The sequence below is a fragment of the Pseudorca crassidens genome, chromosome 17 (assembly GCF_039906515.1).
Source record: "Pseudorca crassidens isolate mPseCra1 chromosome 17, mPseCra1.hap1, whole genome shotgun sequence".
NCBI lineage: Eukaryota > Metazoa > Chordata > Mammalia > Artiodactyla > Delphinidae > Pseudorca > Pseudorca crassidens.
Window position 1 is genome coordinate 56,600,359 of NC_090312.1, and position 64,731 is coordinate 56,665,089.

Sequence of the window (64,731 nt, forward strand, 5' to 3'; positions counted from 1 at the left end):
CCAGAGCAGGTTTTAAATAGCTCACAGAGTGCTAAGCTGGTCTTTCCACGTCCAAGTTATCAAAAATAGTTTCCTAGTTTGTGTGAGTAACCTTTCCTGGCTGCAGACACTGAGCCATAAAGGCTATTTTGCCTTTGCCTGTCTCCAGAGGCAAGAGCAAACTCCTGACTTTTTCAAATATGAACTATAATTTAAAGATCTAAATAATCTCAAACACAGTGCTAGCACACAACCCTGTGAGGCCCTTGGGTTTCCCTGAATTTAATGGAATCACTCTTTCCAGCAAATACCTCCAAGATAAGGAACAGGGCCGCAATGGCCAATGTCCTGCTTTAATCAGAATATTCAACCAGAAACAGAAGCAGTCACAGAGGCCAGAGGATTCTTCTATAGACAAATTGAGAATCTCTGATATTGTTGATTAACTTGTTTTACCTGACTTGTCTAAAACTTACTGGAAGAAGCCTTAATACAAGTCTGATGGCTTTGCTAACTTTTTTCATTAGTCCTGGAAGATAGTTCCATCCAACATTTCCAAATCCATTTTATGAACTTTCCCCTTGGAAGCAGTTCTGACTAACATCTATATGTGAAGCCAGCAGGGAATAAGAAAAATGATTGTTATGCTGAGATATTTTCTAGGTTGGTAATCATGTGGACATGTTGTGAAGTATAAAAACTAAACAAAAACAAAAACAAAAAACAAACAAAAAAACCTCAGAAGATAAACATTCAAAGTACTCAGGGAGTGGAATTTTGGCATTATTCTCCACTTTAAAAAAATCTGTTACTTTGGTCCAGAAAAAAATAGTTTCAGTGTTCTTTTCGGTAAAGAGATTTCTAAATTCCCATCTGGTAGAACTTGTTATAGTCACATGAAATACTGGGTCATAATCTTTTAATACCCTTTTTTAAAAAAAATATTTTTTACTGAAGTATAATTGATTTACAATGTTGTGTTAGTTTCAGGTGTACAACAAAGTGATTCATATATATATATATATATATACACATATATATATTCTTTTTCAGATTATTTTCCCATATAAATTATAACAAAATATTGAGAATAGTTCCCTGTGCTATACAGTAGGTCCTTGTTGGTTATCCATTTTATATATAGTACTGCATATATGTTATTTTTAATACCCTTTTCCCTCCAGTTTTCCAATGAGTAATTATTATTAGGTAAGCCATGATTCAGGATCCCGGGTCGGGATCACCATGTACCCAGGTCTTCCTTTGCCACCGGGGGAGAAGGATGGAGGACAGAGGAGGTGGGTGGAGCCAATTTAGATCTTCTCAGGACGTATCGTCCCAGACTGACACCCAAGATATGGGGCTGAGGGACTTGTACACATTGTACCATTTGCACCCTGAGATATGGCTCCCTTTAAGTGTCATTGCCTTCTCACAGGGGTGCAGGTCCATGGAGTTCTGCCTGCAGTTCTAGGTCTGGTTCTGGTTGGGGAAGGGGCTGTCAAAGGGGCAGTGTGGTGGTTCTTGATTTTGGCCTTGATGTCTTCAGCCATAGTGTTGACTCCTAGACATGCCCCCAAAGCAGCTGGAAGCTCAATGTCTGATACCATCGTTAATCAACAAAAGACTTGGTTTAATTTTCTAGGTGAGTTAGTTGCAATTTGACGTGGTTTATTTTGCTGATTCATAATTATAAGTCAACATTTATTCAGAGAACAGAATAAATAGCATTTTATTTTCCTTATTTATAAAATGAATAGATATTTCTTGAAACTTTGCATTACTCTTTTTAATGTGGACAACTATTTAGGCCTATTTTTTTTTTTTTTTTGCAGTACACGGGCCTCTCACTGTTGTGGCCTCTCCCGTTGTGGAGCACAGGCTCCAGACGCGCAGCCTCAGCGGCCATGGGTCACGGGCCCAGCCGCTCCGCAGCATGTGGGATCTTCCCGGACTGGGGCACGAACCCGCGTCCCCTGCATCGGCAGGCGGACTCTCAACCACTGTGCCACCAGGGAAGCCCGCAGCTCAGCTTTTTGATCAGGTCTTAGAGAGCAACACAGGCCACTAAACCTTGTATGTGTTGCGTACATTTGGGCCAACTGCTCGCCGCTGGTAGACACAGATGCTGGGGGAAAGTGAGTTCTCATGGAAAGAGGTATGCAATGCAGAGCAATATTGGCGTTTTCGGTATATACAAAGTAGGATACTAAAGGTTAACCTAGTTCCTAGAATATTTAGTTCTTTTGAAATAAAATCCTTGCAATTTATTATGGAGCACTTGAACTTGACTTATTTCATAATAAGGATCTTAGGACAAAGGAATAAAAACAACTCTTGAAAACTATTGCTTACACTGTTGGTTGGCTGACCCAACAGTTCTTCCTACCACTTAAACTGGAGAATTTCCCTGAATTTTCTTGATTTTCTGGCAAAAGAAACATGTGAGGCAGCACTGCTGGTCTTGTCTTCCTCTTGCCCTGGTGTTAAGCCTGAGCTCTAGCAACCATCTTGTGACCATTAGGGAACTTGGCAGGGGTAAGTCACGGAACTGATGTACACCTCAGTCTTCCTCTGATGCGAGAAAAAAAGATGACTATATTTTAAAAAGCTACTCCGATTTCCTGTAACTTGATTTGCATGTAGTCCTAACTGATACAATAAAATATGGTTATACCATATTTTATCAGTATAACCATAAAATGACCAATAAAATATGGTCATGCCAAAGACTTAGAGGACTGATGATGATATTGAAGCCAAAGTGGACATCGTCCCAGTTTTTCAATGCAATGAAAAATTTCAAGACCAATTTCAAAACTGAAAAGTGGGTTTACTAGTTTGACATTTCTCCTTTTCATTTATCATTTTTGTCTTCATAACTCTAATTGTTAGTATCACCTCATATGAACTGGGAAAATTATATTGTCTTACAAACAATGGTTTTTACAGATTTGCCATTTCTCTCAAAGCATTATTATAAATCAATATAAAAACTTCTACTTTGGAAGAACTCCTAAGATTTGAATATAAAATGTAATTAATAGCAAAGGATAAATTAGATCTCTTTCCTTTCTCCCTTCCTTTCTTCTTTATCTCTCTTTGTTTCCAACTCATTCCTTCCTCTCTTAATGTTTTTCTTTATTTAATCTTTCCACTCTCCTGTAAAAAAAAAATCTTTCCTATAGTTGGTACTTTTCTTTTATGAGAGTAATGTGATATGCTTCTCATAAAGAATATAGACATTTTTCTAACTATTTATGCACCTTTGTGGTAGACATTTTTTCCTTATGAATTTTGTGGGGATTTTGCCAGCATGTTATACAACATGTTATACAATAAAACCAGTAATGGAAACGTTTTTAAGATTTTCAGTTTCAAATAGTTTTCCCCGAGTATTTTTTTCTGTAAAAATATAATCCATGTTTGAAGTACATGCCATTATGTCACAAGGGATTTTTGATCCAAGCCAAAATATGAGATCACAAATAATAATCACATTTGATTATTTACCAATATTTTTCCACTCACATATATTAAAACACTGTGTATTTTAATGTTATATCTACTTGCTAAATATAGCTCCATCAGTGTCTGAGAAATAAGATAAGATTAAATAATATAATTTGCTATGTTATAAATATTTTATACTGAACAGGATCAGAAAAAAAAAAGCTTAATGTTGAGTAAGACATATTGAAAGGAAACTTAACCATTTCCTTGCACAAAAAGGGCCACTTAGTATATAAATGAGAGAAAAAAAGCAGAACGTATTTTCCAGAAGTTAAAATAATCTATTGAAACACTGTTTCTCTGTCTGTATTAGTCTGAAAATCTGAACAGATAGTATTTAACCAGAATCCAAAGTTCGGGGGCGAGATTGTTGAAAGATCTCTAAGTTTAAAATCACTGTTTGTTGAAGTAAACCTTTGTTCCCAGTCTGTAAATTATTAAAATAAGTAAATAATGAGAATCCAGGCCTCCTCATGTGAGCTGTTTCCTGATGCGCCTCACTCTCTGGCAGTTCATTTCCAGTGATGGTACCAGCACTTTCAGATGTGCAGAGGCTACGCTGGGGATTCCATGACTGTGCGCACGTATCCTCATGCAAATTACAGGCCAACTGTTCCTGCCATACTTTCTAGAAGTTCAAGTTTGGGAATCTCAGTGGAGGGTAGACTTCTTGCTTTAGAAGCTTCTCTAATGTCCATTCCTTTATTTTCTGTGTAATTCACTTTGATTTTCTCAAAGTTCTTATTTTGCCTGAGGCAGAAAACTTAGTCATTTCTAAGTAAAAATAAATTCTGTTATTTTCAGTCATTTAATTTTGAAGTTTAATTATATTCACGATGTTCCCTCTGTTTAGTCTTTTCTTACTAACCTTTTTTCTGGGTTGTATTTTTAAATTTTAGGGGCTTATGCAACTCCCACTCTGGGTGATGTGGGAGGGGCCTGATCTCCTGCAGGTCTTGAATTGTTCAGTCCTACACTGGATTCTTACTTTCTATGTAATTTATCCTATCAGACTCTTGGCAAAGGCGAAGTATGATGTTTTCTCTAATGGCAACCTGGACAGAATGTGGCATTATCTTTGTATCTACTCTGCTTCATAGCACCGGTGATGCCCTGAGCCCATTCTATCCTTTCTGTTTTGAGGATGGCCCACAAAGGACCCTTTGGATGTATGTCTCTTCATCCCAGTTGTAAAACCATCTGCAAAGGTAACCATGCTTTCTCCCAGTTAACGTCCATGCCACAAATGGGACCCAAAGGAACTTTCAGACCCCCTTCTACACTCCACAGGTGCCACAGGTGTCTCTGGAGGATGTGTATATCTCTTTCTCTGCTAGCCTGCCACCCCATCATCCCTACTTCTCCACTGAACTGATGTTCTGAGACTCAATTTCCAAGGTGGGAAAAGAAAATTCCCCACATTTCCTACAAGCAATTCTGGTGTCTGAGAATTCAGTTCAATTCTTACACTCCATACCCGGGGATAGAATCAAATTTCATAGGTACAGGGCTCAGTCCCAGAAGACCACTCTCCAATTCAGACGCCAGATGCAAACACAGCTTTTCTCTGTATTTGTGACTAATTGGCTGTAAACAAGAGGTTCCCACAACCCTCTCCTTGGGTTCGATTAATTTGCTAGACAGCTAACAGAACTCAGGAAAATCCATTTACTCAGTAGATGACCAATTTATTATATACGAATCAACAACCAGATGAAGAGATGCATAGGGTGAGGTCCCTAACAAAGAAACTTCTGTCCTTTTAGAGCTTGGGGCACAGCGGTATGTGGAAGCTCTCTGAAAAAAGCTGTCTCTTGGGGGTTTTAATGGGAAACTCATTACATAGTCATGATTGACTAAATAATTGGCCAATGGCAACTGATGCAACTCCCAGGAAATCAGGGGGTGGGACTGAAAGTCCCACTTGGTTGGTGCTCCTGGCAACCCACCCCCTTCCTGGGTTGGGATCCAAAAGTCACCTTCATTAACACAAACCCAACTGTGATAGAAAGGGCTTGCTATGAATAACACCCACTTCACCTTTATGGCCCTGAAGACAAGAACTGAGGACAAGAGACCAAAATATTTAAAAAGATGCTCCCATTACTCTTACTGATCAAAAAATTCCAAGAGTTTTGAGAGCCAGGAACTATGCATGAAGACCAAATATATCTGAGAAATATATTTTGGTCATTAGAATGACCAAATATATATACTTCTTATAAATCACAATGTTGCACCCACCCTTTTCCTATTTCCTTGAGGGTGCAGTAGGGTCCCGACTTTCAGAAATCTCAGATGGAAATAAGGGCACAAGTTTCTTCTATTTTTGGTTCCACACCCACACCCCTGTCTCAATCCCCCAGAACTTGACATAGAAGGTACGGCTAAGAGTAGTGTGACCAACTTTCCTGATTTGCCTGAGAGTGAAGAGGTTCCCAGGATGCAAGACTTTCAGTTTGAAAGCATAGAAAGTCATGGAGTTGGTCACTCTATAAGAGGCATGTCCTCTACAGTGTGCTTAACTCTCTTTTCCTCTCCAAAGTCCTTACTTTTTTTTTTTTTTTTTGAGGTACGCGGGCCTCTCACTGTTGTGGCCTCTCCCGCGGTGGAGCACAGGCTCTGGACGCACAGGCTCAGCGGCCATGGCTCACAGGCCCAGCCGCTCCACGGCATGTGGGATCTTCCCGGATCAGGGCACGAACCCGTGCCCCCTGCATCGGCAGGCGGACTCTCAACCACTGTGTCACCAGGGAAGCCCAGTCCTTACATCTTGCTCAGAGTATTTCTTATCTACTGGGGGCTGAGAGTACTTTTTTTCCTTTAAATATTTTCTGTCTGAAAAAGGCCTTTTCAGCTTAGAAGTGAAGGATTTGATATCTATTTTTTCCCCTTCAACTTGGAAGTATACACTTTTGTTTTCCATGTAGTTATATTTGGGAGGATTAATGGGAAATCAGGAGGAATAAGAGAAAATACAAATTAATATTGATACTTCACATATCATTACCATGGTTCTTTTTTAAAAAACTTCATTGAAGTATAGTTGACCTTCACCCATTTCAAGTGTACAATTTAATGATATTTAGTAATTTTACCAGGTAGTGTTACCATTTCCATAAAATAGTTTTAGAACATCTTTTCTTTCCCAATAAGATCCCTCATGACTATTTACAGTTCATTCTTATTCCTAGCCCTAACCTCAGGCAAACACTAATTTACTCTCTATCTCTGTAAACTTGTCTTTTCTAGACATTTCATGTAAATGGAATCATACAATATGTGGTCTTTTTTGTTTAGCTTCTTTCATAATGTTTTTCAGGCTCAACCATGATGTACCATGTAGCAGTAGGGGTTGTTCTTTTCAATGCTGAATAGTGTTTCATTGTACGGATATACTGCATTTTCACCCTATCTATTCACCAGTTTATGGACGCTTAGATTGTCTCCAATTTTTGATTATTATAAATAATGTTGCTATGAATGTTTTTGTGTAAGTCTCTGTGCAGACATATATTTTCATTTCTCTTGGGCTTAGGGGTAGAATTGCTGGGTGATATGGTAGTTTAATGCTTAACATTTTGAGAAACAACTGAACTGTTTTTCAAAATGCCTGCACTACTTTACACTCCCACCAGCAACATAGGAGGGTTCCTGTTTGTCCACATCCTTGTTAATGTTGTTAATGTCAACGTAACATTTTGTTAATGTCAGTCTGATTTATTAGAGCCACTCTGGTGGATGTTAAATGGTGCTTTTAATCTACATTTCCCTAATGGATGATATTGTTGAGCATCTTTTCATGTACCATTTTTTCATCATCCATTCCTGTATCTTCTTTCATAAAGGACTGTTCACAAGTTTGACCATTTTTGATGGATTATCTTATTATTGAGTTGTCAGCATTCTTCATAGGTTCTGGGTATAAGTCCTTTATTGGGCATGTGTTTTGAAAATATTTGCTTCCTATCTATTGCTTATCTTTTCATTTTCTTAATGGTGCCTCTTGAAGTGCAAAGGTTTTAAACATTGATGAGGTCCAATTTAATAATTTTTTAATTTTATGAATCATTCTTTTGGTCTTTCCCTAACACAAGGTCTTGAAGATTTTCTTTTACATATTCTTCTAAAAGTTTTACTGGTTAACTTATTTATTTATTTATTATTATTTATTATAAATAAATAAGTTATTTATTTAACTTATTTATTGGTTAGAGTTAAAATCCTACATTCAAGTATATAATCCGTTTTGAGTTAATTTTGTGTTTATTCTGAGATGAAGTCTATCTTTTTGTGTGTGGATCTAATGGTCCCAGCAGCATTTGTTGAACAGACTATCTTTTCCTCCCAGTGATTTGTTTTGGCATCTTTGTAAAACAAATCAGTTGACTGAAATATAAGGCTTTATTTCTGGGCTCTCAATTCTCTTCCATTAATCTGTATACGGTTGACCTTAAACAATACAGCAGGTTAGGGCCACTGGCCCTCCTCACATTTGAAAATCCACATATAACTTAAAGTCTGCCCTCCACACCCAAGATTCCTTAACTACAGTTCTACATCCGTGGATTCAACCAACTACAGATTGTGTAGTACTGTAGTACATACTATTGAAAAAATCTGCATATAAGTGGACCCTCACAGTTCAAATCTGTGTTATTCAAGGGTCAGTTATATTTACATGTCTATATGCCAATACCAGACTGTCTTGATTACTTTAGCTTTTATAGTTAGTTTTGAAATTAGGAAGTGAAAGTTCTTCAACTTTATTCTTATTTTCAAAATTATTTTGGCTATTAGATGTTTTGCATTTTCATATAAATTTTTGACTTTGTCAATTTCTGTAAAAAGTTTTTTGATAGGGATTGTGTTGAATCTATAGATCAGTTTGGGAGAGAACTGCCATCTTAACAATATTGAGTCTTCTAATCCATAATCATAGAATGACTATTTATTTAGGTCTTCTTTAATTTACTTCAGCAAAGTTTTATGATTTTTAGTGTATGCTTTGCACTTCTCTTGTTAAATATATTCCTAAGTATTTTGTTCATTTTGGTGCTATTGTGAGTGAAATTTCATTCTTAATTTTGCTCATGTATCAAAATACAATTGATTTTTGTAAATTGATATTGTATCCAGCAAACTTGTTGTACCATTTTTAAAAAATTAATGGACTTTATTTTTTAGAGCAGTTTTAGATTTACAGAAAAATTTAGCAGAAAGTACAGAGAGTTCCCACATAACCCTTCCCCCCACCACTCCTCTCTACCCCTTCTACACAAATTACTCTATTATTAACATTTTGTTAATATGTTATATAACACTAAAAATTGGCTTGCCATGTGATCCAGCAATTGCTGGATCTACTGTAAGAAATACATTTGATGAGCCAATATTGATAAATTGTTATTAACTGAAGTCCATAGTTTATATTAGGGTTCACTCTATGTTGTATATCCTATGGGTTTTTACAAATGCATCCACCATTACAGTGTCATACAAGTTGTTTCACTGCCCCCAAATTACCTGTGCAACACCTGTTCATTGATCCTTCCCTCCCTCCAAATCCTTGGAAACCACTTGTCTTTTTACTGTCTCGGTAATTTTGCCTTTTCCAGAATGGCATTGCTGTGACATTAATAAACATTAAATTAGGTTTTGTTGAGTCCTGTGATGACAGATGGTGAGCCCTGGTTCAACAAATGACCACAAGGGAATTGAAATAGAGAAGTTTATTGCTCACAGGTCCTGGAGGAAGTACACAGCATATGTTGAGGGACCACATGGGGAGGTCAAGGCATGATGTAAGCAGAGAGAGTGACAGGGTGTGGGGCATGTGCCTTTATTAAGGTCCATGGGTGGAGTGGTTTGGGGTTTCCAGGCTAAGTCAGATTGGTCAATTCAAACCAAAAAGAGTAAGGCTTTGATAATCTCCCCAACTGTCTTATCTAAGGGGTACACAAGGGGAAGGCTCTGGGAGGAGGGGTGACTGTTTATCACAAGGGCTGTTGGGGAAGTCATACTGAGAACTTACATTTACTTGTGACTGCAGGCTGTTATCTGGACAAAGTTCTTGCATGAGGAGCTAATGCCAGTTTAAGACCCCTGCAAGTTTCTTGGCCAAAAAAATGGATGCCAAGGCTGCAATACCATGGAGTAGCTTAGCTAAATTCTCAACAGTTGGAATGATGTATTATGTAGTGTTTTTGAATTGGTTTCTTTCACTTAGCAATATACATTTAAGGTTTCTCCATGTCTTATCATTTCTTTTAATTGCTGCATGGTTTTCCATTGTATACCACGTAACAATACTCCGTTGATATACCACAGATGTTTATTCTTTCACCTCTGAAGGACATCTTGGTTGCCCTCAAGTTTTAGCTAAGTTATGAATAAAACTTCGTGGGCAGGTTTTTGTGTGGAGATAAGATTTCAACTCATTTGGGTAAATACCAAGGAGTGCAATTGCTGGATCATATGGTAAGCCAATGTTCAGTTTTTAAAGAAACTGTCAAATTGTCTTCAATGTGGCTATACCATTTTTGCCTCCCCACCAGCAATAAATGAGAGTTCTTATTGCCCGACATCCTTACTAGCATTTGGTGCTGTCAGTGCTGTTGTCAATGATTTCAGCCATTCTAACAGGTGTGTAGTGGTACTTTAATTTGCAATCCTCTCATGACATATGATGTGGAGCATCTCTTCATGTGCTTATTTGCCATCTGTATATCTTATTTGATAAGGTATCTGATCAGTTCTTCTGCTTACTTTTTAATTGGGTTGTTTGCTTTCTTACTGCTAAGTTTTAAGAGTTCTTTCTATATTTTGGATATTTTGGTTCCTTACCAGATATGTGTTTTGCAAATATTTTCTTCCAGTCTGCGGTTAGTCTTTTCATTCTCTTAACAGTGTCTTTGCAGAGCCAAAGTTTTTAAATTAGGAAAAGTCCAATTTATCACATTTTTCTTTCATGGATTGTGTTTTTGGTATTGTGTCTAAGAAGCCATCACTAAGCCAAAGGTCACCTAGGGTTTTTCTTATGTTGTCTTTAAGAGTTTTGTAGTTTTGTGTTTTACATCTAGGTCTATGATATATTTTGAGTTAATTTTTATGAAATGTGTATGGTCTGTGTCTGGATTCTTTTTTTTTTTTTTTTTGCATTTGGATGTTTAGTTGTTTCAGCACCATTTGTTGAAAATATTCTTTTTTCTCCATTGAATTGCTTTGTTCCTTTGTCAAAGACCAGTTGACTGTATTTGTGTGGGTCTATTTCTAGGATCTCTATTCTGTACCCTTGATCAATTTGTCTGTTTGTTTGCCAATACCACACGGTCTTGATTGTTGTAGCTTCCTTCTGTTTTTGATTTCTAATTTAACTCTATATGTATGACAAATCCATTTAAATTTATTAATATTTATTTCATGACTTAACATATGATCTATCTTGGAAAATGTTCCATGTGTGGTTGAAAATAATGTATATTCTGCTGATGATGGGTGTTAGGTTAAGTGGGTTGATATTTTTTAAGTTGTATAAATTCTTTTTGATTTTTGTTCCAGTTCTTCTATCAATTTTTGAGAGCAACTATTTTTTTTCAACTCCTTTTTTTTTTCTTTTGGCCATGCTGTGCGGCTTGTGGGACCTTAGTTCCCCTATCAGAGATTGAAACCTGGCCCTCGGCAGTGAGAGCTCAGAGTCCTAAGCACTGGACTACCAGGGAATTCCCGAGAGCAACTTTGTTGAATTTTCTGTTTTTACCTCCAATTCTGTCAATTTTAGTTTCATATATTTGGGACTCAGTTATTAGGTGTTTATAATTATTATTTGTTCTTGTAAGTCAATCCTTTTACTGTTATAAAATGTTTCTCCTATCTAGTAGAATTTTTTTTAAGTCTATTTGTCTTTTATTAGTATAACCCCTCCAGCTCTTTCTTGGGTACCATTTGCATTATGTGTCTTTTTCTATCTTTTAACTTATTTGTGTCTTTGAATCTAAGTGTCTCCTATATACCATATATAATTGGATCATTAAAAAAAATTCCATCATGCCTGTCTCTGCATTTTGGATCAGAGCATTTAATTATTCACATTTAATGTAACTGCTGATAAGGTAGGATTTATGTTTGCAATTTTCCTATTTGTTTTCTATATGTCTTTTTTATTCCTCTGTTCCTCCATTACTACCTTCTATTGTGTTAAATAGGTATTTTCTAATGTACCATTTAAATTCTCTCTTTTTCTGTTTACTCTTTTTTAAAAGTTATTTTTTTTAGTGTTTGTCCTGAGGATTACAACTGGCTCCTTAACTTAAAGCAATCTAATTTAGATTAATATTGACTTAATTTCAATAGCATACAGAACATTTGCTCTAATGGAGAAGATTTGCTCCATTCCCTCCTTTTTCCTATGTGATATTATTGTTATATAAATTATATCTTTAAACATTATAAGACCATCAACACACGTTTATATTCATTGCTTTATACAGTTGTCTTCTAAATCAGATAGAGGAAAAAAGTTACAAAAATTGCATTTGTATTGTGTTTTACATTTATCTATGTAGTTATCCTCACTGATAATCTATTTCTTCATGTGGATTTGAGTTACCATCTAGTGTCTTTTCATTTGAGACTGAAAGATTCCCATTGGAGCTGGTAGTTGTGAATTCCCTCAGCATTTGTTTATCTTGGAATATATTAATTTCTCTCACTATTTTGAGGAATAGTTTTGCTGAATATAGAACTCTTGAATGACAGTCTTCCCCCCTCCACCCCCAGCACTTTGATTGTATTATTCCACTGCCTCTGGCCTCAATAGTTTCTAATGAGAAGTTAGCATTAATCTTACTGAGAATTTCTTATACATTATGAGCATTTTTCTTTTGATGCTTTCAAGAATCTAAGTTTGATTATAATGTGCTAGGGTATGGACTTATTTAAGTTTATTCTATTTGGGGCTCATTGGTTTTTCATCAGTTTGAAAGGACACAAGTCTTGCTGGATTAGGGCACACCCTAATGACTTCATTTTAAATTGATTATCTCTGTAAAGACCCTATTTCCCAATATCATCACATTCTGAGGTACCAGGTATTGGGAATTAAACATGTCTTTTGGAGTAACACAATTGAACCCATAATATAAACTTTATAGAATTAGTCTAAGAAAGTGATTAAGCACACACACACACACACACCAGCAGCAATAACAACAATAACAACAAACTTTGGGGAGGAGGGATCTGATTTCCAGAGTTGCCACATTCACATTATCTAAAATGTCCAGTTTCAAAAAAATTTTTTGTGACTCATGAAGAAACAAGAAAGGCACAGAGGAAAAAGAACATATGAATACCCAGGAAAAAAAGAGCATGTAACTGGAGTCTTGCATCTGCAAACCAAGAAATTCTGTGGATTGCCAGAAATCACCCGAATTTGGATGAGATGAGGAAGAATTCTCACCTAGAGATGTCAGAGATTGTGTGGCTCTGCTGAGATCTTGATTTTGAACTTCTAGCCTCCAGAACAATAAGACAATAAATTTCTGTTGTCTTAAGACAGCTCTTTTTGGCAGCCCTGATAAATAAATACAGTTTGTATTCCCTAGTGTGCAGCCACTGTATTCTCTAGTAGGTGGGCTTAGTAGTCAACTAATGACTGATCAGAGATTCCCATAAATGCTTGGGACCAATAAGCCTTCCAGTCTTTGCTAAGGAGCTCTCTGTGTGAGTTGAGGCACTCCTTTTATGCTCAGGCAAATTACTAGACTAACTTACGCTTCATTTCCGGTTTTCACAGGGCCTCAGTGTCAGCCAGAGGTGAGAGCTTGGAGCCCTGTTAGGTCTTTCCTGGGCATTTATACAGCCCTGAATGTGCACATGGCCTTCTAGATATTTAAGAATATATCAGCTATTTCCAAAGGCCCTTCTGGACATCTCCTATTTTAGGCTGGAATTTTTTTTCCCCTGAACCGGCATTGCTGTCTTAGGCTGTTGCTGTGTTCAACAATTGTAGTTGATTGCTTGAGTTAAATACTCTGCTGAGAGGGGTTTTTCCGAGCCCTGCATATGGGGTTTTTCAAGGAGCCAAGAGATAGGTCCAGTAAGAAGAATGCTCTGGAGATGGTGCTCTTGGAGGAGCTCCTGGTTTGCCCCTTTTCAGTGGCTGCAACACTGCTCATTTTTACAGCTACAATATGTCAGGGCTGCTGGTTTTCAAGACTAGTTCGGAGTTAGGGGAAGGAGGATGGGAACAGGCCAAATTTAAAAATCCACAAACTCAACTATTCTAATGGAAGTTCAGAAGTTTTTCTTGAATAAATTCTCCCTAGATTGAGGCAGGTCTTGGGTTAGTTTCTAAAGTACAGAAAAAGATGATTTTGACAAAATTTTCAGTATTTTGTTGCTTTTATGGAAGAGCAGACATATGGGGATCCTCAATCTGACATTACTTATATTTTAAATCGGGGCTACAAAAAGTAGAATTAGACATTAAGAACATGAAGTAACACAGGATTGGAGGCTTATGAATTGGACAATTTCCTTTACCTCTGTAAGCCTCTTTTTGCATATCTGTACAATTGAGGTAATGATATACACTCAACAAGACTGACATCGTTAGATCTGCCTTCATGACAGATCTTCTCTTATGAGGGCAATTATAGAAAAAGAAAAATAATGATAAACAGGAAAAACACTGTAAACCCTTCAGGGTGGCATCTCGCTGTAAAATTTAGTCTTTTGAAATGTCTCTTCTCTGCTGTTCCCAATCTTCTGTTTCTTAAGTCATGTGTGAAAAAGCATGGGCATGGCAGTTTCTCATTTAGCTTTGCAGAGTTTCTGTCTAAGGACTGAGCTCACCTACGTGCTATGTGGAAGATAATTCTCTGAGCACTGGAGGTGCTATGCCAGTGAGCCTGATATTGGATGACTTACACATTCTCCCCTTTGATGGAGTAACCCCACATAGAATCTTCAAGAATACCCCCATTAAAATAGGGGTCCCGTTTCAAAGAGTGTTTTCCCTGAGTTTGGAGAATCTCTGGTAGTCCTGAGAAAGCCAGAAATGCAGGCTGATATTCCAGCCCAAGCTTCTTGTTTTACACTCTTAGTTTTCAGTGTCACAGACATACCTGAATACTATTAAACTCCAGGGATGCATGAAATGCCATAGCCTTTTGCTCCCTGTATCAATTAGAGCAACAGAACCACTAGGAAATTGTATCTACATCTATTTCTATATCTATGTGTAGATCTATCTATATCTATTTATCTTTATTTCTTTATCTGAATCTCTATTTCTATCTCTATAAAAACTAAAAGGATTTGCTTAGAGATTGACTTTATGTAATTGTGGGAGCTGATTAAGTAGTCTCTATTAAGGCTGTTGTCCTCAAGTCTGCTGCTGGGAAGTTGAAGTTCAAGTCATCCAGAAGGGGTGATGCATGTAAAAGTGAAGGAAAACAAGAGCAAGCTGGAGCCTACAAAGATGAACTGAAATCTGCCAGTTTTTATTACCACTAACCTTGATGGTGTGGACATCTTGCAGAAGTTGGGGCCCTTCTTGGTGGAACTAAACACATACCAGACCCAGAGGTTGAGCAGCTGAAGGAGGATCTTGGTGAAGGTGGAAGAGTTACAGGCTTACCGTCTCATGCCAGAGAGATAGGCCAGCAGATATACAATTACAGCAAAGGGGTGGGCCATCATGTATAACACAACGTACATTGTAAAAGAAAAATTGCCCAGAATGCTGGTTACAAATGGCAAGGCAGATTTTATTCGAGCTACTGCCGTAGGGGAAAGGGACTTCAATCTAGAAATGAACTTGACACCAGATACAGCAAAGACACCTGGGAATTTATAGCCATGGGCAGAGTGAGGGAGTCAGTGAATGGAGAAGGACTAAGAGGAACTTGATTAGATAGCAAGGGTGTGGGTATTCTTGCTAAACTGTGCTGAGCAGGCCGTGGATGAAGGCTCAAAGGAGCCTGACTAAGTTTGGTCAAGGAGGGGCTCCTTGTCAGTGTGAAATATCAAAGTGACCGCTGCTTCACTTCTGCTTTCTAAATCTCACACAAGAATCTTCCTTATTGCCCGTTCTAAGTGAGAAATTTGGGAAATGTAGTTTAGCATAACCAAATGTGTAGTTCATACACTACAAACCTACCACACTGCTATTTGGGAGCCATAGTTCTTTCTCTATTCTTATCTTCCTGCTGTGAAATCCAAGGCATGGGTCGTGGATTCACTCACTGTCTCTCCTGAAAGTAGGTAGGTGGGAGATTGATTGACGGGACATTGGCTAACTCTGCCCCCTGCTTCTACTTTGCTTCTTTTCTTCCATGAGTTAAATTATATTTTACCCTCTTTTAAAATATTTTATTGTGATAAGTACCTAACATGGGATCTATCCTCTTAAATTTTCAGTGTACGTTATTGTTGACTGTAGTTATAATGCTGTACATCTCTAGAGCTTACTCAGAGCTCAAATTTTATGACTGTTGATTAACAACTACTCATTCCCCCCTGGACTCAGCCCCTGGTAACCACCATTCCAGTCTTTGACTTTATGAATTTGACTATTTTAGGTATCTCATATAAGTGGAATCATGCAATACTTGTCTTTCTGTGTGTGGCTTATTTCACATACTGTATTTCTATTTTAAGGTGAGCTTTCTGGTCTCCTTCCCTCACTCCTAGGTCCTTCTCTCTGGGATAGGATGGGAGGCATGCTTTCATTTGGGTAGCGAACCCACTCATGTTTATTGAGATCTGTACAGTATTATTACTGGACTTTCTGGCGGATCAGATGCAATCTGCCAGAAAATAGCCAGTTTACCCACAACCAAAGCAAAAACATAAACAACTTCATTTTCATTTACTCTTAAAGGATAATTTGGAAATAATTTACTTCCGAGGCAGGGGGTGTGCTCCAAGCTTATGAGGCTTTAGAGATGCTCAGGACAACACTTTGCATTATAGAGTCAACATATATAAGAGCTATTAAGGCTCAGACCTTGCTCAGATGATCTGAGCCATGGGGGTCAGGCCTCATCCTCTACTTCCTGTCCACATCTTTCTGCATGTGACCCAGGAAGCCAGAATGATGGCTGTTTAGGGGACAGGCTTATGTTGCAGGGTCTTTCACTCCCTCACCTTGTTAATTGGTTTCCATGAACTTGATTAAAGGTAAATACTTGGTTTCTTGAAAGCTTGATGGTAAAAATGGGAGGAAGAGGGAGCAGAGTAAATGAGAGGATAGTAACTGAGCTAATTCCTCAGTGTTCATGGGAGGAAGTCAACGGACACTTTCTTAAGTAGAGATATTTAAGAATAAAAGTATTTTCGTACTGTTTAGAGTTGTGGAAGTAACCACCAAAAAGAACCAAAACCATATATACTTTTAAATGGTTGTTTCCAGAGAAAAGAACTGGGAATATGTTTGGGAAGGAGTGAAGTAGAGCAGGAAACCCCTGCTTTTTGCTGTAATACCCTGTCTTATTGAAATCCTTTTTTCCCATCTGAATGTATTATTTTGATAATAATTTAAAAAACAAGTCAAACTTAAACCCTTCCAAGTAATCTTACATTATTTTACTTGGATGCATCACATATATTTTGTCAATGATTGAACATAGGCTATATTTAACAACGGTGTAAAAAAAGGGCAGCACTCTTTTATTTCAGAGAATCCATGAACATCCTTTCCAGCAACATAGGCAAGAAAATTCAGAAATTATAATCTATATAAATAAAATTTAAAAATTCTTCAATTACAATGGATGCAGAGAGGAAGATACAGCTCAAGTGCGTATTTGGATATTCCTGGGGCACAAGTTTTTTAATTAATATAATTATGTTAATTTAATTGGAGCAGGCATTTTTGTGGCCCCCAAAGGGGTATTAAAGTACTCGTGCATGAACGTGGGGCTCTCCCTGTGCATCTGGGCTGGTTGTGCCTTATTGCCCATTATGACCTCTCTGTGCTCCGCAGAGATAGGTATAACTTTCCATGCTGTGGAGTTCACTACTATTGTCTGAAGAAATGTTTTGACAACTTGATCTCTTTCCTGAACCTCTGGATAACCTTGTTTCTGGGGCCAGGGCTAGCTGCCAGTCAGTCTCCGCTCCTCACTGGGTACAGCATCCAGCCTTTTCCTCCCAGCTGCTGTGCTCCAAAGCTGCCAAAGAAATGTCTGGCCCCGGCCATATTGTGGATTGTGGGAATCCTAAATTTTCGTGGTGTGAAAGAGGTGACTTGGCTTCAGATATCCAGCACCGTGCTGAAAATGGCCATACTCGGCCTTATTTCCCTAAGTGGAGGAGTGTTGCTGGTGAGAGGGAGGAAGCAGAATCTAGAACTCCTTCGGTGCTGAGTTTCCAGAAGCCTCCCAGTTTACAGAAGCTGTCTTCCAAGGATATTTTTCATATTCAGGTGGAGGATACTCTATGTATATAGCAGGTAACCAACAATACCTTGAGAAAAAAAGTCTCAAGCCATGACTTATTGCACGCCATGTGAAATGCACATCTTTTATTATATTTTGGGTTTCATTTAAAATAAATGATTCAATCTATTTTTTCTTCCTTATTATTTTCTAAATCAGATCAAGATATGCCAGCTCTGCACTTATCACCTACTCTTAATTTTTCCCACAGTTATTCCAAAGTATTTATTTTCTGGAATAACTTCTCTTTTTCAGCTTTCTATTCCGGGACCATAGATATGGGACCTCCATGTCAAACTAGTTTTTATTCTATTAATGGATGAATTCTCGGGCTGTGGAAATACTCCCCTTCCATGAAACCATGAATCCAAGAATAATCCAATGCAGACTATGTTTGTGTTATGGGTGGGTGGCTGCGACACACTCAGGCTCTTAAGTATTTTTAAAAAGAATAGAATCATAGATATCCTTGATTGCTCTAAGGCTGGACTTAATACTCTTCCCTTCAACATCAGGACAAAAGTTTTCTCTCCACTTTCAAAGTCAGTCTCTTCCCTTGAACTCTACCTGTATCCTTTCCCTCTCACCTCCTCAGGAAACTTGCACACTTATTTCATGTTTCTCAAAGTCAACCATTTTATCAGTTTTTTTCTTTGACATTTAAACATGAAGCAGACGCTCTACTATTGAACACATTTTTCCTTTAATCTTAGTACCCCCTGTAGTGACTGATGTGTCCATCATTCATTAAATCGCTCGATCAGCAGATATGTTTTTAAACACTGACTATTTTTAAAGTCCTGTATTAGGGCCTGAAGATGAGTAAGATGTATTCTTTACCCCAAAGAGGGTTATAGTCTAGTAGAACTGGCAATACCTAGATTTTGGCCTGACTTCTGCCACTTACTAGCTTGGCAAGTAACTCTCTGGACTTATTTTTTTTTTTCTCCTTCATTTGAAAAATGGGCATTATCACTTAAAATCACTATAATTCTGTGCCTTATGAGCAAATAATGGCATGATAGTATTTAATAAGTGGCTACAAGGGAAAAATATAATTACTATGGAAATTCAGTGGAAGGTAAAATCACCTTTTGCTGTGTCATCAAGTGGAAAAGGTAGCAATTTTCATTGAATCCAAAAAGTTCTAGCAGTAGAAAAATCTGAGTGAAGCTGTGGAGACTAGAAGTGTGCAGGTGTGTATAAGACATGGCACACAATCTTGGGTGACTGCAAAAATGCTTTCCACCTGATGGGCTTTATGATAGATACGATTTCTAAGCCAAGTACCTAGAGAGAGGAGAACAAGATGGCGTAGGACTGGAGACAGACGACTGGAGAATGCCAACTTTTAGGCAGTATGTGGAGAAAGAGGATCTGCTGAAGAAGCCAGAGGAAGTTTAGAGAATTATGAAAGAAAATCACCATGTTTCCAAAAGAAGGTGAAATCAACATGGTGAAATGCTTCAGAAATTGAAGAGTGTGAGAGCTGATCAGAAAAAATTTTAAGAGGTCATTGGCGAATTTTGAGCATGAGAGGAAATTTGGCTTTGAATTTAAAAGTGAAGTATTGAGAAAAGAAAGCTATAAGAGATTAGTCTTTTATGGGTAAATGGGTCACTGCAATTTGAAAGGTTAGCATAATGAGAAAAAATTTCTTTTTCTCTCTCTCTCATTTTCTCTCTCTCTCTTTTAAGGATAGAAGAGATATCTTTGGTGTCTATCTGTGCCAGTTTCATTTTGTTCCATTGCCAAAGATGTTTCATTGCTAGATGACTTTGCTGAAGACAGATTAACAAAATTTGCTAACTTATCAATTATTACAGAATTCTTGAAAACCAGCTAGCAGTAAACAAAAGCTGAAGGAATTTCAGTGTATGCTGGGATTGTTAATTCACTTAATAAATTTTAAGTATAACTAACTTCTAAGTAACACTTTTACCAGTAAAATAGTAATTTGTAGGCAGCTGACTTTGCCTACCCTAGGAACAGCCATCTTTTAAGTTCAAAACCAAGGATATTCACTACCTGTCTAGCTATTATATTGTATATTATATTGTATTATATTCCTATCCCCTCTGTAACAATCTAATACATAATGAGAAAGAGCAAAAGGCCCAGAGGAAAGTACAGGTAATCCTAAAAAGTAGCCCTTCTGCTTGCCCAAAATCTTTAACTAATAACCGTAGTCATTAATAACTTATTAAGTGCTAGGCATCTGATTGGAATTTTATTGTCTCTGTATTTTCCATTTCCCCAATATACAGGTAAGGAAATTGAAACCTTGACAGTCAATAAATTGTCCAGAAGCTCATAAATAGTTAAGTGGTTCAGGCAGCATTTAAATGAGAGTTTTCTAATTCTTTACTCATCAAGTACTTAATCAGCTCATATTTGTGTATGCCATGGGCATTACATTCAACCTTTGGGCAGATGCAGATGGAAGGAATCTGACATTTGTCAAAGGACAAATATTTATTAGTCAGAGGGATTTAGCTTTAAGTAACAGAAACCCACACACATTAGCTTAAACTAGCAAAGGGGAACTTGCTGCAAGAATAATGCTGTATTTCAAGGGAGACCTGAGCAACCAGTCTTCAGGAGCAACAGGAATTAGGGAAGCTCTAGAACTTAAAAACTAGAGTTATTAGCTGGATTTTTGTGCTGCCATTACATGCTTTTTTCCTGATTCTCTCAGTTTTGTTGACATATGGTTCAAATTCTTACAAGAAATCTTCTCGTGTACTGGCAATGATTGGCTTCCAGTGAGTCAGAGGTCTGTGCTTGGTCCTGTTACCTATTACCAGGGCACAGAGTCACAGTGTGTACACATAGCTATAATGTTCAATTCTTTATGTCAAGGATAATTCTCAGAGAACGGTGAGACTGGGGAAAATGGTGTCACAAATGGGGCAATATTTGAGAATAAGACTATCCTGGAAAATCATTATATATGATGCTAAATCACGTCTTTTCTGCACTTGATATTGGCATAAAGGGAAGGTGAAGAGACTACAGGGAGAGAGTATTTATGACGGACTCTTTTACTCTTTTCACAAATGCTATGAGAATGTATAATAGGACAATTTTGTTAGCCTAGGAGATTTTTAGCTCCTATTTTCCCAGAAGAAGTTATGATTGCTGAAGGAAGGGTAAGTGTCAACTAGGCAACTAGAAAAGGAAAGAACATTCCACGTGAGAGAATAGGCTGAGAGGCAACGAGGAGCACGACACTTTTGAGAAACTGAAAGAAGACCAGTGTGCCTGTAGCACGGATAGCAAAGGGGGTCATCAACTTGTCATATACTGTATTCTCACAGCCCTTTCTCCCTTTTCACATGGACGCTTACCACAGCCACTATTTTAACTTTTCTTTAGGTGATTATTGAATTAATCATAGGTCCTCTTCTTAATGTTGAGCTTCATGTTTGTTTTTGCTCACCACTGTATTCCCACTACTCAAACTCATTACCAAGTACCTAACAAAGGAGACTGAAGACACAGGTAGACTCCGAACCTACAGGGTCTTATGGGCTAAGCTTTCACTTTCATTCTTGTGCATTTCTTCAGAAATTTTACCATCTATGGGGGAAATGAAGACATTAACCCCCTTTTTTTTCATTTAGCACCAAGTTCTGAAAGGAGGTGTGTGTGTAGCAGTTCCTATTGTGTGCGTGCATGCACGTGTGGTGGTGGTGGTGGCTGGGGCGGATAGGAAGAGTCCAGCCCAACACTTGATACATGGAGCAATTTTAAAGGTTAATTTAAGGCATAAGTTTTACCAGTTGTGATTTTGCTCTTTTGCGTGTTATAGGGGAGCTGAAGAAACCCAGGAAGACAATTCTAAAATGCATATTTATTGCATTCCCTCTGGTGACTATTGTTTATTTACTGGTTAACATTTCCTACCTGACTGTTCTGACACCCAAGGAAATTCTCTCTTCAGGTTTGTACGTAAATAACTAAGGCAATAAATAATAATAAGGACAGTTCTGGTCCTTTTAGCATATGTAAGTATCATTTTACCAGTTGAGACTGCTGTTTGCTTTTCATTATTTTATAGAGAGTCAACTTGTAATTTTCGAAAATAACAGAGGGGCCAAAGAGCATGATTTGTCTTAGAAATGAGTTTCACATTTAAGCTTGGTAATGTGTTTTCTGATAATATGGAAAAGTATATATAATGATGGCGTATGGTGCAGACTGGGTTCAAAATGTTAGTATTCCTTTCATGATCTCTTCTCACCAGAGTGACACTGTGTAATCAGTGCTTATAATATATATAATATGTATATTATATCTACTAAAAATTTCACAACATGAATTTTCCAAATGTTCTTCTAGGTGACATAAAGAATGATAAACTTGAAATGTAGGACATTAGTAGTTAAAAGAATAGATGCTAATGGTCAACTGATATACATAGTTAATATGATTAATATGTAATATAATGTTGTTATTTACCATAAATAACTCTAAAATTTATAGTGGCAAAGGGCCCTGAACATATTGGAAATTTGACTAAAAGATAACTATTTTAGGGTCCTAGTTGTAGAATAAAAAATGAAAGAATAGGAAAATATTAAGGAAATAAACATATATTTAAAAATGAGTAACAGATTCAAGGAATAAAAGGAAATTTGGAAAGAAATGAGGAACAGGAAATATGAAAGACAAGCAATTTCCTCAAATCAGCATTAAACGTTGAGTTATCAGCCAGTACTTTTGGAACTAATGTCTTTTGAGTAGCTATTACTGTTTTGGTAAATCTTTGGGGCACTGGAAATAAATCTAAGGGAGGTTTAATATAAAAGTCCTAACACACTTTGCCTCAATTCTTGTGTTACTGCCATGTAGGAAGCTGCCAATGCATGGTATCAGTGTTGATTCATAGTGGTCTAGCTCTGTTAGGGAGCTGTACACTAGAAATAGTCAAGATTCTGAGTATTTGTGGGAACAAACCAATTGCTAAATTGGACAAAAACAAGTAATGATTTATTAACTACTCTGATTATGTAGAAAATAAATTTATGAAGCTACATACAGGTGTGGTCAGGGCTGTTGGTCAGCTGGCTCAGCCGTAATGGCTCACTGAACCTGGCATCTGTTTTGGCCAGTGCTCTGGCCATACTCGTTGTTAAAAATGATGAATATCTCTTCTGGTGTGTCATAACAGTTGCAGCATTTTTGTGGGCGGTATACTAGTTTTGGCATGTATGGAAGACACATGAAGTGTTTTGACTATAATTGATACAATTTTTTTAGACATATCATCCTTAGATGTTTAAATTCTGAAATAATATTTTTGATTTCAAATATCTACCTTTTATTGTATTATGAACTTACATTAAGGAAATAATCAGAGCTATACATGAAAAATGTATGTACAGGGACAATCATCATAGCATTACCTATGAAAGCAAAAAATTAAGGACCACCAAAATATCCAATAAATTTGAAATAAATAAATAATTTATAGAAATGTATATAATAGACCATCTTGAGATTTTTCAAAGATCATATTTTTGAAGAATACTTAAAGTAAAAAAACTGTTTATAATGTAATAATGAGAGCAAAGGCAGGATCTATATTACAATATAAAACAGAAAATATCAATAACTAATTAATAATGACCTGTTGGAATGATATTGAGGGTGATTTTTGTTTATTCTTTACTAAATTTTCCAAATTTTCTTTAATGAACGGCAAAATTTATATAGTAGGAGAAAAAATTATAAGCAAAAGAAATGGATTCCTAAATTAAGGAATTTTAAGGATTAAGGAGTGAATGTTTTCAAACAAATGGGTATATTTAAAAGACATGAAAAGCTACAAAGGGATATAGACCATCTAGGATGTGTGTGTCTTTCTTAGAAGAAAAAATAGAGTAAGTTCTACAGCACAGTAGGGGAAGCCTGTCCCTCTACAGTGAGGTTTGTGGAAATGTCATAGTGAGGAGTACAGGTTTCTGGCTTTTTCAGCCTGAGGATTTCAAAGTTCCTGAAAGCCCTGCTAACACACCGTTGACAAGGTTGCTCCCATTTGGTGTTCTTGAGGGTTCCGTGTCATACTTGAAACTAGAGACTATTGGCATAGGAAAAGATAATCGAAAAGAGTAAGTATATTGTCTGGGAGCAGAGGCTAAGAAGGTTTCTTTGACCAGAAGCAGCCTGCAGATAACTGGTCAACCAGGCGTGATTAAGTACTTTGAGAGGAAACTGAAAATGTTAGACTCACTTACTAGTAAATTGGTACAATCATTTTTGGAGGGTAATTTTGTAATACCTAGCTTATTTTAAAAAGTATATACCTTTTGACTCACAAATCCCACTTCTAAGAATTTACTCTCAGAGGAGAAGTGCACCAACACCTGAGGGCACAAGTGTGTTCATTAAAGCACATTTTTAATTAGTAAAAAATTGAAAATAACTTAAAAATCCACCAATATGGAAATAGTAAATAATTTAAGTTGCAGTTATATAATGGAATACTGAAAAAGTTTAAAGATAATTAGATGGATGTATATGTATTAATATGATCAAGATATATTGGAAGGTGAAAAAAGCAAGATTTACCATGCAGGAGCACACACATACACACACACACACAAATACATATATATACATATATACATACCTCTCACAGATGCTTATATATGCATAGAAAAGTTATGAAAGAATATCAAAAAAGATGTTAATGGTAGTTACTTCTGGGGTGTGTGAATGAAGGATTGGCAAAGAAAGGGACACATTTTTACTTTATATGTTTTGGAGCTATTTATTTTACTTTTTATCAAAAGCATTTATAATATAATTTTTTAAAGAAAATAAATAACATAAGGGAAGTAATGAAAAAGAAAAAAAAATCAATTGTAAGATAGAGATAAAGATTATGCAGCAGAGCTGAACTAGAACTTCCTCTAATTATAACCAACCAGGTTTGAAAAGGATGGGAACTCAAAGGAGAACAATTGCTTCACTACTGAAAAGAAGTATTTCTGAAATGTGTCTGAAAATGGAAAATGTGCAGAGGTATGACTGTTCAGGAGGAATAACCAACAATACCTTATTTAAAATGAATATTAAGTGAGGCAAGAGACATTTTAAAACAAGGCCCAATATTATAGAATAGCATTAAAGAGAATAGTGAAAAGAGCATTTGAGGCTATTTGAAAGGGCTTTAAAAAATAGACTTTAAAGAACAGGAACCGCTGATGAAATTTCAATTTCATCATATTGAAAAAATTTTACTGTTTGTTATAAGCCAGTATGTTGACGTGCTGGAGGCTCTCCTGGAAAACAACTTTGCCATAACCCTGGAGGACCCCTACCCCCAGGGACACAAGATCGTGTTGCACTCTTTCCACCGAAAAACTGAGAATTTTTTTTCCTGAGTCTGAATGATCTATCCTAGCTTATATATCTTACATAATATGAATTGGATTCAGATAGATTCATAGATAGTGGATAATTGTTTTCACTGATGCCTTTTATATCTACTGACTTATACTGAATTAGCATTCATAAGATCTCTTCACCTTTAAGTAAAAAAATCTCAATATTCTCTAAAGATTGGTCAATACCAAGGTTTCTCAATCTTAGCACTAGATATTTTGGACCATATCATTTTTTGTTGTTTTGTCCCATGCATTGTAGGATATTTAGCATCTTTGGCCTCTACCCACTAGATGACAGCAGTAACCTCCTACCTCCTCAGTTGTGACAACCAAAAATGTCTCCAGACTTTGTCAAATGACCCCTGAGGAGCAAAACCACCTCCCCTGAGAGCCCCTGGTCTATAGTTTAGGCTAGTGCCCAGAAGTCATAAGTATTTTAATCTGTGTGTAATTTATTTTCCTTATCTATATGGTTTATTTTTATTTCTGTTAAGTATTTCAAATTGCACCATGATATGGGAACTTTGTGAGTCTCATTCCTGTGTCAGAAGCATTGCACTGTGCTTTTTTTTCACTCTGACTGTAATTATCAGGACTCTGTAAACTAGTTTTAGTTTAAGCACTCACTCAATCATCCATTCAACAAAATCAATTTATTTCACAAGTATCATTGAAAATTTACTCTATGTCTGTCACTGAATGAAGTAGTTTTATAGAAAGTAAATGATCTTTGCCCTCAAGAAGTGAAATTCCTTGTCTGTTGGGGAAGACACATAAAATAATAACTGGTTTGACAGAGCTAAAATGGACACATGCATAAGGAATTAAAGTGTGAAATTAAATGAAATTCAAATTTTTAATGACTTTTTAAATGTCCTCCTTTTTTAAAAAAATAATTTTAAAAGTTTTATCATTATCTTTTTAAATACATTTTCTTCTGTGTGTTCTGGTTTTTCTGCAGATGCTGTGGCTCTCACATGGACTGATAGAGTTATCCCCTCATTAACATGGGTTATTCCTTTTGGTATTTCTGCCTCATTATTTAGCAACCTTCTGATTAATGTATTTGAATCATCAAGAGTAATATACATTGCAGGCCAAGAGGGCCAGCTGCCTTTGTTATTTAACATGCTTAATATTTACTCCTCTCCATTTATGTCTGTGTTACTACTTGTCATTATGGTGTCCATCGCGGTTGTCTTGACAAACCTAATTGACTTGATAAGCTATCTTTATATTGTAGTTTCTATTTGGTCTGCTTTATCAATGACAGGAATACTAAAACTGAGATACCAAAAGCCCAATCTACCTCGACCTTATAAGGTAAAAGTGAGTTTTCTAATTTTTTTCTGTGTGAAATCAAAGATACTGGGTGTAAATGTATTGGAAGACTATATTCAGAATGTCTACAAGTAGATCTTTTTATTACTAACAAATTGTGAAGCATGTACAGATAATTTGGTCTTAGTTTTAATTTTTATTTTTATTGGGTAGATTTTACTCAATATAAAATCTCTCAGGTTCTGTTTGGTTTATTAGAGAGAAGGATAGTCCTCTGGACTGTCAGACAAATCATTATGAGTCTTTTCAGCAGAGATTACTTTGTTTAGTTCTGTAGATAGCTACCACTGCATACCAGTGTCTTCCACAGTCAGGGTCAGATTTTGCAGGTGGGAAATAAGAATAGGCAAGTGCTGCTGTGGGGTCACGAGTTATAGCATCTCCTGTCCTGAAACGTCAGCTTAACTTGATCACCAACAAATTCCATCCTTTCAATTCTACTTACATTTAAACTTACTTTCAGTCTGGATGAAGAAGAGTTTCGCAGGAGTGCTCTTTAATCATAGAAAAGGAAAGAAGAAAAAACTGGACAGCATAAGGAAACTTGGAGAAAGGTGGCCTGATGCTTTGATTATCAGAGTAGTAAAACAGGCTTGGTTGGCTCAGCATCATGTTAAAAGCTTTGCTTGGATTATCAAAATTATTTCTCTCAGTAATACAGAAGATGGATACTAGTGTTATCCCCATTTTACAGATAAGGAAATAGGTTTATAAAAGTTGTCACTTGCCCAAGGTCACACAGCATGGAGTGGAGCCAAGATTCAAATCTAGGCAGTCTCTTTAGGATGTTTGTCTCTCACTAAGTTCAAAATATAAGAAAGAACTCTGGGAGGAAGCAACATTCTAATCATCAGCTTTGGTTGACTTACAACCATCTTTTCTTTTCAGTTCCTTCTACTTCCATCCAGCCATCCCCTAATTATATCAATTATTGAGAAGCCACTATGATTTGAATACCTTGCTAGGTATTCTGGGTGCAGAAAGGAATAAGACTTGGCTTCTGCATTCAGGCAGACTATAATCTATGTAGACAGTCAGATGAACCAAAACCATAGTATGAGCATTGCTACGTGGTGGCCTCCAGAGTATGCTCAGAGAGTACATAGGGAAGGGGAATCTTCTTGTTTTTTAACCACTGATCCTCAGTGTCTTCAGACCTAAAATGGGAATAAATAATGCTTACCTCCTAAGAATGTGGGATGTATTAAATGAGCTAAGGCATGCAAACAATACAGAGCCATATTGATAGTTATTATTATTTATATTATTATTTGATATTCATTTGCATCAAAAAGGAAGGCAAGGGTAACCATAGCGTAAGTGCTTGAAATTTGTCTCTAATGCCCACATGAATGCTCTTCTCTCCTCTCTCAGTTTTTGGATAACTGATGGTAAGCTCTGAGATGATAGGTTATCTTTCTCAGGGGTATTTTACCAATTAAAAGGAGTTTCTTAATGATTTAAACCCCAAATGAGTGACACTCTAATTAAAGGGTTTAATAAATTGTGACTAGCTGTGTTATACTTTGGAGGTATAGATTCATATCTAAAGTGACTGCCTACTGAATTTTCTCCCTAGGTAGGGTAATGTTTGGTGCAAAACACTTGCAATACTAACACAAAGCAAGTGCCAAGGATAGGGATTCAACGTTTTTGGCCAAAACAGAAGCCAAAAAAATCCACAAAAAATAAGGAGAATTGTTTTGGCCAAAGTTTTTATTTTGATTTGTTTTGTTTTTAATATACTGAGCCTACAGAGCCATAATATTTACCTGTCAATATCTACTTGAGCAATAGAGGGTCTGAGGATACTCTGTGTTATTGAGATGAATTTCCTACTGCCTTGAGATATTTTTCTGGGAAAATTGTTTTGACTTCCTTTGGGCCTTAGGAACTCCCTCTTAAAGAACTCATGCCTTCTAGACCAGAAGATGTTTACCCTACCGGCAAATGGTCATGATTATTTTCACTCACGAACAGTCAAATGCTAGATGTTCATTCCCTACAGCCAACACCCTAACAATAATTTTCAACATCTTAAATAGTAAGCCAGATTTCTGTAAACTCATGGATAATTTAACCCATTTTCTATCAGTAGCTTATATCTTACTTTTTGTTTATGTAAATACGTAAGTACCTTAAATGGGTTTTAATATCTAATTTAAAAAAAATTGCTCTTTTCAGGTGTTTTTGCCATTTCTACTGGTAGCAATAGCTATCAGCCTGTGCTTGGTTTTGATACCTTTGGTGAAGTCTCCACATATGTATTATATCTATGTGTGTCTCTTTATTCTCAGTGGACTTCTGTTTTATATACCTTTAATATATCTAAATTGAGGTTGCTTTGGTTTGAGAAGATGACGTGTTATTTACAATTGCTGTTTAATATTTGCATCCCTGAAGTGTCTGATGAACAGATGTCAGAAGTAGAAGTAGGAACTGTGAAATAAAATAGCCTTCTAAAAACACACCAAGTTCCAAATAAAGATTAAGCACATAATGGAACATTAATGATAAAGTACCTATGGTAACTTTCTTTCTCAAATGAGATGATATATACAGAAGTACACAGGACAGTACCTATCTTTAAAACTCACACAGAAATTGTAATGTGTAATGAAAGCTCTGTTGTTTTGCAGAAAGCTTAAATCTTGGTTTGCATTGATATATTGCTGATGTCTCTCCCACTCTTCCATTTTTTCTACACCCCACCCCTTCTTTACTGAAGTTGTGGTTGTCTTGTAATAAAAGTTAACAATTAAAAATAAAAAAGCATGGGAGTTCCCTGATGATCTAGTGGTTAGAATTCAGTGTTTTCACTGCTGTGGCCTGGGTTTAATCCCTAGTCAGGGAACTGAAATCCCACAAGCGGTGCTGTATGGCCAAAAATAAAAAATAAAATAAATAAATAAATTAAATTAAATTAAAAAGCATTCTCTTCAACTTTCCTGAGTCCTTCTTTTGGTGCTGATTTGAATGTAGAAAACAACCCATTTGGAGAAGGGGGCGGAGTCAAGATGGCCAAGTAAGAGGGTGTGGAGTTCACGTCTCCTCACAAGTACACAAGAATGCATCAGAGCAATTCTTGCAGAGCACCTACTGAGCACTAGTGGGGGACCTCAGACACCCACGGGGACTGGAGGAATCTCTGTGCAACTGGCTATGACGTGGGAGGGAAGGAGGGGGGCAAGAAAAGTGGAGGTGGGACAGGACTGGAGCCCCTGAAGTGGGGCTAGGGAAGAAAAGAGATTCCCACACTCAGAGGGCCCTATTCATGGTGAGGGGATCAGGGGACAGAGAGGGACCTTCAGGGGATTGCGGGATCAGAGGGGAATGTGGCAGCTGGTCTGTAGAGGGCGGGACACAGTGGGACCTATGTGTATGGTCTGTGTCACAGCACTGTGCACCTCAGCCTGAGTTGTGTGTCTCCTGGTGGAGAGGAGGGCTGGGTACCGGAGAGTGAGGTTTGGAGGGTGGACCTGGGGAGGGGATGGCTTTTGACGGTGGGGAGGCAGCCTGCGGCAGCAAGAGGGAAGGGCTCCACAGCCGGGAAGGTTGGCAGAGGAAGACTGGGCCACCAGAGAAGTCGGGCACCATTGTTAATTGGTGAGCAAAGGGCAGGGCCGCCATTGCAGTGACCTTCCCCACCTGCTGACCTGGCCTCCTTGGGCAGTGGGCACACCTGAGTGGGCTTGCCCACCCCTCAAGTCAGGGTCTCCTCTACCCACTTGGGCCCCAGTGAGCCTGCTAGGGGCCTGGGTCTGAGCCCTGCTCTGCCAGGGCCTCCTCTGGCTGCACGGGTCCCAGTGGGCCTGAGCACAGCTCCCCCAAAGCCTCCAAGGACCAGGTGGGTCCTGGCAGCCTGCGCACCACCCCAACAAAGATTCCTCTGGCCATGTGTGTCCTGGGCCTGAGCACCGCACCCCTCAAAGCCTCCGAGGGCTGCACGGGCCCCAGGCCTGTGTCCCACCCCCACCAAAGCCTCCTCTGGCTGCATGGGTACAGGTGGGAAGTCTGTGCCCCAGTTGGCCTGTGTGGGCACATGTGCTCTGGGCCAGCTTCAGGAGCAGATGCTGGTGAAAAAAACACACGCAAAGGTGGGGCTGACACAATGGGTTCAGAGACCTACCTAAAGGTCTTGGAGGGCCTCCTGGGGAAGTGTGGGTTGCACGGAGCTCACCATGGGGGCAAGGGCACTGATGGAAGAGGCACCATGGAATCCTTACTTTTATTTTTAAAATGTTAAAATTTATTATTTATTTATTTATTGATGTTGTGTTTTGTTGTTTCATTTTTATTTTTTCTAACATATTTTTTATTTTTCTAATTTTATTTTATTTTTTTTCTTGTTATTATTCTGCTCTTTTTTGTTGTCTTTTTTTGTTTTCATTTGTTTTGTGATGTTGTTTTCTGTTGGTTTGTTCTTTTGATATTTATTTTTGTGTTGTTTTGTTTCATAGTGTTTTTACTTTGTTTTTGTCTTTTTAAACATTTATTTTCTAATTTCTGTTTTTGTCATTTTCGTGTGTTTGTCTTTTGTTCTCTTAGCTTTTCTTTTAGCTTGTCCTTTTACTTTTGTTTTATTTTTTGTTTTCTGTTTAGCTAGTTTTGTTTTTATTATTGGTTTTGGTTTTTGGGCCATCTTGTTTGTTTGGGTGTCTTCTGGTTTTTTAATTTCCTTGTGGGTTTTTGCTGTTGTTGTTGTTTGCTTGTTGGATTGTTTTTTGTTTGCTTGGATCTGTTTTTCTTATTTGTCTTCGGTTTTATTTGTCTGTTTTCTTTTCTTTTTTTGTTTGTGTGTTTATTTTTGTTTGTTCAGTTTTGCTTTATTATTTGCCTTGGGCTTTGTCTTTATTTATTTTTTTGCCTTGTGGTTTCTGGGGTCTTGGTGTCCAGGCTGGGGGTCTGACCTGAGCCCCTGTGGTGGGAACACCAAGTCCAAGACACTGGGCTAACAGAGAACTGCAGGCCCCAGGGAATATTAATCAGTGTGAGCTCTCCCAGAGCTCCTCATCTCATCTTAACACCAAGACATGGCTCCACCAAACTGCCTGAAAACTCCAGTGCTAGATGCCTCAGGCCAAACAACCAGCAAGACAGGAACACAGCCCTACCCATCAAAAAAAATGAGATGACAGAAAAATACATTAAACATGAAGGAGCAAGCTAAAAACCTACAAGATCAAATAAATGAAGAGGAAATAGGCAATCTACCTGAAAAAGAATTCAGAGTAATGGTAGTAAAAATGATCCAAAATCTTGGAAATAGAATGGAGGCACGGATCGAGAAAATACAAGAAATGTTTAACAAGGACCTAGAAGAACTAAAGAATAAACAAAAAGTGATGAACAACAAAATAATTGAAATGAAAAATACACTAGAAGGAAACAATAGCAGAGTAACTGAGGCAGAAGAATGAATAAGAGAGCTGGAAGATAGAATGGTAGAAATAACTGCCATGGAGCAGAATAAAGAAAAAAGAATGAAAAGAAATGAGGACAGTCTCAGAGACCTCTGGGACAATGTTAAACACACCAACATTCAAATTATAGGGGTCCCAGAAGAAGAAGAGAAAGAGAAAGTGTCTGAGAAAATATTTGAAGAGATTATACTGGAAAACTTCCCCAACAAGGGAAAGGAAATAGCCACTAAAGTGCAAGAAGCACAGAGAGTCCCACACAGGATAAACCCAAGGAGAAACACACAGAGACGCATTAATATGCATCTAATCAAACTAATCAAAATTAGTTTGATTAATATCAAACTAACAAAAATTAAATTCAAAGAAAAAATATTAAAAGCAGCAAGGGAAAAGTAATAAATAACATACAAGGGAATCTCTGTAAAGTTATCAGCTAATTTTTCAATGGAAACTCTGCAGGCCACAAGGTAGTGGCAGGATGTACTTAAAGTGATAAAAGGGAAAAACCTACAACCAAAATTATTCTACTAAGAAAGGATATCATTCAGATTCGATGGAGAAATCAAAAGCTTTACAGACAAGCAAAAGGTAAGAGAATTCATCACCACCAAACCAGCTTTACAACAAATGCTAAAGGAACTTCTCTAGGGAGGAAACACAAGAGAAGAAGAGGACCTACACAAACAAAACCAAAACAATTAAGAAAATGGTAATAGGAACATACATATTGATAATTAACTTAAATGTAAATGGACTAAATGCTCCAACAAAAAGACACAGACTAGTTGAATGGACACAAAAACAAGATCCATATATATGTTGTCTACAAGAGACCCTCTCAGACCTAGGGCCACCTACAGACTGAAAGTGAGGGGATGGAAAAATATATTCCATGCAAATGGAAATCAGAAGAAAGCTGGAGTAGCAATACTCATGTCAGATAAAATAGACTTTAAAATAAAGACTGTTACAAGAGACAAGGAAGGACACTAAATAATGAGCAAGGATCAATCCAAGAAGATATAACAATTATAAATATTTATGCACCCAATATAGGAGCACCACAATACATAAGGCAAATACTAACAGCCACAAAAGGGGAAATTGACAGTAACACATTCAGAGTAGAGGACTTTAACACCCCACTTTCACCAATGGAGAAATCATTTAGACAAAATTAATAAGGAAACAAAACCTTTAAAAGATGCAATAGACCAGATAGACTTAACAAATATTTAATTTATAGGACATTCCATATGAAAGCAGAAGAATACAATTTCTTCTTAAGTGCACACAGAAGATTCTCCAGGATAGATCACATCTTGGGTCACAAATCAAGCCTTGGTAAATTTAAGAAAACTGAAATATTATCAAGCATCTTTTCCAACCACAATATTATGAGATTAGAAATCAATTACAGGAAAAAAAACTCTAAAAAACACAAACACATGGAGGTTAAACAATATGCTACTAAATAGCAAGAAATCACTGAACAAATCAAAGAGGAAATCAAAAAATACATAGAAACAAATGACAATGAAAACATGATGACTAAAAACCTGTGGGATGCAGCAAAAGCAGTTCTAAGAGGGAAGTTTATAGCAAGATAATCTCACGTCCAGAAACAAGAAAAATCTCAAATAAACAATCTAACCTTACACCTAAAGCAACTAGAGAAAGAAGAACAAACAAAACCCAAAGTTAGTAGAAGGAAAGAAATCATAAAAATCAAAGCAGAAATAAACAAAATAGAAATGAAGAAAACAACAGCAAAGATCATTAAAACTAAAAGCTGGTTACTTGAGAAGATAAACAAAATTGATAAACTTTTAGCTAGACTCATCAAGAAAAAAAGGGAGAAGACTCAAATCAATAAAATTAGAAACAAAAAAGGAGAAGTAGCAACTACACTGTAGAAGTACAAAGGCTCATAAGAGACTACTACAAGCAACTCTATGCCAATAAAATGGACAAACTGGAAGAAATGGACAAATTCTTAGACAAGCACAACCTTCCGAGACTGAATCATGGAGAAATATGAGATATGAACAGACTGATTATAAGTAACGTAATTGAAACTGTGATTAAAAATCTTCTAACAATCAAAAGTCCAGGACAAGATGGCTTCACAGGAGAATTCTATGAAACATTTAGAAAAGAGCTAATACCCAACCTTCTCAAACTCTTCCAAAGAGTATAGAGGAGGGAACACTCCCAAGCTCATTCGATGAGGTCACCAACACCCTGATACCAAAACCAGACAAAGATATCACACACAAAAAATATTACAGACCAATATCCCTGATGAACGTAGATGCAAAATCCTCAACAAAATACTAGCAAACAGAATCCAACAGCATATTAAAAGGATCATACACCATGATCAAGTGAGATTTATCCCAGGAATGCAAGGATTCTCCAATATACGCAGATCAATCAATGTGATACACCGCATTAACAAACTGAACAATAAAAAAATATGATCATCTCAATAGATGCAGAGAAAGCTTTCAACAAAATTCAACACCCATTTATGATAAAAAAAAAAAAACTCTCCAGAAAGTGGGCATAGAGGGAACCTACCTCAACATAATAAAGGCCATATATGACAAACCCACAGCCAACATCATTCTCAATGGTGAAAAACTGAAAGCATTTCCTCTAAGATCAGGAACAAGACAAGGATACCCACTCTCACCATTATTATTCAACATAGTTTTTCAAGTCCTAGCCCCAGCAATCAGAGAAGAAAAAGAAATAAAAGGAATACAAATTGCAAAAGAAGAAGTAAAACTGTCACTCTTTGCAGATGACATGATACTATACATAGAAATGCCTAAAGATGCCACCAGATTTATGTTATAGAGTGTTCTGCCTATGTTTTCCTCTAAGAGTTTGATAGTTTCTGGCCTTATATTTAGGTCTGTAATCCATTTTGAGCTTATTTTTGTGTATGGTGTTAGGGAGTGACCTAATCTCATACTTTTACATGTACCTGTCCAGTTTTCCCAGCACCACTTATTGAAGAGGCTGTCCTTTCTCCACTGTACATTCCTGCCACCTTTATCAAAGATAAGGTGACCATATGTGCGTGGGTTTACCTCTGGGCTTTCTATCCTGTTCCATTAATCTATATTTCTGTTTTTGTGCCAGTACCATACTGTCTTAATTACTGTAGCTTTGTAGTATAGTCTGAAGTCAGGGAGCTGGATCCCTCCACTCTGTTTTTCATTCTCAAGATTGCTTTGGCATTTCGGGGTCTTTTGTATTTCCATACAAATTGTGAATTTTTTTGTTCTAGTTCTGTGAAAAATGCCAGTGTTAGCTTGATAGGGATTGCATTGAATCTGTAGATTGCTTTGGGTAGTAGAGTCATTTTCACAATGTTGATTCTTCCAATCCAAGAACATGGTATATCTCTCCATCTTTTTGTATCATCTTTAATTTCTTACATCAGTATCTTGTAATTTTCTGCATACAGGTCTTTTGTCTCCTTTGGTAGGTTTATTCCTAGATATTTTATTCTTTTTGTTGCAACGGTAAATGGGAGTGTTTTCTTGATTTCACTTTCAGATTTTTCATCATTAGTGTATAGGAATGCCAGAGATTTCTGTGCATTAATTTTGTATCCTGCTACTTTACTGAATTCATTGATTAGCTCTAGTAGTTTTCTGGTAGCATCGCTAGGATTCTCTATGTATAGTATCGTGTCATCTGTAAACAATGACAGCTTTACTTCTTTTCTGACTTGGATTCCTTTTATTTCCTTTTCTTCTCTGATTGCTGTGGCTAAAACTTCCAAAACTATGTTGAATAAGAGTGGTGAGAGTGGGCAACTTTGTCTTGTTCTTGATCTTAGTGGAAATGCTTTCAGTTTTTCACCAGTGAGGAAGTTGTTGGCTGTGGGTTTGTCATATATGTCCTTTATTATGTTGAGGAAAGTTCCCTCTATGCCTACTTTCTTCAGGGTTTTTATCATAAATGACTGTTGAATTTTGTCAAAAGCTTTCTCTGCATCTATTGAGACTATCGTATGGTTTTTCTCCTTCAGTTTCTTAATATGGTGTATCACATTGATTGATTTTCGTATAATGAAGAATCCTTGCATTCCTGGAATAAACCCCCCTTGATCATGGTGTATGATCCTCTTAATGTGCTGTTGGATTCTGTTTACCAGTATTTTGTGAGGATTTTTGCAACTATGTTCATCAGAGATATTGGCCTGTAGTTTTCTTTCTTTGTGACATCCTTGTCTGGTTTTGGTATCAGGTGATGGTGGTGTCGTAGAATGAGTTTGGAAGTATTCCTCCCTCTGCTATGTTTTGAAAGAGTTTGAGAAGGATAGGTGTTAGCTCTTCTCTAAATGTTTGATAGAATTCGCCTGTGAAGCCATCTGGTCCTGGGCTTTTGTCTGTTGAAAGATTTTTAATCACAGTTTCAATTTCAGTGCTTGTGATTGGTCTGTTCATATTTTCTATTTCTTCCTGATTCAGTCTTGGCAGGTTGTGCGTTTCTAAGAATTTGTCCATTTTATTGGCATAGAGTTGCTTGTAGTAATCTCTCATGATTTTTTGTATTTCTAAAGTGTCAGTTGTTACTTCTCCTTTTTCATTTCTAGTTCTATTGATTTGAGTCTTCTCCCTTTTTTCTTGATGAGTCTGGCTAATGGTAATCAATTTTGTTTATCTTCTTAAAGAACCAGCTTTTAGTTTTGGTGATCTTTGCTATCATTTCCTTCATTTCTTTGTCATTTATTTCTGATCTGATCTTTATGATTTCTTTCCTTCTGGTAACTTTGGTGTTTTTTTGTTCTTCTTTCTCTAATTGCTTTAGGTGCAAGGTTAGGTTGTTTATTCGAGCTGTTTCCTGTTTCTTAAGGTAGGATTGTATTGCTATAAACTTCCCTCCTGGAACTGCTTTTGCTGCATCCCATAGGTTTGGGGTTGTCGTGTCTCCATTGTCATTTGTTTCTAGGTACTTTTTGATTATCTCTTTGATTTCTTCAGTGATCCCTTCGTTATTAAGTAGTGTATTATTTAACCTCCATGTGTTCGTATTTTTTACAGATCTTTTCCTGTAATTGATATCTAGTCTCATAGCGTTGTGGTCGGAAAAGATACTTGATACAATTTCAATTTTCTTAAATTTACCAAGGCTTGATTTGTGACCCAAGATATGATCTATCCTGGAGAATGTTCCATGAGCACTTGAGAAAAATGTGTATTCTGCTGTTTTTGGATAGAATGTCCTATAAATATCAATTAAGTCCATCTTGTTTAATGTATCATTTAAAGCTTGTGTTTCCTTATTTATTTTCATTTTGGATGATCTGTCCATGGGTGAAAGTGGGGTGTTAAAGTCCCCGACTATGAATGTGTTACTGTCAATTTCCCCTTTTATGGCTGTTAGTTTTCACCTTATGTATTGAGGTGCTCCTATGTTAGGTGCATAAATATTTACAATTGTTATATCTTCTTCTTGGATCGATCCCTTGATCATTATGTAGTGTCCTTCTTTGTCTCTTCTAATAGTCTTTATTTTAAAGTGTATTTTGTCTGATATGAGAATTGCTACTCCAGCTTTCCTTTGGTTTCCATTTTCATGGAATATCTTTTTCCATCCCCTTACTTTCAGTCTGTATGTGTCTCTAGGTCTGAAGTGGGTCTCTTGTAGACAGCATATATATGGGTCTTGTTTTTGTATCCATTCAGCCAATCTGTGTCTTTTGGTGGGAACATTTAATCCATTTACATTTAAGGTAATTATCAATACGTATGTACCTATTCCCATTTTCTTAATTGTTTTGGGTTCATTATTTTAGGTCTTTTCCTTCTCTTGTGTTTCTTGCCTAGAGAAGTTCCTTTAGCATTTGTTGTAAAGCTGGTTTGGTGGTGCTGAACTCTCTCAGCTTTTACTTGTCTCTAAGGGTTTAATTTCTTCATCAAATCTGAATGAGATCCTTGATGGGTAGAGTAATCTTGGTTGCAGGTTTTTCTCCTTCATCACTTTAAATATGTCCTGCCAGTCCCTTCTGGCTTGCAGAGTTTCTGCTGAAAGATCAGCTGTTAACCTTATGGGGATTCCCTTGAGTGTTATTTGTCCCTTGCTGCTTTTAATATGTTTTCTTTTTATTTAATTTTTGACAGTTTGATTAATATGTGTCTTGGCATGTTTCTCCTTGGATTTATCCTGTATGGGACTCTCTGTGCTTCCTGGACTTGATTAACTATTTTCTTTCCCATATTAGGGAAGTTTTCAACTATAATCTCTTCAAATATTCTCTCAGTCCCTTTCTTTTTCTCTTCCTCTTCTGGGACCCCTATAATTCGAATGTTGGTGCGTTTAATATTAACCCAGAGGTCTCTGAGACTGTCCTCAATTCTTTTCATTCTTTTTTCTTTATTCTGCTCTGCTGTAGTTATTTCCACTATTTTATCTTCCAGGTCACTTGACCGCTCTTTTGCCTCAGTTTTTCTGCTATTGATCTCTTCTAGAGTATTTTTAATTTCATTTATTGTGTTGTTCATCATTGCTTGTTTCATCTTTCGTTCCTCTAGGTCCTTGTTAAATGTTTCTTGCATTTTCTCTATTCTATTTCCAAGATTTTGGATCATCTTTACTATCATTCTTCTGAATTCTTTTTCAGGTAGACTGCCTATTTCCTCTTCATTTGTTAGGTCTGGTGGGTTTTTATCTTGCTCCTTCATCTGCTGTGTGTTTTTCTGTCTTCTCATTTTGCTTATCCTACTGTGTTTGGGGTCTCCTTTTTGCAGGCTGCAGGTTCCTAGTTTCCATTGTTTTTGGTGTCTGTCCCCAGTGGCTAAGGTTGGTTCAGTGGGTTGTGTATGCTTCCTGGTCTAGGGGACTAGTGCCTGTGTTCTGGTGGATGAGGCTGGATCTTGTTTTTCTGGTGGGCAGGTCCACGTCTGGTGGTGTGTTTTGGGGTGTCTGTGGACTTATTATGATTTTAGCAGCCTCTCTGCTATTGGGTGGGGTTGTGTTCCTGTCTTGCTAGTTGTTTGGCATAGTGTGCCCAGCGCTGTAGCTTGCTGGTCGCTGAGTGAAGCTGGCTGCTGGTGTTGAGATGGAGATCTCTGGCAGATTTTCGCCATTTGATATTATGTGGATCTGGGAGGTCTCTTGTGGACCAGTGTCCTGAAGTTGGCTCTCCCATCTCAGAGGCACAGCACTGACTCCTGACTGGAGCACCAAGAGCCTTTCATCCACATGGTTCAGAATAAAAGGGAGAAAAAGTAGAAAGAAAGAGAGGATAAAATAAAATAAAAGAAAGTTATTAAAATAAAAGAATAATTATTAAGAAAAAAAAAGTTTAAGTGAAAAAAAAAAAGAACAGACGGATAGAACCCTAGGACAAATGGTGAAAGCAAAGCTATACAGACAAAGTCTCACACAGAAGCATACACATACACACTCACAAGAAGAGGAAAAGGGGAAAAAATAATAAATCTTGCTCTTAAAGTCCACCTCCTCAATTTGGGATGATTTGCTGTCTATTCATGTATTCCACAGATGCAGGGTAAATCAAGTTGATTGTGGAGCTTTAATCCGCTGCTTCTGAGGCTGCTGGGAGAGATATCCCTTTCTCTTCTTTGTTCGCACAGCTCCCCGGGTTCAGCTTTGGATTTGGCCCCACCTCTAAGTGCAGGTCACCAGAGGGCGTCTGTTCTTCGCTCAGACAGGACGGGGTTAAAGTAGCCGCTGATTCGGGGGCTCTGGCTCACTCAGGCCGGGGGTAGGGAGGGGTACGGAGTGCGGGGCAAGCCTGCAGCGGCAAAGACCAGCGTGACGTTGCCCCAGACTGAGGCGCGCCGTGCGTTCTCCCAGGGAAGTTGTCCCTGGATCCTGGGACCCTGGCGGTGGCAGGTTGCACAGCCTCCCCGGAAGGGACGTGTGGATAGTGACCTGTGCTTTCACACAGACTTCTTGGTGGCGGCAGCAGCAGCCTTAGCGTCTCATGCCCGTCTCTGGGGTCCGCGGCTCGTGCCCGTCTCTGGAGCTCCTTTAAGCAGTGCTCTTAATCCCATCTCCTCGTGCACCAGGAAACAAAGAGGGAAGAAAAAGTCTCTTGCCTCTTCGGCAGGTCCAGACTTCTTCCAGGACTCCCTCCCAGCTAGCCGTGGTGCACTAACCCCTTCAGGCTGTGTTCACGCTGCCAGTCCTTTCCCTGCGCTCCGACCAAAGCCCGAGCCTCAGCTCCTAGCCCCGCCCGCCCCGGCGGGTGAGCAGACAAGCCTCTCGGGCTGGTGAGTGCTGGTCGGCACCGATCCTTTGTGCAGAAATCTCTCCACTTTTCCCTCTGCACCCCTGTGGCTGTGCTCTCCTCCGCGGCCCCGAAGCTCCCCCCACCTCCGCCGCCCGCAGTCTCCGCCCGCAAAGGGGCTTCTGGTGTGTGGAAACCTTCCTGGCTCCCTCCCACTGGTGCAGGTCCCGTCCCTATTCTTTTGTCTCTGTTTATTCTTTTTTCTTTTGCCCTACCCAGGTACGTGGGGAGTTTCTTGCCTTTTGGGAGGTCTGAGGTCTTCTGCCAGCGTTCAGTAGGTGTTCTGTAGGAGTTGTTCCACGTGTAGATGTATTTCTGATTTATCTGTGGGGAGGAAGGTGATCTCCACGTCTTTCTCTTCTGCCATCTTCCCCCTCTCCATTTATATGTTTTACCTTGTGGCAATGACCCACACCTCCAGAACAAGGTTTAAAATTGTGTTATTTGCAACCTTGTTCTGATCTTAACTTCAGTGGAAATAATTTTAATGTTTTAAAATTAAAAGTGACTAATATAAGTTTATACATGTATAAAAGCACATAGGAGAATTCTTATTCTAGCATATTTTTCTTCTACCTTGCAGTTTACAGTGATCAGCTTTTGTTAAGTTGTTGGTTAAAACAGAGACATGAGGCTTTAGCATAACCCTTAATAGTAGGAATACATTTCTTCACTGTATCATCTTTCTATCTCAAGCATTCCCATCATCACTGTGGACTCATCGAAAGAGATGATGGTTCCAGTGACTTTCACTGTGGTTATCTGTTCACTCTGGAGGATAAGATAGCTACAGATATAGGTCATTTCACTTTTCCAAAATATTTTCTAACATGATCCACCTGGGATTTCCTTTGCCAGTATTCTGGGGATTTGCTTTACCTCCCCCTGTTTCTTTTGTCCCATGTATTTCTCTTTTTCAGCTTATTCTTTTGTTTTGGAAGGGCATATTATTTTGTAACTTCATGAAAAAGGTAATGGGAGGCAAATTTCATGAGTTATTGTAAGTATGTAAATGTTCTTTTTTATTTCCTCACTTAAGTGATAGTTTGCAAGTAGTAGAATTCTTTGGAAATAATTTTCCTTCAGAATTTTGAAGGTAGTTTTTCCACTGAATTCTAACTTCCAATGTTGCTGTTGAGAATTTCAAAATCATTCTCATTTTTAAATTTCTTTTTCTTCTCTAATTGCTCTGACTAGACATTGTAGTGTGTTCTAATTCCTAATCCTATATATGTGGTCAAAGACCTGTTTTTCCTCCCAGCCTGAAAATTTTTTGGTTACTTTTTTGGTCTCCAGTATTTAAAAAATTTAATGGTAATGCATTTTTATGTGTCTCTATTTTCACCTACTGTGTTGGCCCTTCAGTGAACCCTTTCAAAATGGAAAATATTCTCATTATTTTGAGGAAATTTTCTTGGATCCTTTCATTGATAAATTCCTCCTTTCTATTTCTGTTGTTTTTTCTGGAATTTTTATTATTTTTGTGTTGAACCTCCTGAACTCGTCTTTCTTTTCTCTCCTATCTTTAATCTCTATTTATTTGTTTGTTTGTGTTTACTTCTACTCACTGGAGATTTCCTTATGCCTCCATCCTCCCTTACTTTAATTATCATGTTTTTAATTTCTAAGGCCTTGTTTGTATTAATTTTTGGTACTGTATTGTTTTTGGCTCACGAATGCAATATCTTCAAGTATATTTCCATTTTCCATGTAGGAGTAGAGGCTTTCCTCAGATGTCTTGTAAGCCTTAACTGTCTGCTCATAATTAATAATAAGGGACCAAAAAGTTGATGGGAAACTCCAAATGTATGCATGAGGTTTACAGACTCTAAAATTGACTACTATATATATGGTGATGTGGGTGAACAAATTGTTAAGGAACCCTCAAAGTCAGAACCTGTAGATCTTTCATCTTGGGCTAGTCAGGTTCCCCAGAGAAGTCTTCTAATCTCCTTAAAGGGCAGGACTCTGACTGCTGGGTACTGAGAGCTGAGCTGGGAACTGGGACTAGAGTGTGCAGTCTTGGCATTTAGTTATCAGTGTATATAAACTCATTAAATCTCTTATTTTCACATGGTACTTAGAACTTCAACTATGCTGGTGTCTCCCAGAAATTAACCTGCAGTCTTTTGCTATGATAGCGCAGGAGCAGTTCCCTAAGGGTTAAGGGTAGAACTGGGAATCTAGAAAACATTTCCACTTATGGAGTAAAGTAATCCTCTTTACTCAAGTACTGTAACTGCCCCTGCCCCAATTGTGCTTAATTCCATTAATTTATATGATGCTTTTGAGCATTCTGTGGAGTAAATCATGTTTCTCAGCTTCTTCTACTTTTAGTTCAGAGACCTACATCTGCAATGCATCTTTAATGTATTTGCTTTCCAGTTTCCAATATTTCATTCCTCTCCTCTTTTCCCTGTCCTCATGAGGTTATTTATTTTAAAATTTTCTTTAGTGTAATTTTACTGGGATTCCAGAAAAGGGGCTTAAATAGACATTTCTTCAGTGTGACATCTTAACCTAAGAATTTTAAAAAATGTGTTGCAAAGATTTTTTTTTTACAAATAACATGTCAGTCAAGAAATCTGAATTGATAAGACAAACTGAATAAAGTTTAAAGGAAAGGCATTGAAAGAGATTTGACTTAAAAATCTTTGTCTCAGTGATTGTTTTAAAACAAAAATATAATTAGTCTACATTGTCTTGTTTCATGGTGTAGTGCAATATTTTCTTCCCTTTTAATGGCTGGCCTCATTCTCAGGGTAAATTTGGTGTCAGTTAATTTACATATGGCAGACAAGGCAAAAATCTAACAAGATGTCCTATAGTTTTATCACTCTCCAGTTCCACATATTTAGGTTAATGACACATTCAAAATTTCTATCTTGGTTAATGTCTTATGGAGGATGATGTGTCTAGTAGCAAGCTAGAAAATTCTTTATTACCTGGAATCTATGAGCACTTTAATGTACAAGGGAGATCCATTAGGTTGCCCCTTTCTCCCTTACTAATCAAAAGATAATTTTATTCAGTTAAAAGGCAAAATCATACTCATCTTCAGGGAATGAATCATAATTGATCTTGGCCAATCCCTGTAATTTCATGCTTCTTGCCTGTGATTTGTTTAGGGGTGGATGTGAGACCCTGTTTTTGCCAACGAAATGTAAGGGAGAGTCTGATGTAGAGTTTATGAGAAAGATTGTTCTCCCTGATTAAAAAACAGAAACAGAACAAGTTCTCTGTCCTTTCCTTTCTTGGTTTTGTCATGTAAATGTGGGATGCTTGAAGCTGTGTTGGCCATCTTGTAACCCTGAGGTGAAAGTCAGAACATGCAGGAATGGAACACTCATATGGTAAAGCTGAAAAATTAACCAGTTCTAGAACTGCTTGTCTCCAGACTTCTTTCTATGTGACTTAATTTAATACGCTTATGATTTAAGACAGCTTTACCCAGTTATTCTACTTTAAGCCAAAAATATTTTAACTGGCAAAAGTGGTAAAATGCAGGGTGTTTGGTGGTCATCAAATGATGAGGTGGTAATCAATATCTTTAAACCTGTTTTATCATTTACAAATTGGAGTTAATACCCACCACTTAGGTTTTTTTATGAGAATTAAATGAGGTAGTACGTTTAAAATGAGATAAGGTGATTTTTCTCGGTTACTGGCACCTGGTAAACTCTAAATAAATAGTAGTTAACATTATTTTAAATTAATTAAGACCTTTACCTCCTTTCATTTTAATAACTTTCTTAATAATACTCATTATTTGGCCTAATGAGAATATACACTTTGGAGGCAAGCACAACCTTATATGTATTTTTTCATGTCCAGTATGAGGCACATGATAAATGCTCCAAAAAATTAATAAAACAAGTGAACATAGTAGGCATATGATACATTCATTAAATCAATGAATAATTCATTAAATCAATGAATAATTCATTAATGAATAATTCATTGAATTAATGAATAAAAGAATAAATAGGAGTGAATAAACTGGTGAGTGTCAATTGTTTCTAGTGACTATTGGTTGCCCTAAAATGTTAGAAGAAATGGTGACATCGTATCCAAATAAATTCTGTGAAAAATTTGATAGATACAGTTCCTCTAGAGAACTTAGGATAGCATGATAATGTGAACTCTTCATAGAACACTGTGTCATGTTTCTTACCACTGATAAAGTAGTTCACTGCATCATGGGAAATTATCCTGGAGCTCCTCATGGGAAATCTCTTTGAATTGTGTTAAGGACAGACCTTGTCTCTCACTCTATCTGGAATTTTATCAGAGAATCTTACAGGCTTATGTAACATCAAATTTCAATTTATATAACACACATTTAGCATTTTGCCATAAACAGAACTCCTTGAAACAAATGGAATGTACCAGAGAGGTTTCCACAGAACAAGATGTTCCTCATAAAAGCCTGTGACCTCTATAATTCTCTTCCCTTTCTGAACTAATGGGCTCATTCTGGGCACCAAGCAGAGTTCCAACTCCAATGTCATCATCTGCTGGTCCCAATCTTATCACAACAGTTTGTATTTTCAAAGGAAATACATAAAATTGAAAGATAATATTCTTTTCTTTTGCTCACAGGAAACATGTACTGTGTTTTTCACTGAAAAATTCTGGCTCACATAATTCTTGACATCACAACTGATCTCAAAGCCCATTCTTGTTTTGGAATTTTTTAAAAGCTTGATTGCAAGTTCTGCAGAAATCATGGTGTAAAAAGCAAAAACTCAAAACTTCATGATGTTTTTGATGCTGGTTCAACAGAATCTGTGGTATCACAGGTCAAAATAAAGGAAATGACTTAAACCAATGATTAAATTTGTGTAAAGTCTTCTGGAAAGAAGTAAATGATTTATGTCTAAATATTTTATGAACCTAAAGGCTAAATCTGAGAGAAATGCCTTTGAAAAGCCAAAGTCATCGAAGAATTAATGCTGTAGTTTCTTTGGTTGCTCTTCTGGAAAGCCATTGAAAGATTATGGGCATACATCTGTGGTTAAGGGAAAAAAGCCACTAATGGGACAGTGCCATACAATTTCTTCACCTTGTAGATGAGCTGAAAGATTGTCCTTGTTAAGTCTTTAAGCCCCAGTCGGTGGAAGAATCATCTTGTGGTCTGATAAGGACAAATGTCTATTCACAAACTTGTGAATCAGTAATGACAGAAGGGAGAGTGTGGTTGATTTAGGTAGAACCTGACTGCATTGAGGAAATTTTCAGCTGTGGTAAAACTAGTGCAAGGAGGGCTTAAACTCTAGTGTGAGAGAATATTCAGCTGAAGAGTTTGTGAAGCAGGGTATGCAAAAAGTATGAGAATGACAGTTTCACTCTCTGTATTGTAGTTGGAGATTTTGTTTGCATGTTCATGATGGAGGTGTGCATGACAATATCTTATCCTCCTAAAATTGTTGCAAAGCTTTAAGTGAAATTATGTCTATCATGAAGACTCAGTAATTGTCATTATATGTACAGCAAAAATAGTTATTCTACAGAGGCAATTGTTTCGATTATCTTTGGATCAGACAGCTATGAAAGGAGCAAGTCAGCCATTCTATCTCAGACATGGATGATTTACTGATTCTGATTTTTATAACAAGATAGAGTGATGAAAGAATGCTGACATTTAAAGAGAGAATTACCTTTCATTCCACATCTATCAAGGCTTCTTTAAAAGCACTAGAAAATGTTCAGCAAAGTTGAAGACAATGCTGATCATTAGACACTTAGGGTTTATTGCCATATAGTGTGTCTGAGATTGTGCAGAAGTTACCTGGTGGCCTAGTCTGTGTCAAAAACTCTCCCTTCCACTCTTCTCCTCCCCATTACATCTTGCCAACTTTAAATTGCATTCTTTCAAAATTTCCAACAAGGATTAGGTATGGTTGGCTACTTGAGAAAAAGTTGAATATATTAAAAGACATATTATTTTCAAAATTTGAAGGGGTGCATTTTAGACAACACAGAGAAACAGAAAGAAAAGAAAGTCTTTCAAAGTTGCATGGAGGGGCACAGGAAGATATGAACCCATCTTCAGAAACAGGAATATAATTAACATAGCACAAAGATAAAAGCATCGTCTGAGCCCCAAAATCAAAAATAATACATTTTCTGGGCTTCCCTGGTGACGCAGTTGTTGAGAGTCCGCCTGCTGATGCAGGGGACACGGGTTCGTGCCCTGGTCCGGGAAGATCCCACATGCCGCGGAGCGGCTGGGCCCGTGAGTCATGGCCGCTGAGCCTGCGCGTCCGGAGCCTGTGCTCCGCAACGGGAGAGGCCACAACAGCGAGAGGCCCGCGTACCGCAAAACAAAACAAAACAAAACAAAACATTTTCTGAAAAAATATAAAGGTAAGTCTTTCAGGGACTCACTTAAAATTTATGTTTTCTTCTTATCTTGGGAATGACAATTTTCTCAACTTGCTTTCTTAGTGGTGAAAATTATTTCCAAATGCTTGACTTTCTTTTAAAAGTTATCTATCTGATGGAGAGGACAAAATGTCAATGTGTCCCAAAGTTTTATTTCGTTTGAGCCAATCTCAAGAAGCAATTCTTTCAATCAGTATAAAATTCTCACCTGACTGTACCCTAATATTTCCATCTTCCTATCTGGGCTGTTGCATTTGGATGTTTTTACTGGTATTTCAATCTCAGCGTGTACAAGACCGAGCATCTTCTGTATCAAATCTTCTCTACTTTTACCTCTCAGTAAGTGGCATCAATATCTTTCCAGCAATGTAGACTCACACTTAAGAGCCATCTTTGAGCCCTTCCCCCTCCTTCTCACATATTCAGTTGTTTATGTAAATTCTATTAATTCTACCTTGATAGTGTTTCTCACATTGCTTCTTTCTTTTCCGTTGCCACATGTACTTTCCTAGTACAAGTCCTTAACTTCTGACCACCAATTCTAGGGTGTTTTCCAACCACAAATTCTTTTTTTTTTTTTAGCAGTTGCTGCAATATGCTCTTGTGGTATAATAGACAGATGTTTGGTCGTTGGCCCCCATCCCTGGCACAGAGCTCCTAAAACCCTTGGAGTTTCCTGAGTGATAAGAGTAAAAAAGAAACTTCTTTTGTTCTAATGAGGTGACTCTTAGGGATCCCTAGATATCTTCAGGATGGGGTTTGGTCATCAGAAAGACCAAGCCATGATTAGAAGCTTAGAACTTTCAGCCCCACTTTCCTAGACTCCAGGGAAGGAGGGGTCTGGAGATTGAGTTAATCACCAATGGCCGATTTTTTCATTAATCATGCTTATGTAATGAAACCCCTAATTGACGGGGTTGGGAGAACATCTGGGTTGATGAACATATCCATATGCCAGAAGGGTGTACACTCCAACTCTAAGGTGACAGAAGCCCCTGCACTCAGGGCCCTTCTGAACCTTGCTCTGTGTGCCTCTTCATCTGGCTGGTCATTTGTATCTTTATAATATCTTTTATAATAAACCAGTAAGCATAAGTAAAGTGTGTTTATTTATGAATGGCAAATAATTGAACCTGAGAAAGGGGTCATGGGAAGCCCTAATTTATAGCTAGTTGGTCAGAAGTATGAGACACCCAGAATTTGTGACTGGCATCTGAAGTGGGAGTGGTCTTGTGGGTCTTGTGGGTCATATGGGTCTTCCTGCTAACACTCAGGACCCGAATGAAAGGGCACCCAATAGGGTCTCCTGACCATTTCCAAATCTTTGACAAATTTTCCACGTATTATCCATCTTCATTTCACATAAAATGCCAAGAACCAGCATCTTGTGAATATCAGATTGGAAAACAATATACCATTAAATATGTATTATTGCTGCTGTATAGAAACTATAAAATAAAAATCTGGAAAAAAGCCATAATTAGATGACCCCTAAAAGTGTATTTATTATACTTTCTACTAAATCTAGGCCATATATTGAATTCTAAGCCTGTCAGGCCTTTAACATGTTTAGTAGCATTATTTGAAAATCCTTTTAGTTCCCTGGAATAGGCAAACGAAGATCATCTGGTTTTAATTAGCTTAGCCAAGACATAGTGAGTTAAGATGGTCAGTGAAAATTAATACCAATTTTTAGGGAATAAAATAAATCATGCTCTGGTCCTTTCCAAAATACCTTTTTTTGATAGTTGTGACCTCAAACAAGCTAGTTCTCCTAAATGATTTAGTAAATAAACTTGACCTTACTCAAAGCTTCTCAAAAAATTTTAACCATGGAAATCCTTTTAACTGTACTGCCAATTAAAACAAATGGTATAGAATTGGAAGCCTTGAGATCTCATCATTGCCCCTGGAATTCTGCCATGGGGGGAAAATACATCCCTGCTGGATGAAAGAAAATATTGAATTTAACTCATCTTAAATCCTACATTACCATTAGCATGGTTCTCATCAATGTGTAATCATTGAGTGCCTACTGGGTACATGCCCTTTAACTAGGGGATATGCAGCTCTTATAAACCATGGAAAAATGATGGAGAATTTTTAGGAGATTTAACAGAGAAATGAGTAGTCACATATTAAGCATAAATATTATATGTAAATACACACATCCCTGTAAAATGAATGAATATTGATAGCCAAATGGCTATTTTGGCTTTTTTTTTTTTGTGGTACGCGGGCCTCTCACTGTTGTGGCCTCTCCCGTTGTGGAGCACAGGCTCCAGACGCGCAGGCTCAGCGACCATGGCTCACGGGCCCAGCCGCTCCACGGCATGTGGGATCTTCCCGGACTGGGGCATGAACCCATGTCCCCTGCATCGGCAGGCGGACTCTCAACCACTGCGCCACCAGGGAAGCCCTATTTTGGCTTTGAATTAGTGTCCAGATTTGAAATGACATGTTCAAGTTGAGGACAAGTAATCATCAGTTTATAGTTAAAGCAATACAATATTTTTTTAAAATTTAGTAATCTTTTTCAATAGTTACTGAACTAATTACTGTTACATTAAGCTTAAGAAATAAATGCTATTTAATAAAGATGAGTTGTGACGCTATTTTAGGTCCTCAGAGTGCTATGTTCTTTAAGTCCAGAGCATTATTACAATACTTTCTTCCCACCAGTGGTCCCATGAATCTCTGAGACCACTCCAATAACAGTGACAAACACTGTTGGTTAATATCTGTAGGCTCTCTGGCCTCTTACTTACAGGCAAACTCTTTGGAAATGGAAATATTAAGGGCAAAGTGAACTATACTTACGGTCCCCTCAGAATTCTGGTTCTCTAAACTTCTTGGCAAGTTAACTCAAATAAGATTCAAACAAGGAGGAGGTCAGAGAAAAATTATATGTCTTTTGGGGAAGAGGAGCTGCTTTCTTTAATTTGAAATCTTGCCTCCCCTCTGTCTGGGAGTTGTCCCCTTGTAATACCCCTGCCCTCCTCTGGCTCTATCCTAGGCCTGGTTAAAGGCCGTGGGCCTCTGCCCATGGTCACCAAGGTAGGCAAGTTTAACTAAGTGCAGTCTCACTCTTCTTTACTGCCACCCACCATTCAATATACAGAATAGTTTTCTCAAACCTTGTTACACAGCTCAGTGTAATTGAGAATGTAAGACGTATGTAAGAATGTTGCCAAATATACACCAAATGTGACTTTTCCCAAGGTCCAGAGAGATAGCACATAAGAAGCTAAAGCATTCCTAAAATAATCCCTCTTGGACACATTCATATTCCTCATCTGGCTCCTTCCATTCCATGTTTCATTTTTCTGACTTCTGCTTTGCAAATATATACCCTCCTTTTAGGAACCGTGCCTCTTAACCACAGAGGTCGATCTCCTCCTGCAATCCATTCTTCTCTTCCACAGAAGTACATTTTCTTCAAATCTGAGACATTCATTTCAAAGTAACATTCTTGGTGAGTTGGGAGAGAGAGTCAGTGGTCTGTGCTGACATTTACTAAGTAGCTTGGCAACAGCCAGGATGGACATGAGTCCTCCAGGACCAGTCATCCTGAGAGAGCACTGTGGGTCCACAGAAAGGCAGCTTCTTTTCCCAACTGTGCAGTGAGGAATATTTAAAACACTCACACACACACACACACACACACACACACACACACACTACCTCCCAAAGCACATCTCAATTCTGATAGATAGTGAATTTCAATTCTACAATAAAATAGAGAAATATTTTTCTCATTCATGACCATAGTTCACATTTTTTTAGGCTAAGCAAAAAATGCTATTTCCCTTCTTCCATTGTTTTAATGACTAATGCCTTTTCTTCACAAAGACCCTACCAAAGCTCAGAGATTTCTTCAGGTTTTCCTGGGGGTAGAGAGGAGGTTTTACTCTTCAAGTTACCTTTTATTTTTCCAGTTACATTTTTAGCACAATAACTTAGGAGATTCATTAATTCCTCACTTATTCATTGATTCATTCATCAGACATTTGTTGAGTGCCACTATGAGCTACTTGGTACTTGGGGGAAATATGAACATAAACAAGATATACTTTCAGTCCACAAATAGTTCACAATGTAATTAACTATAATACCATATGGAAAGTGCCATAGCAGGTGCTAAGTGGGCATGGAGAAAGTTCCAATTAAATTTTCCTTGGAGAGTCATGGCCTATTTCCCATTTATTTTCATTTAATAATGGGAAGTAGTAATTCAGTTGTGAGAGAAGCATTTCTTTTTTCATTATTATATATTCATACTGCACTATCTCTGAGTTCATATCTGGATTTTGGAGAGGTATGTGTGTTCCCTTCAACACCTCTGTGTTCAATTGGAAGAAGAAATTGCCATGCCTTCAACTTAGAGTGATGGGTGATGCTGCAAAGGATGACTAGACTCGAAAGACCCCAATCATCTGGGTATATTCTGAAACTTTTTCATTTCATCTTAAGGATTAATGATTCTTACATCATAAGTATCAGTTAATTTCATCAACTTCATGCTTGCAAAAAAGCTGCTTCCTGCAGTGCACATACGACCACGCTCTGATTACTGTAACTCTCCTAGGCCTCCTGCTTTTCTTCTGGATCCACAGCTTTCTCAGGTTGGGAGAGAGGGAAGGATCAAATATGGGGAAAGGTCAGTGATGGTGTGAATGTAAAATCCATTCATCCATTTATCCTTTGAATATTTGTTAAGTACTTGCTATGGAGTGGGCATATGTTGTAGGCTCTGAAGATATAATGTTCAGTAATAACAAACACAGATAATGTGGCACACTGCTAGTTGTCCCCCTAGATTTAGTCTCCCCTTCTTTCCTAGTTTAGGTGGTTGCTAGCTAAAGCCTACATTTCTCAGATTCTTTTGCAATTAGTAGTGACCATGTGACTAAGTTGTGGTTGATAGGTTGTGAGCAGAAGCAAAGTTTTCTTCTTAGGGAATCTCACCCATTAAAGAACTCTTGAACGTGTGCTGCTCTGGTTCTTTTCCTCTTCTAATTGACAGAGAGATAGTAAGAAATTGGCAGCCCTTGAGTCAGAGATGGAGGTCTTATGTTGAGGAAAGCAGAGCTATCCCACCAACTCTGGATTGCCTTCATCTGGAATGTTATACAAAAGAGAAATAGACTTGCAACGTGTATAAGCTGCATTATTTGTGGTTCTCTTTGTTAAAGCATTTTAGTCTTTTCCTTAATTAACACCATCTCTGCCTTCATGGAGTTTACAAACTACAAGGGAACTTAGATGTTAATCAAGTAATCACAAAATAAACATATACTTACAAACTGAGATAAAAATTACCAAAGAAAAGAAAATGGTATATAAGAGCACATAATGAGGAGATTTGACGGTCTGAGGGGGTCAGGGAAGATGCGAGAAAGATCAAGAAGGGAGTGAACACAGTCTCTGAATATTTTAAAAATAGTGATTTTACATTAAACCAGCTTTTGAAGGTCATAACCTAAATAATTTTCTGCATGAATTTTTCAGCTTGAAGTGGTCTTTGGATTTGAGGGAGAAATTACAAATGTATATAGAATAATTAAGTAAAGTAATGCAATAAAATGAAAAATATTTAGCGTCTTCTAAGATACTAAATTAAGATGAATTATCAAACAACAGTGTATAGGTAAGTTGTATAAGCTATGTCTTATGAAAAGGAAAAAATTCTGAACAGAAAATCATTATTAGTATTTAAATTACAATGCTCCACTTAAAAAGAAAAAGCAGAGTAAAATGTTTCTATAAGGTAAATCTACATGGGCAAACATATGAGGATGCCTGAAGTACACAGAAAATCCAATAAAAAATACTACAAATATTTCTCATATTAAAGAAGAGAATGAGGTTATTTTTGGTCTAAGTTTTTGGCTTGTTGTCTACAATGATCAAATGCACTGAAAAACTGTGCAACTTTCTGTTCCCTTTGTGCAGACTTAGAGCCAGAGGCTAATTGCAACTCATAGTGTGTACAGACAGGGAAGCTGGCATCAAATTAGAACACTGCTTCACGGGAGAACAGGAAACACTTTTTGAATGACAGACACACAAACGACTTTAGTAAGGTAATGCACAATTATGCAGTTTTACAACCAAGGGATATTGTATTGCTGGATGACAACAGACACAAAAATAAGAAAACCAGTGACCAACTCATTGATTAAGAGTTGAGCATATCTGAATATTCTAGTTTAATTCCACTGTGGTCTGAGAGCAGACACTGTATGATTTCTGTTCTTTTAAATTTGTTAAGATGTGTTTTATGGCTCAGAATGTGTTCTATCTTGGTAAATGTTCCATGTGAGCTTGAGATGATTATTCTGTACAGATTTTTGTTTCTGTTATATCTAACATGTGGATAATTTGGACTTGGAACCAGAGGGAATTCACTAGATCCTCAATATTAATCTAGAACATATCTGCTTAATCACATTTGGTCCCAAAATTTAAAAAAAACAACTAGTCATTATGGTAAAGAGTAGCTATTTACCCCATATTACTTTTACATATTAAACTGTTTTCCCATTTTACTTCATGATGGAGCATCTTCGTTTCACCAGATTAAGAGGTAATTGTGTAGAAGAAATAGATATGTCAAGTAAAACTGACTTTTGTAAAATTATTTTCTTGGCTAATTAGTTCACATGCTAAATTAAATATTATTTTCTTTTAATGCTCCTGGGACAAAAGAAAATATTCATTGGGAGGAAGAGAGAAGCATGAAAAATATATGAATAGTTAAAAGTATTGATGGTGAAATAGCCATGAACATATTTATTTTCTATATAAATGGAAAATTCTACCAGTGAATATAATCTTAATAATTATGATGATGATGCAATTTTCACTTCATTAGAAGTTACTGGAAGTGTTTTCCAATAGAGTTCTGGTCACTTAAACAAATTTCTTTTGAGAGGAAATAGTTTAACAGTAATGTTAACTAACATAAGTTTTAACTACTCCATCGTAAAAGGAGGAAGAATATGTGTTTCTGGAAAGCTAACTTTTAAAATAGGAAAGAAGAAATTTCAAAGAATTCATTGTAAATATCACCCTCATCTGTTCTGACATAATTTTATTATGATAGCAAAAGTCATATCTAATTCAAGTTAAGTAACATTAATATCACAGTTCAGTTATGACTATTTCATAGAAATAAAAATTCATCATTTTGGAAATGAATTACGATACTATCTCAAGTGGAAAATAGAAAAAACTAATAAAAATAGAAAGAAATACATTTGTTCAAGAAGCAAAACATATTTTTATACACTCAGTCATATTGACATATTATTTTATCATTTTCGAAGCATCCTTATAGGCATCACACTGTTTTGAGACATAAAATCCACGTGAAAGCAGGTGTTTATTCAGTGGGTTCTTATGGAGCACCTACTCTGTGCCAGGCACTGCTAGGCATTGAAAATATGACGTTCGGTCAACAGTTACTGATATCTTGGAGTTTGTAGGAAGGAAGAAGAGCCAATATATTTGCTAGTTCTTAAATAGGAGGAAGTATGACTTATTAGAGGAGCTTAAAGTTGGTCAGTGTGGTTGAAGCACAGAGTGCAGGAGGGAGTCTGAGGCTGGAGAGAGGAATAGGCAGTGGTTTGCTGGTAAACTTGTCCTCCCAGAAAAAAATAAAAAGCTCTGCTTTGTAACATTAGCCCATTTCCATAGGTTACTTGTTCCTACCACATGCAACTTTAAACTACCAGTGGTTCAACAATCGGTTTGCAAAATTCCAGAAAATGTAACCATCGGCATGCTAGTGCCAGCCAGCTCCAACACACCCCTTCTCTCATTCAGGGGCAGATCACTGAGGTCCTTGTATGCCATGACAAGGAGTTTATTATCTTAAAAAACACATAAAGCCATAGAAGGAATTGTATTTTTTAAATGTAACTTTGGCAATAGTATGAAGAAAAGATTGGAGAGAAATAGGATAAGATGTAATGAAATAAGTTCTGAGGCTGTTGTTACAGGGGCCCAAGCGACAGAGGATGATGGCTTGGACACGGGTGATCAGGTGATGGAAATGGAGAAAGAGAAATAGAAAAACTCAAAAATGTTTTGAAGGTAAAATCAACAGGACTTAGTGATAGATTAGGGTATTAAAGAAGAGGATGGTGTCTAGTGTAACATATAGGCTTCTGACTTGCAAAATTGGATGGGTGTTTTGGTGGTGAAATCAAGACAGAAAACCCTGGGGGAAAAGATCATGAAATCAATTTTGGATCTGTAGGTTTTGAGTTGCCTTTCAGATCTCCAAGTAAAATGTTGAGTGGGCAGTAAGATATGCATATTTGGAGATTAAGGAGAGGTCTGGGCTAAAGATAACCTTTTGGGAGTCAAGGGTTCAGTTAGATGATAATTGATACCACACGCTTGTATTATTGCCTAGGAAGAAAATATAGAGTGAGAAAAACGAGGGCATCTAGGAATAAACCTTGAGGACTTACAGCATTTGAAGGTCAGGCAGAAGAGACTGAGCCAGCATGAAGGACCCCCATGGCCAGTAGAGTAGGAGAAAGGCAGGAGAGTGCGGTGTCACAGAAGCTGAGATACAGACAAGGCTTCAGGATGAATGGAGGGAGCAATATTGCTGAATGTTGATTGAGGGAAAAACTTGTCCAAACTCACCCTGGGCACTGGGAGGCAAGCATTCTCACTCTGTGTTAGCCAGGAACAAAATCTCAGTATAGTTAGGCCAAATAGAAAGAAAGATTATTACAAAGATACATAGATTTCATTAAGAAATAAAGACAGAATCTGGAGGATTGTTGGGAAATGAAACTGGAAGCTCTTAACTTTTATTATATGTCATTTTATTTTATTAGAAATGTTATAATTAATATATTACATATAATTATATTAACATTAATTGTTAGTTTACTATGGGTCAGACACTGCTCCATTTTACAGATGAGAAAGTTGAGTTTTAGAGAGGTAAAGTAACTTGTGCAAGTTCACGCTAGTTGATAAAGAGCTAAGGCTCAAGCTTAGGTTTAAGTGATTCTGAAGCTCATACTCTTTTTTTTTTTTTTTGCGGTACGCGGGCCTCTCACTGTTGTGGCCTCTCCCGTTGCGGAGCACAGGCTCTGGACGCGCAGGCTCAGCGGCCATGACTCACGGGCCCAGCCGCTCCGCGGCATGTGGGATCCTCCCGGACCAGGGCACGAACCCGCGTCCCCCGCATCGGCAGGTGGACTCTCAACCACTGCGCCACCAGGGAAGCCCTGAAGCTCATACTCTTGAAGGGTATACAGGTTGTCATGAATCAAGGTAGCTACTCACTCCATTGCCCTCTCTTTCAGGGGTCCACAGTCACTTCTGCTTCTCTCTGTAGGAGTCCTCCAATCTCTTCTTTTTGATGGCTGGCTTCCTCAGCTTTAGCTAGCACATCACCCATCATAGTCTCAGCCCTGACTCTTCATGAACTCAGTCTCTGCACAACTAAATTACAAACCCCACAAAAGAATAAGATCAGACCAGCTCATCTAGGGTATAGAAGGAAGCCAGGTGCCCTCTCATGAACCAAACAGTGTGGCCAGGGATTGAGATCACAGAACAGTAGGGATTTTAGGCAGGGACTCTTCCTTCAGAAGAGAGCCATGGGCATATAGAAACAAGATTGTTGTCGGAGATACATTCTCAAGTTCTCAGTCTTTTGGTATCTTCAACCTTTCTTTTGGCTTTCTTCCTGAAACATATAAGCATGATGCTCTCAGTATTAATTGAACACTTTTGATGGTAAATGACAGAAGTCCAGCTAGAATTTAATTAAGCAGGAAGGGGACTTCTATTATAAGGATCTTGATGATCTCACAGATCTCGAGGGAAAGAATGTTGCTGGGTCTCAGGAACAACCAGAAGCAAGAATCTAAATGTTGCTAGTACACTGACCTTCTTTTCTTTCTTTCTGTCAGTCTTTAATCTCTATATTCTTCTTAATCCTAACTTCATTTGTCTTTCTCATTGCAGGTTGCTTTTCAATACATGATGAAAAACGTGGCTGCCAACTTATTTTACAGCTTATAGTTTCAACCGTTGGAATGAAACTGACTTGCTATTTCTCTGGTAGGAAACCTAAAACTTCCATGGTAGAGATACTCTGGCTCACTTTAGTAAATTAGCCACTCTTCATTCATACAAATGATTTGTGGGGTTGAGTTCTCTGGATCAATTTGGATTATATTTACCCTGGACCAATTAACTCTGACCATGAAATGGGTTATATAAGAACATGACATCTCAGAAAAATCCCATAAAAACCAAACAGCTTTAGGAGGAGATGGGAAGACGGAACAGCTTTCAGAAGTTTTCTCCATTGTCATGTTTCTGATGGGTGCCTCCCTCTGCTGCAGCTTGCACATGGCCCATCGAAGTCTGAGCCCTGACCCTTCATGAGCTCCATTCCCATGACAGTGCTGAGCTGACTGATTTCACCTCTCACCTTCCTTTTCACAGCCCAGCTTGTTGAAAGCAAAATCTATATTCATATTCATTTCCCTTATCTAAAAATCAGTTTTCTATCTACTGTAATTGGACTTACATTTTCATCACTCCAAGAAACTACGTTTGCCAAGGTTGTCACTGACTAATTCAATGAATACTTTTCAGTCCGTATCTCATAAGAACTCTCTTCAGTTCATGTCATTGTTCACCAACTCCTGCGTGGCAGAAATTTCCAGTTTGCTTTCAGGATCTGTTTTCCCCTTCTTGGTAAAATGGGGCTCTATTTTCAGCTGGACTCATGGTTGCCCAGAATTTGATGTACATTTCCCAGCCTCCTTTAAAGGCAGATGTGGCCATATGGCAAAATTCTGTCAACAGATGGAAGAAGTGTAAAGTGAAGAGTGATGTCTTTCAAGGGAGCAGTGCTCCGTTCTTCAACGTGTCCTCCTTCCCCTGAGATGAATCTTGAGGAACTAAGTTGGACTATCAAGATGCTGGGCAGAATGCAGAAAGAGCTGGATTATAATGGAGCCCCCATACTGGTACCAGCTGCTTAGCTCCACACCTAGTTTATGTAAGAGAGAACTGTCACCTGCAGCTAAGTCTCTTCCTAACCAATATGTACTCTTCCTTGAAACTCTCTTCCCTTTCCTCTGTTTACTTTCTGTTATTTCTGCTCTTTACTGGTCTTCCTCCTATTCTTTTTTTTTTTTGAATTTTATTTTATTTACTTTTTTATACAGCAAGTTCTTATTAGTTATCCATTTTATACATTCCTCCCATTATTCTTGATTTTCCAATTCAGTCTTCTTTTCCTTGGTCCATCCCTTAATTATAGTCTCCAGGGTTCCATTCTGAGGTCTGTGCTTATTCGAAATATTCTATGTATGAAACCTCATCAATACCCACGCTTTGAATGGCTATCTTATGCTGTTGACTCAGAAATATCAATGTCTCTCTTCTGACTCCAGACTCATGTATGCACTTGGCCTCTGAATGGCTTCAACATTCTCTTCAGTTCCTCCTCCCAGTTAGTGACCCGACCATTTAGTCTGCTGCCTGAGAAAGAAGATTGAATTTCCCTGGACCTCCCTTTTCTGCTCTGTTGCAACTTCCATGTAGCAGATCTTCTTCTCTTGTTCATACTCTTTTCCACCTACTGGAAAAGACCAAAATGATCATTCTGAAAACAACATTGACATGTCACTACCCCAAATCACAACTCCTTTACTGACCCTCTATTGCCTAAAGCATCTGGTCCATAGACCTTAATATTATATAATAGAAACTTCAGGGACGTGCCTTTTCCTCCAGACTCATTTTCAGCAACTTCCCCTTCAGATTCTCAAACTCCAACAGTACTGAATTATTCACATCTCCCCAGTGAGCCACACTGTCTCTTACTTCTACCCTTTGTAGGTATTGTATGCTTCGAAAATGCACTTTTTCTGTAGGGCATGCCTCTCATCTCCATTTCCTAATGAATTCCCACTTATCCTTTGAGACTCAACTCATAACCTATAATGGAAAATAATCTGAAAAAAATTTATACATATAACTAAATCCTTTACTATAAATTTGAAACTAACACAAGTAAATCAACTATACTTCAACTTTAAAAAAATGATAACTCAAAGATTCTTTCCTCTGAAAATCTTTCCCTGACATCTTCAGGTATATGTAGATTGATACTTTTCTTCAAAGCTTCTAATAATTTCCTAAATATGCACAAGCCTGAATTATATCTGTTATGATGCTAATCATTACTTACACATCTGCAGCTCTTACTGGAGTGAGAACTTTTTCTATTTATTTTTAAATAAATTTATTTATTTATTTATTTTTGGCTGTGTTGGGTCTTTGTTGCTGTGCGCGGGCTTCTCATTTCAGTGGTTTCTCTTTGTTGTGGAGCCCGGGCTCTAGGCACATGGGCTTCAGTAATTGCGGTATGCAGGCTCAGTAGTTGTGGTGCACGGGCTTAATTGCTCTGCAGCATGCGGTATCTTCCTGGACCAGGGCTCGAACCCATGTCCCCTGAATTGGCAGGCAGATTCTTAACCACTGCGCCACCAGGGAAGTCCCAGAACTTATCTTTTTATACCTGGAGTTTTGTCTTCTCCCTGGCACACTGTAGGTATTTAATAAAGTGTTGAAATTATTCATTAATTTAAAAAGATAAAAATATAGGAAAACCAATTGTCTGTTTATAGCTCCATGAATATAGAGCCTGATTATGACATCACCAATAACAGTAGATGGAATGGGGTTGCTGCTCAGTGCACAGTGATTCTCTGAGTGACCTTGACCATATTCCCTTCCCTTTCACTCTCTACCCTTTATCCTTGGCAGTGGCTGTTAATAAGGATAGAGATGCTAACTGTGCCTAGGCCAGTAGGATGTTCCTTCCCCAGACATTCGACAGTGAATGGAGATCTGCAGAAACTGAAGCTTCTCAGAGTTGAGTCACCTGATGTGAATCCTAAGAGAGGAATTTTGTGAGCAACCAACCTCAGTGATTTCCCTGGATCTGCTCTGATTTCTGTCCTCTGCAAGGTCTGTACTGTCCTTCCTTTGATTTTGTGAGCACCCCTTTAACACACTCTCCTAATTCATTTGGATTAGCTAGAGTACGTTTCTTTTGCTTGAAAATGAAAGAATCTTAACCGAAGTGCCAATTATAAAAGTACTGAAGGACGGCAAACATGATTGGCAGGTCCTCTGTTCCGTGGGTTAATGATTAGGTTCTTAAAAACCCACACAGTGACGTTCTTTGAGCAGACAGATTTTATAGCCCTCTAAGAGATTAGATTTAGCAGAAACAAAAGGGTACAAATACACAATAATCTTTTCCACAAACCATAATCAACTCAATTTAAATCATTTTTTCCTTTTCAGGTGTATTCTCAAGATTTTCATAAAAAGAATATATATTTTCCCTTTCAAGAAGCTGACTTGTCACTTCAAATTTAAAACGTCGCATCAAGTTAGTAAAGAATTTTGGCTTAAATTGTTCCTAGAGATTAGGTCTACTTTCCCTCAATGCCAGTTAAAATGACATAGTCTGACAGAATGTAGTATCTGATGTTTCCATAGCAGCTGGCACTAAGCAGCTTTGCTTACTAATTAGCCTCCCAGTACAGTCTGAAATACCCTCTACCCAAAGACCAGAGGTTAGAAGATACAGCCTTTTTGTAAACATAACTTTATATGACAGGAAACCAAAAAAACAAAATTTACCCGGACAAAACAGAAAGGGGAAATGTGCTCAGCCAAAGTGTTAAATTCAAGCAGAGAGTTGGCAGAACACTGGGAAGAAAATATCCTCTCCTGATTTGTTATCACACACATACTCAGTGGAATACTTAATAATCAGAAGGAATTAAAGGCTTGTTTTTGTAATGCAGTTTGGCAGTTGGCATCTCCAATACCCGAGGTCTTTAAATTTTGTCACAAGACATGATTTAACACTGATTTAGACGACATATCCGTCTGCTGGTTCAGTGACACCACTTCCTGTCAACAAGAACACTAATATTATAAAACTCTTCATGTACCCAGTGGTTATTTAACAAAGTAAGCTCAGCTCTCAGGAAATAGAAAATAATCCATCAAGCCAAAGGGCTTAGTGAGAATTCAAAGCTGCAACATAACACCCAGGTACTTAAGCTTACCCTGAGCCCTATTTACGTATCTTTTGGACCCAATTCTAATTGGTATAAAAGTATAGTTTTATTGGTCGACTTAGGTGAGCAGCAAATCAGATATGATAGAAGGAAGCTAGAGAAAAGTAATAAAAAATAATTTCTATTACACTGACAGTGAGAGAAGGGGCAAGAAAATTATAGAAAAAGCAATCATAAGACTACAAAACATGGACTTGTCTGGAGTCATTTCAAAGAAAGGCAAATGGGCTTACTCAGTTTAGTAGCCCCCGAGGCAACTCTGTATTATTATTGTTTTGGGCCTTTTTATTACCCCTTTTTATATTCTGAAATTATAAAGAAAGATACTTTCTAACAATAATAATTTTAGAATGGCAGCTGTAAATTTAACTCCTGGACATAAGTACATACTGTGCACTGAAAAAAAAAAAAAAGCAACAGCACCCAAAGAGAGGGCTATGGAGAGAATAATTGCACTTGGGTGGGCTCTGGTGTGAGGATGTGCCTATAAGTATCAGGCGAGAGGGATGGGACACAACAGAGCACATTCCAAATGCTGGCTGCTCTGTGGATGCCCTCACACTTCTTGGTACAAGGAGGTGTTCTATGTCCTTGGAAATTAAGCAAGGGCAGGACTCCAGATTTCCAGATGCCCTGGGACCTCTCTTCATCTCAGACTTTGTGACCCCACAGATACTTTCTAAAAAAGGTAAATCATTAAAATATAAATTGTGAAGACAAAACAACAAAAAAAATGGAGAAGCAGGTGGTGGAAGGTAGGATCTCAAGTCACGGAGAAGAGTTTCCATCCAGTGTGGAGGCTTCTATTTAAGAACGTAGGGACATATTTATGTAACTTTCTATTAGAATTTATTGTAAGACTGAGTTGAGACCTGGGGAGGGGAGGAGACTAAAAAAAGAAGAGTGATGAGTCCCAGGAAACATAATAGGTGACATGATTATGGGCTGAGTGGTATTGCAGCAGACATGCAGTGAAGGACTTGGAGAGCGAAGGGCAAGGAGAGCTGGAAGCAGTAACTGGAATTGCAAGACCAGAACATGAGCTGCTCTAGGAGTTCGTGGAAGGGAGTCCATGGACTGGAACCAGAAGAAATTACTGTACACAAGAGACCATATAGTGTTGTGCAGGTTGATATGGAAGGTGACGGTCCCCACTTATTAGAATTAATTAATCCCCAGTCAACCTGGGAATTAAGTAAAATTATTTTGGTCATATATCTGTATATGTCAATATCCAGTAGCAAAGTTTGATTTTATTTAAAAGCATGTATGATTGATTTTAAGCAAACATTGTGTAGTGAACTAATGGAGACACAAAAGCAATTAAGAGATGGTGCTTTCAACCTGGTGACTGGGACAGTCACATGCACAAGTCATTCAAATGCAGGTCTGTCCAAAGGAGGTATGAATAGGACATTTACTGAGCTCCTATTTTTTGCCAGGTTGTGTACTGAACATTTAAACATATTATTTAATCTAAATTCCATAGCAATCTTAAGAAGTAGTTATGATTCTGTCACTTTCACAGATGAGGAAACTCAATCTTAAAAGTTCAGTAACATCCCTAAGGCCACAAAGTTCTGGAAGCTAGGGAAGATATATTCAAATTCATGAATCTCATACTCGTTTACTCAAAGGCTTTTCTGCTCTAACCAATTAATTTCTTAGAGTATAAGTGTGTTTGTTTGATGCCTAACAAGATTGAGACATGTATTTATGAGGCTCTTGACTGCTGTGCTCTGTCTAGCAGAGTAAAGACCTCTGTTTTGGAGGATGACGCAATGATATTAAGAGGGAAGGACCTCCATGGATGACAGGCCCCTCTCTGTTATCCTGAAGGGTGACTATAGAGGATGAAGGTCACCTCTGAAATCATTTAAAACTTTGGTATAAAAACTTGGTTTTTAAACCCCCACTGCTTGCTGCCAGAAAACTACTAGAGCTCATCACTGAATTCAGTAAAGTTGTAGGATACAAAATTAATACACAGAAACCTGTTGTATTTCTATACACTGACAATGAACTATCAGAAAAAGAATCTAAGGAAACAATCCTATTTACCATTGCATCAAAGAAGAATAAAATGCCTAGGAATAAACCTCCCTAAGGAGGCAAAAGACCTTTACTCTGAAAACTATAAGACACTGATGAAAGAAATTGAAGATAACACAAAGAGATGGAAAGATATACCATGTTCTTGTATTAGAAGAATCAATATTTTAAAAATGAAAATACTGCCCAAGGCAGTCTGCAGATTCAATGCAACCCCTATCAAAATGCCAATGGATGTTTCACAGAACTAGAAAAAATAATTTTAAAATTTGTATGGGAACACAAAAGACCCTGAATAACAAAAGCAACCTTGAGAAAGAAGAACGGAACTGGAGAAATCATGCTCCCTGACTTCAGGCTATACTACAAGGCTACAGTAATAAAAACAGTATGGTACTGACACAAAAACAGACACATAGATCAATGGAACAGAATAGAGAGCTCAGAAATAAACCCACACACTTATGGTCAATTAATATATGACAAAGGAGGCAAGATTATATAATGGAGAAAAGACAGCCTCTTCAACAAATGGAGCTGGGAAAACTGGACAGCTACATATAAAAGAATGAAATTAAAATACTCTTTAACACCATGTACAAAAAAAAAAAAAAAAACCCTCAAAATGGATTAAAGATCTACTTGTAAGACCAAATACTATAAAATCCCCAAAGGAAAACATAGGTAGAACACTCTGACATAAATTGCAGCAATATTTTCTTGGATCTGTCTCCTAGAGTAATGGAAATAAAAACAAAAATAAACAATTGACCTAATTAAACTTAAAAGCTTTTGCATAGCAAAGGAAACCATCAACAAAACAAAAAGACAAGCTACAGACTGGTAGAAAATATTTGCAATGATGCTACAGACAAGGGATTGATCTCCAAAATATACAAATAGCTCATACAGCTCAATATCAAAAAAGGCAAACAATACAATCAAAAAATGGGCAGAAGATCTAAAGAGACATTTCTCCAGAAAAGACATACAGTTGGCCAAAAAGCACATGAAAATATGCTCAACATCACTAATTATTAGAAAAATGCAAATCAAAACTACAATGAGGTATCACATCACACAGGTCAGAATGGCCATCATTAAAGAGTCTACAAATAACAAATGCTGGCAAGGTTATGGAGAAAAGGGAACCCTCCTACACTGTTGGTGGGAATGTAAATTGGTACAACCACTATGGAGAACAGTATGGAAATTCCTGAAAAAACTAAAAATAGAGCTACCATATGATCCAGCAATCCCATTCCTGGGCATGCATCTGGAGAAAACCATAATTCAAAAAGATACATGCACCACAATGTTCAATGCAGCACTATTTACAGTAGCCAAGACATGGAAGCAACCTAAATGTCCATCAACAGAGGAATGGATAAAGAAGATGTGGTACATATACACAATGGAATATTAGCCATAAGAAAGAATGAAATGATGTCATTTGCAGCAACATGGATGGACCTAGAGATGATCATACTAAGTGAAGTAAGTCAACAGACAAAGAGAAATATCATATGATATCACTTATATATGGAATCTAAAAAAAAACAATGTTACATATGAACTTATTTACAAAACAGAAATAGACTCACAGACATAGAAAACAAGCTTACGGTTACAAAAGAGGAAGGCGGGAGGAGGGATAAATTAAGAGTTTGAGGTTAACATAAACATATTACTACATATAAAATAGATAACCAACAAGCACCTACTGTATAGCACAGGAAACTATACTCA

General features: G+C 37.6%; 1 protein-coding gene across 1 annotated transcript; it reads left to right on the forward strand.

Moving 5' to 3' along the window:
- Window positions 1–17,269: 17,269 nt before the first annotated feature.
- Window positions 17,270–29,127, forward strand: SLC7A13 (solute carrier family 7 member 13). Its single transcript, XM_067711700.1, is given in 8 exon segments — window positions 17,270–17,338; window positions 17,341–17,494; window positions 17,497–17,848; window positions 17,850–17,953; window positions 21,754–21,885; window positions 26,298–26,659; window positions 28,862–29,003; window positions 29,006–29,127. Coding segments are annotated over 8 exon segments (1,437 nt in total).
- Window positions 29,128–64,731: the final 35,604 nt, after the last annotated feature.